The sequence below is a fragment of the Hevea brasiliensis genome, chromosome 3, assembly GCF_030052815.1.
Source record: "Hevea brasiliensis isolate MT/VB/25A 57/8 chromosome 3, ASM3005281v1, whole genome shotgun sequence".
Taxonomy (NCBI): domain Eukaryota; kingdom Viridiplantae; phylum Streptophyta; class Magnoliopsida; order Malpighiales; family Euphorbiaceae; genus Hevea; species Hevea brasiliensis.
Window position 1 is genome coordinate 52,972,910 of NC_079495.1, and position 72,089 is coordinate 53,044,998.

Here is a 72,089-nt window from a genome sequence, read left to right on the forward strand (position 1 = left end):
AGGTGTGCCAGTAGAAGAGGATGTGAATGGATATCCATATATCTGAGCTAGCTAGCCTTGTGATGTGATTTCTCTTTAGCCTCTGGCTATTGAGATTCTATTTGTTTCGAATGGGATGATCTAACTGTGGGTTTTATGAAATGTGTTTTGATACTTTGAAATGAACTTGGTTTGCATTTAAAATCTCATAATGCATGATTTGTACTTAATTCTCATGTACAACCAAATTTTTGAATCGGTAGGTGAAGTGCGGCAGTTCATTAGGTATTCTACGGGATCATGTTATGCCTTACAGAGGGGTAAGGTGTGACATAGAATGCCAAAGAAATATTTAGAAAAAATTTTCAATCGGTACAGACAATTTTGGCTCGTTAAGCCAAACGAAGGGTGTTTTGGTCATTTCGCCTTCAAAGGTGATTTTTGGCCGACTTGTCCAGTTAAGTAAATAATTATTATGACATAAAATGTGAATAAATATTACTAAAAATTGAATTGAAAATGAGTAGAAAAGAAAAGAAAAAAAATGAATTAAATGGGAATTTATGACATCACAAGATGTCATTAGTGTGCCTTCACCCAACCCAATGTTGACACATGGCATAAACTAACTTAAAAGAGGTCAAATAGGCTGGAAAATAGAGAAACTCAGACTTCTCTTTCTTTTTTCTTCCTCTTGCCGTGAACCATTTCACCATAACCACCATTAACAAACTTCTAAACCTCCATTTTCCTAGCTTTCTTCCACTAAAAACCCTAATTACCAACACAAAAATTCATTCTATCATTTGGGTGATTCTTGTTGGAGCAAAAAGAAAATGAAACCAAGACTTTGAGCAAGTGGAAAATTCACTCCCTAAGAGGTTAGTGACCTAAACCTTGAATTTCACTTTAATTTCATGTTTAAGAACTATAAATATGTGTAAATGACAAAGAAATTTGATGAAACACCATTAGTATGTTAACCCTAAATTTTGGCAGCCATGGCTAGGGTAATATGGTGATGATTTTTGGGGAGTTAACATGCTAGTATGGCTACCCTTAATGTGTATCTTATAAGTGAATTGATAAATGCAATGATAATGCATGGTTTTGAAATGTTGAGTTAGGGTTTGGGTTGAAGAATGAGAATTTGATCTTGTGATGATGGGAGTAGGTTTTAATGGTCAATTAGTGACCATTTGGTTTGGTTTGAATCAAAAATGAAGTGAATTGGGTTGTGGGATTTGAGGTTGGAGTGGCTGCCTTATGTGACCTACAGGTTTAGATGTGAGTCCAGCCTGTTTAGACTGCCATAAATTAAATTGTAGAGGTTCAATTGGTGTTTGGCCAATTGGACATGACACTAGACACAAAATGGCACAACTTTGGGGAAGAAACCATGCCCATAAAACCAAATCAAGTGGACCAAAAACTTGCTCAAATCCGGGTGACCTGCAGGCTGTTTCTGCAGAATGACCAAATGAACAGTGATTATTCATTTAGCCATAACTCAATGTAGAAAGGTCCAATTGAGCTGAAATTTTACCAGCAATAAGCTGAGATATAGACCAACAACTTTCATGAAGAAACCTATCCCAAATTATGACCAGAACCTATCCAACAATTGAGTTGCAGTCACTTCATTCCATTTGTAGATATGGTCAGCCCTGAAAATTTTCAATCCGGCCAGTTGTGGTTTTTGGACCATAACTTGAGCTACAAAACTCAAAATGGAGTGATTCAAAAAAGGAAATTTAACTAGATAAAATAAGGAACAACTTTCATGTTGATCATTTTTCCAAATTCCCACTGCAACAGTAACTAATGGAACAGTAAAACCAAAGCTTGAAAACTGAAAATTCAGTCCAATTCACATTAAGCTTAGAGATGGTATTGGCAACCAATACCAACAAGTTTAAAATGCAAAATGTGGTATGTTGATGATATTTAAACTAATTTACCTATTTCCAATGCAAAAGTCAACATTTTGGTTGACCAATGGATTGAATAGTAATCATAAAAATTCAATTTCAAAGAATTACATAAATAAAAAGTGTTAAATGCCCTAGTAGGCCTAATGTGATTGGTTTGGATAGGTTGGCATGCCAATAGGGTTCTGTTAGTAGTACTGCATATGGCTTCATGCCATTCTGTGACATAATAGCCTTTGGCTATGATATTGAGTTGTTATACTCGAGTTTAATCCCCGATAATTATCACAGCTTATTAGTTACATTTGCCTGAGGAGACACAATATGACCGATGGTGTGATGGTCCGAGGTACTTAGTACCCAGTACCAGTTTACCCATTTATCCAGTCCAGTCAACTAGTATAGGTTACTCAGGCAGTATTAATAAATCTTACCAAACTTCAATTGAATAATATTGCAATAAACATTTGAGACTTAGTTCACCCAAAAATGTAAACATACATTCTGTACACATGTTTTTATTTTATTTTATTTTATTCTATTTTATTTTATTTTATTTTATTTTATTTTATTTTATTTTATTTTATATTGTCACCACTAAGCAGAATTGCTTAGTTCATCGCTTTTGCCACGCGCAGGTACTGGAGACATAGCTGGGGAGTCCAGCAGGCCTCATACAGGGTGAGCCTTCATATCTGCACTCAGAGTTCAGAGTCACCTCACATTACAGTGCATTTGGTAGGACATTAGGCCATTTTGATATTTTGATATTTTGATATTTTTTATTTTGTAACCTTCTGTAATGTATATTATAAATTCATGTAATCATGCTTTTGATGTAAGTATCTATGGAATATGTTCAGTAATAAATTGAGTGAGCATTTTTTTCATTGAGTTAATTATGTTTTGAATTGAATTGAATTGAATTTTTGTGATACTGAAGTGAATTGAGAAATTATTGAGAATATATTGGAGGTTGATTGAGAATAATGTGATGATATTATTGGAAGTGTTTTTAACAGGTTCAGAAGAACTGTTTTTCCAATTTATAGCCGGTACTCTGCCGGATTTTCTATAAAATTTGCGAAAAAATTTAGATTTATAAAAAATTATAAATAAATAAATTAAAAAGGATTAATTGAAATTGAAACATGAATTGGTGTTCCGACACACTGAGTGGCATAACTTACTCGGCTACACTGTAGACGGGTAAGGGGTGTCACATTTAGTAGTTGTAACACCCTCCTCCCTGTAGCAATTTCGTACATTCTACTGTTCCGGTGATCGGTGTCGGTCCGGATAGCTAGAATGTCTAGAAAAATATTTAAACTAAAGTGAGGAACTATAATTAACTCAAATATTAATAAGAAAAATTTAGGAAAAATTTTAGAAATAAAATACAACCAAGTTAAATGAGCCGGTGCCCTAGCGATGGGTAACCTAGTGAGAAGTTACAGTTCTCGCAACTAGGAGCCCTAGACCCAAGGGAAAAATTATAAAATAATTTTTGGGACTCCAAAGAAGGGTCATTAAGGTTCCTATGGCATTAGAATGCCAAGGAAATATTTAGAAAAAATTTTCAATCGGTACAGACAATTTTGGCTCGTTAAGCCAAACGGAAGGCATTTTGGTCATTTCGCCTTCAGAGGTGATTTTTGGCCGACTTGTTCAGCTAAGTAAATAATTATTATAACATAAAATGTGAATAAATATTTTACTAAAAATTGAATTGAAAATGAGTAGAAAAGAAAAGAAAAAAAATAAATTAAATGGGAATTTATGACATCACATGATGTCATTAGTGTGCCTTCACCCAACCCAATGTTGACACAAGGCATAAACTAACTTAAAAGAGGTCAAATGGGCTGGAAAATGGAGAAAATCAGACTTCTCTTTCTTTTTTCTTCCTCTTGCCGTGAACCATTTCACCATAACCACCATTAACAAACTTCTAAACCTCCATTTTCCTAGCTTTCTTCCACTAAAAACCCTAATTACCAACACAAAAATTCATTCTATCATCTTGGTGATTCTTGTGGGAGCAAAAAGAAAAGGAAACCATGTAACACCCCCGTTTGCATAGCCTGGTAGATTTCACTGTTCTGGTAACCAGTGTCGGTCCGGACAATTAAGGAGATTAGAACCATACTAAAGACAACTTGAGAATCCATAAACACAAATAATTAGTAATGTTCAATTAGTTAAGTATAAATAAGAAAAACAGAACATAAGAAGTTAAACGAGCCGAGAGTCACAGCGATGGGTGACCTCCTCGGGAACGACTGCGAAGTCGATTTAAACTCAAATTTTGAACCGTAAAATGTGACGCTGCGGTCCTTAAGACCCTTATGAACACAGTGGAAAAGAGAAAATCACGAAAAAGAACTGTTAAGCCAGTCAAATAATTAGGTCAGGGAGTCGGAAGACATATGAAATTTTTTGCAAACCGGGATGAACCGGCGAGGGGCAATTTGGTCAATTGATCCCGAGAGCTGACTCCTGACCTAACTGTCAAATAAAATCGGAGAAAAGAAAATTTTGAAATCGAGAATTAAATTAAAGAACTAATAAAAAAAAAGAGGGAGGAAAATCAAAAAGTAAAAAGGTGATGACATCATGCATGATCTCATGCATGATGCCATAACTAAATTAATTAAATATTTATTAAATTAGATTTTGTGGTCTTCCATAAGCAAAATTGATAAAAGAAGACAAAAGAAAAAAAAATAGAAAAATCTCTTCTTCTTCTCCTTGGTGCCGCCTCACTCTCTCCTTCATTTCACCATTGCTAATCCTCCATTAAAGCTTCCACTTAAGCTTTAATTCCTCCACTCAACCTTAACAAATCCCCTAAAAACTTCACTAGAGCTTGTTATTGCAACTTGAGAAGAAGATTACAAGAAGAAAGAAGAGTTAAAAATAGGGTTTTGAAGATCTAAGAAAGGTTAGTGTGCTAACTTACAATTTATTTCTTTGAATGCATCATTAGTTGTTGAAATGAGCTTAGAATTAATTAAATGAAATGAAAATGTGGGGGAAGGACCACTATTGAATTTTCGGCCAGCTTGAAGGGGACCATGATTTGCATGAATTTAATGGGTTTGAATGAGTTTAAAAACCTTATTTAGTTGATTGATTATAGTTGAGAGCTTTGAATTTAGTTAATTGCAACAATTAAGTGAGTTAGGGTTTTGGGACTTAGGGTTTGTGAACCAAAAATGCAAGAAATGAGTAAATGGCATGTTTGACCTATTGTGAAGTGAAAAATGGTCAATTGTGACCAAATGAGTTGTGTTTGAATTGTTGGAAGTGAAGCCAAATTCGGAGGGTGAATGGTCATGTTGCTGGCAGCATGACCAAGTCAACTTTGAAGGACCAAAACTGAAATTTTACAAGTCCAATTGATATGGTACCAATTGGGGATGAAAATAGACATAAAATGACACAATTTTGATTTAGGAACCATGCCCAAAAAGTGACCAAAACTTAGAGAACCAATTGACCAAAGTTGAATAAGAGCAGACTGCCACTGTACAAACTGACCAAATGAACAGTGTTTGTTCATTTGGTCATAACTCGAGTTAGACAGGTCAAAATGATCTGAACTTTTATAAGAGGTTAGATGAGACATAGACCTAAAACTTTCATGAAGAACACAAGTCCAAATTCTGCCAGAAATCAAGTCATTTGGCCACCCCAATTTGGTGACTCAAATCTGCCAGCACCAAATTTACCCAGAAAATCTGGGTTGTTTTCAATCTGGCAGCCCTAGTTCAAATGGCCATAACTTGAGCTACAAAACTCCAATTGAGGTGATCCAAAAATGAGAATAAACTTAAGACAATAGGGAACATTTTCTATGAAGAAAGGTTTGCCAAATTCTAACAGTAGATTGACCAATGGAACAGTGCAACTTGGAGCACCAAAACTGAAAATTTGACAATTTGGCCAAAAGGACTTAAGCTTTGAGAAAATGACCAAAACCAACAAATTTAATGACTAAAATATGGTATGTGGGTGAAGTTGGAGTTCCCATACCTATTAAGCCTTAAAAAGTCAACAATTTGACTTGAATAGTGTAGTGAATAGTAACCCGAAACACAAAAACTTCGAGAACGTCGAAATTAGTACATTAAAGCTACGTAAAAATGAAGTGAAATTTATTTTTGAATTTATGCTAAGTTATGGTACTGAAACACTGTGAAATTATGTGTTTCAGCTGAAAAAGACTTGGAAACTCGAAGAGACTGAGTCAAGGCCTAAAGGCGACTCACGTCAGGTTTGTGCACAATAATAATTGTTTAAATATTTTAATCTCAAAAATTTGACTTCTTTGATTAATTATGTACTGTGTTGCCATTTTATAATCGTAAATGTGACTTTAGAAATTGATTAGATTTCTCATAAATTATTTGAATAAATTGTTTTGAATTGATTTTATGTTCACACTTAGCATGACAGTATCACATTATTCCTCCTCCATTTATGGGGTTGAGATCGTTTATTTTCCTCCCTCTCTGGCTCGCCAGTTGAGGTTGAGATCGAATGAGTACTCATTAGCTAACTAGCCACCTCCCTCATTGATTTCGATTAATGGGGTTGAGATTGCTTTGTCGTGGTGTACAACACGGCATTGATCGGAAATTTTGTGTCATGGCTTAAGTTGTGTATGACTTTGGCAACACTGTGTTTATGAAATTGTTTGACTAAATTGTGTTATTATGAGCATTGTTAATTTGAGAAATATTTAAATTGTGTTTCACCAATGAATGATTTATGTATTGCATTTTAAATTTTTATTGTACAGCACTAAGTATTTTTATACTCAGCGATAGCTTATTTTGCTGTCGCAGATAAGAGCAAGGAAAAGCAGCAGAGTGAGTTGCTATTAAATTGTGGACCACATCGATCATTTTGTACGGGTATTATTTTATACCCTTGTAGATAATTTTGATGTAAATATAGAAATGTTGTATGTATCGATGTAAGTTGAGCAGTTGTAAATAAATTGTAATAATATTATTTTTTAGATTTCCTTCTATAAATTAATATTTGTACTTATGAATTCTTACTTTATGCTTTGTGATTGGAGATATTAAATATTTTGAGATGATAAATCTTGATTTGTATTGTGAAATTATTTGAAGTGCGTTGAATTGAGTTGATTGAGATTTATTGAAGGTTGAGAGTTGTGAAAAACTTTTGGAAGTGTTTTTTTTAGGTATTTGAAGAACTGTTTTCTCCAATTTCAAACGGAACTCTGTCAAAATTTTTATAAAATTTGCGGCAAAATTTAAATGGAAAAAATTTTTACTAGTATTTAAATCTTGAATAAATGATTTTTAATTCTTACCAAAATGCTCACCACTTCCAAAATGTAAGAAAATGGTTTCAAAATCCCTTGTAGTGTACTTAATGAATTATTGGTAGGTGAAGTTCGGTAGTTCATCAAGTATTCTACGGGATCATGTTATGCCTTACAGAGGGGTAAGGTGTGACAAACCAAGACTTTGAGCAAGTGGAAAATTCACTCCCTAAGAGGTTAGTGACCTAAACCTTGAATTGCACTTTAATTTCATGTTTAAGAACTATAAATATGTGTAAATGACAAAGAAATTTGATGAAACACCATTAGTATGTTAACCCTAAATTTTGGCAGCCATGGCCAGGGTAATATGGTGATGATTTTTGGGGAGTTAACATGCTAGTATGGCTGCCCTTAATGTGTATCTTATAAGTGAATTGATAAATGCAATGATAATGCATGGTTTTGAAATGTTGAGTTAGGGTTTGGGTTGAAGAATGAGACTTTGATCTTGTGATGATGGGAGTAGGTTTTAATGGTCAATTAGTGACCATTTGGTTTGGTTTGAATCAAAAATGAAGTGAATTGGGTTGTGGGATTTGAGGTTGGAGTGGCTGCCTTATGTGACCTGCAGGTTTGGATGTGAGTCCAGCCTGTTTGGACTGCCATAACTTAAATTGTAGAGGTTCAATTGGTGTTTGGCCAATTGGACATGAAACTAGACACAAAATGGCACAACTTTGGTGAAGAAACCATGCCCATAAAACCAAACCAAGTGGACCAAAAACTTGCTCAAATCCGGGTGACCTGCAGGCTATTTCTGCAGAATGACCAAATGAACAGTGATTGTTCATTTGGCCATAACTCAATGTAGAAAGGTCCAATTGACCTCAAATTTTACCAAAAACAAGCTGAGATATAGACCAACAACTTTTATGAAGAAACCTATCTCAAATTATGACCAAAACCTATCCAACAATTGAGTTGCAGTCACTGTTCACTGCACTGTAGATATGGTCAGCCCTGAAAATTTTCAATCCGGCCAGTTGTGGTTTTTGGACCATAACTTGAGCTACAAAACTCAAAATGGAGTGATTCAAAAAAATAAATTTAACTAAATAAAATAAGGAACAACTTTCATGTTGATCATTTTTTCAAATTCCCACTGCAATAGTAACTAATGGAACAGTAAAGCCAAAGCTTGAAAACTGAAAATTCTGTCCAATTCACATTAAGCTTTGAGATGGTATTGGCAACCAATACCAACAAGTTTAAAATGCAAAAATGTGGTATGTTGATGATATTTAAATTAATTTACCTATTGCCAATGCAAAAGTCAACATTTTGGTTGACCAATGGAATGAATAGTAATCATAAAAATTCAATTTCAAAGAATTACATAAATAAAAAGTGTTAAATGCCCTAGTAGGCCTAATGTGATTGGTTTGGATAGGTTGGCATGCCAATAGGGTTCTGTTAGCAGTACTGCATATGGCTTCATGCCATTCTGTATTTCATGGATTTCCCATGCCATTCTGTGACATAATAGCCTTTGGCTATGATATTGAGTTGTTATACTCGAGTTTAATCCTCGATAATTATCACAGCTTATTAGCTATTCTGTTGCACTCCGGGAGACACAATGTGACCGATAGTGTGATGGTCCGATGTTCACCCAAAAATGTAAACATACATTCTGTACACATGTTTTTATTTTATTTTATTTTATTCTATTTTATTTTATTTTATTTTATTTTATTTTATATTGTCACCACTAAGCAGAATTGCTTAGCGCGCCGCTTTTGCCACGCGCAGGTACTAGAGACATAGCTGGGGAGTCCAGCAGGCCTCATACAGGATGAGCCTTCATATCTGCACTCAGAGTTCAGAGTCACCTCACATTGCAGTGTATTTGGTAGGACATTAGGCCATTTTGATATTTTGATATTTTGATATTTTGTATTTTGTAACCTTCTGTAATGTATATTATAAATTCATGTAATCATGCTTTTGATGTAAGTATCTATGGAATATGTTCATTAATAAATTGAGCATTTTTTTCATTGAGTTAATTGTGTTTTGAATTGAATTGAATTGAATTTTTGAGATACTGAAGTGAATTGAGAAATTATTGAGAATATATTGGAGGTTGATTGAGAATAATGTGATGATATTATTGGAAGTGTTTTTAACAGGTTCAGAAGAACTGTTTTTTCAATTTATAGCCGGTACTCTGCCGGATTTTCTATAAAATTTGCAGAAAAATTTAGATTTATCAAAAATTATAAATAAATAAATTAAAAAAGATTAATCGAAATTGAAACATGAATTGGTGTTCCGACACACTGAGTGGCATAACTTGCTCGGCTACACTGTAGACGGGTAAGGGGTGTCACAGGTTACTTGGGCAGTGAAATTTGTTAAGAATAACGGAAATCTTATAAATGAGTACGAAAGACTTGAAATGAATAAAAGATACCTAAAATGAACTAGATTAGCTATAAAATTTTATTTATTATGAAATTATCTAAAACATAAGAAAATGTGAAATAAAGCGATAAAAAGATTAGTAAAATAAATTTAACTTAAATAAATATTACAAATGTATCTTCATAATACTATGAATATAAGTTTTAATATTTTAATTAATTTTGTATAATATATATTATTACTGTGAAATTAAGAGATAAGCGCTTCCAAAGAATGCCAAGAATGATAAAACATATTTAATATTAAAATTCTATATGAAATCAAAATAATTTTTGATTACATAAATTAGGCTTTATTTTTTTTTATTTGTATATTATTTCCTTGTTGTATCATTGCATCACTAAGCAGAAATGCTTAGCGCGATAGATTGTTTCCTTGCGTAGGTACTGAAGATAAAGCCCAATAGATATTAGATTGGGATTTTGGAGTTCGAATCTGCAGAAGTGTCCAAGGTTGTCACCTCCTCAGCAATGCATGTAGATAGGGCCCATATAGGTCATATTATGTATTTTGTATATTATAATTAGTTATTATGTTGAAATGTAAATTATGGAATTGTAATTAATATGTATGTGATGTAAATTAATAAATTAGTTTTTTCATATGTAATTAATTTGTATATTATGTAAATTATGAATTTATGCTATTAGTGTGTAAATCATGTAAATAAATAAAATTTGAGAATTTTTATAAATGAATTGGGCATGAATGGAAATGTATGGAAATGAATATGGGAATTGAAATACATATATGATACTTGAAATGATGAGATGGTTATAATGAAGATATGAATGAAATTATTGTATGAAAATATTGTTGAAATTATTTTAATAGGTGAATAGTAAAACATGCAAAACGGTAATAGAATAGGAAAACTCTGTTAGTTTCTCCTTAGAATATAATTGATTTTAAAATATAATGAGATTAAAATTTATTAAAGGAATAAAGTAAGATAAGATAGGGTGCTCCAGCACTGAGTGTGACATACCTTGCTCGGCTACACTGTAGACGAGTGAGGAGGTGTTACATTAATTGCTATTAGAGCACGGTTTAGGCGTTCCTAAGCGTAGATAGAGAGAAAGAGATAAAGTCCATACTATGCATTGTATTCAATAAGAGTCGAGGTGACACTAATGCAGATTTATTTTCTTTGGTTATTTTAGGTTAAGGTATGGACCCAGAGCTGTAACACCCCTCACCCGACTACAGTATAACCGAGCAAGGGGCGCTACATTTGGTGCCGGAGCACCCTATCTTATCTTACTTTATTCCTTTAATCATTTTCAAGTTATTATCTTTTAATATCAATTATTTTTTAACGGAGAAACTAACGGAGTTTTTCCTATTTTATTAACGTTTGATGTGTTTCACTATTCACCTGTTTGAAAATTTCAATAATATTTTAAAATAAAAATCTCATCATTTCATGCATCATCTACATATTTCAATTCCATATTCAAATCTATACAATTTCATTCATATCCATTTCCATACATTCCCATTCATGCTCAACTCATATATGAAAATTTTCGATCTTCACTAATTTACATGATATACAATTTAATCACATATGAATTAACCGATTTATTAATTTACATCGCATACCTATTAATTACATTTTCATAATTTACATTACAATACTATAACTAAGCATTTTATACAACATACAAATTACGATTTATATGGGCCCTATCTACATGCATTGCTGAGGAGGTGACAACCTTGAATACTTCAGACACTTCTACATATCAGAACTCCAAAATCTCTATTTAATATTCACTGGGCTTTACCTTCAGTACCTACACGAGGAAACAAATCCATCGCGCTAAGCATTGCTGCTTAGTGGTGCAATAATATAACAAGAAAATAATATACAATAAAAACAAGGAAATGGATCAAAATTTGGATACTTTAGAATTTAATCTAATTTCATATAATACTTCTAGTATTATCTATCCTTTGTTGTAATTTATTCCTCTTCAAAAGCGCTTAATTTTTTCATAATAATTAAATTTTAATATCGTTCCAATTCATTTCAATTCTTTCTGCTAAATAACTAATCTAATTTATTTTAAATATTCTTACTCATTTATTTAATTGCTAATATTTTCAGTTGCTAATATTCTTAACTTATTTCAAAAAATTTCACTGCCCAAGTAACCTATGACAGGCTAACTAAACTGGATAACGGGTCATTGGCACTGGACACTACAGTGCCTCGGGCCTTCATACCATGGCACGCGGAACATCAACCACATATGCAGTCAGTATGGCTAAAAAGCTATGATAATACATAATCGGCATAAATGCCATGAGTACGGGCGTAAAGCCATGATACAGGCATAAAGCCATGAATACAAGCGTAAAGCCTTTTCGCAGTACTGCTACAACAATACCCTATTGGCATGCCAATCTATCTAATCTGACACACGTGTCTAGGAAATACATGGGCATATAATTTCATTATTTATTAAATATTCCAAGTATAATTTATAGTATTTTAATTTTTAATCATAGCAAAAGCATAAATACCGAAATCTCATTCCTACACAATTTATGCAATTCATCATACCATCCATGATAATTTCAATTCACATCAATTAATTTTTTTATATACCATTTGTACATCGAAATATTTTTCTCCTCTTAGGAGGAGAACTAATGTCAAATTCATACATCCTTATGATTCTTTTATTTATTACAATAAGTATATGTATTATCAGTCACAATTTTTCCTAAAGCCCTCCATGTAGGTTATCCCCTTATGTCCTAGAGTCACTCAAGTTCAAGGATTAAAATTCACTAATTACATTATATATTATCATTCATAATGTCTTCTCTAATTTATTTTACTTTTTCTTATGTCCTTGGGGTTACTATTCACACATTACTATTCACTCAAATTGTTGACTTTTTCATACCTAATATGTATACAAATGTTTGATACATAATTATACCACATTTTAGGTTCTAAATTTGTTGGCATTGATTGCCAATACCATTTCAAAGCTTATTTTATGTTATTCAAAATTTTCAGATTTCATGCCTTAAGTTTACTGTTTCATTGGTCATTGTTACAGTAGAATTTTGATAAAACTTTCTTCATAAAAGTTGTTCCTTTATGTGTCTTCTTTAATTCCCCTTTTTAATCACTCCATTTGGAGTTTTGTAGCTCAAGTTATGGCCATTTTACCATAACTGGCTGGATTGACCTGTACCTAGAATTTTTGGATAATTTGGTTCTGCCAGATTTGGTATCTTGACTTTGGTGGACAATTCCATTAAGTTCTGGTCAAAATTTGGAGTTATGTTCTTCATGAAAGTTGTTCTGAATTATCTAATCTTTCCATTGATATAAAATTTAGGTCATATGGACATTTCTACACTGAGTTATAACCATTTGAACAAATACTGTTTATTTGGTCAATTTCCAGGACCAGCAGGTTGGTTACCCAGATTTGGTCAATTTTTAGGGTATCCTAAGTTTGTTTTCTGGGTAAGGTTTCTTCATAAACGTTGTGCCATTATGTGTCTAATTTCATGTCCAATTAGCCTTGCACCAATTGAACCTACACAAGTTAAGTCAAAGTTGTCCAACCTTGCTAGACTCACACCCAGCCCTGCAGGTCACTCAAGGCAGCACATCTAACCTCCATTCCCATGGCACAATTCACTTCATTTATCACACCTTACCCCTCTGTAAGGCATAACATGATCCCGTAGAATACCTAATGAACTACCGAACTTCACCTACCGATAACTCATTAATTACCCTACATGGGATTTTAAATCATTCTCTTACTTTTATAAGTGGTGAGCATTTTCTAATGGGTATCAAAACATTTAATTAGAGTTTGAAAACTAGTTAAGATTTTTGTACCATTTTATTTTTTCGCAAATTTTATAAAAATTTCGGCAGAGTGCCATCTGTATTTTGAGAAAACAGTTATTCAAATACCTGTAAAAAGCACTTCCAATGATTTATCTCATCAACTTCATCAAATCAACATCCATCCCAACCAATTTCACATCATTTCTCAATTTCCAAAATTCAACATCATCAAAAATACTACTAAATAATTTTATTCAAATTAGAACAAAATACTTTTATTCATATTTCATTAAAGATAAAACAATTTACATACTTCATTCCAAAAATTTACATTAGAAAAATCCAAACTAAAATTTATTAAAAGGTTTATACAACTGCTCATAATCATTTCCTACATTTACATACATTACATACGTCAAAATAATTTTTACAATCAGGGTATAAACTTACCCGACAAACTTCAGAGAAGGTGGCTCCACAATCCTCAGCAGCTCACTCTGTGACACCCCTTACCCGTGTACAGTATACCCGAGTAAGTAATGCCACACGGTGTACTGGCACACTCTAATATACCTTACTTAATTTGTGTCATGCTTTTGAAGTTAATTTATGAAATATGATTTATTTTAACCATTTATCAAAAGTGTTATTCATTTGAGGTTCCGAAGATTTTAAGGAAAATCCGGCGGAGTACCGGCTAAAAATGGAGAAAACAGTTCTTCGGAACCTGTTAAAAACACTTCCAATATACAATTTCATTCATTCTCAACTCCAATATCATCAATAAAACTCAACATCAATATCTCAATAATTTGTCAATTTCAAGTCTCAACAACCTTTTCATTTCTCAAAACATCCCTTTCTCAGGTTTCTCATATATAAACAACCATTAAATACTCAAATTAATACCATACATAACCATAAATCTTTATTATTTACATGAACCTCAAAATACATTACCTAAATCCCAAATACATATGAGAAAATAAAAAGTTAATTACAAAATGACAAAATGACATCTAGTGTCCTACCAATGCACTGCAGGTGACGAGGTGACACGGACACTGAGCAGAACTGCCGGATAGACTCACCCAGTCTGTGGTCTACTGGGCTCACGATCGGTATCTCCAGTACCTACGCGTGGCAAAAGCAACGTGCTAAGCAATAATGCTTAGTGGTGCAATAATATAATAACAAGAAAATAGCAAGAAAACGAATATATATTGAATGTGTATGATTCATTTGTTTAGTATGGTTATATATACATTAATTCAGTAACTTTGTTCACTTTCATTCATTTGGTTGCCCAAGTAACCTACACTAGACGACTGGACTGGATAATGGGTAAACTGGCACTGGGTACCTAGTACCTCGGGCCGTCACACCATCGGTCACATATGCATCTCCTGCAGTGCAATGCGACTAACAAGCTATAAATAATATCAGGCACAAGGCCAAGTCTCAATACAAAGTTAGAATGGCTAAAAGCCATGAAATCTCGGAATGGCATATTGCCATGTGCAGTACTGCTAACTGAACCCTATTGGCATGCCAAACTATCCAAACCAATCTTGTTAGGTATACTAGGGCATTTGAAACTTTTAAATTCTTCAATTTGTGAATTTCAACTTTTTTGGTGTCACTATTCATCATTGGTTAACAAAAATGTTGACTTTTAGAATAAAAATGTGTACATTGACTTTGGCACTCTCAACATACCACATTTGGTGTTTAAAACTTGTTGGCATTAAGTGTTAATACCATTTCAAAGTATAAACCCACACAAGCAGAATTTTCAGTTTTGGTGAGTCAACTTCACTGTTCCATTGGACACTGTTACTGTTGGAATTTGAAGAAATGTAGAACATGAAAGTTGTTCCTTATTTTGTCTAGTTGAATTTCCTTTTTTGAATCACTCCATTTGGATTTTTGTAGCTCTAGATATGGCCCAAAAACCCAAGCTGGCCGGATTGCCAAATCTGCAGATTTACCATATCTACAGTGCATGAACAGTAACTAGAGTCACTTGGTTGGATGGGTTCTGGCCATAATTTGGGGTAGGTTCCTTCATGAAAGTTGTTTGTCTATGTCTTAGCTTGTTGCTGTAAAAATTTCAGGCCAATTGACCAAATCTACAGTGAGTTATGGCCAAATGAACAGTTACTGTTCATTTGGTCAATTCTGCAGAGGCAGTTTCAGGGTTCCGGATTGGGGCCAAGTTTTGGTCCTCTTGCTTTGGTCTTTTGGGCATGGTTTCTTCAGCAAAAATGTGCCATTATAAGCCTATTTTCATGTCCAATTGGCCAAACATCAATTGGACTAACACAGCCCAAGTTATAGTAGTGCAAAGGGACTGAATTTTCAGTCCCTATGCTGCTGTCCATAGGCAGATTTCACCTTCACTTTACCATCCAATTTTTCAGTTCTAATTAGGGTCAACCTACCTAAAATGGTCACTAATTGACCATTAAAAAGTTCTCTAACCATTTCCTAAGCTAAGTCACAATTTCACCTTTCCAAACCCTAATGTCCAAACCAATTACTCATAAACCTTGATTAACATGCTTAGTTCAATCTCCATGCATATTAATACCTTAACCATGATTTCCAACCACTCTAAGTTTATTAAACAATCAAACTCAATCTCCCATAGGGCTGCCGAATTCTTTGGTGGAGATACACATGAATTTGTTTCATTATTTCACAATATCTAATTCATTACAAGCCTAAATCATGGAATAAATGAGTTTTACTACACATATATGCACTAACCTTGTTGTATGCCAATCCAAGCTTGAGAAAGCTTCACTTTCTTTCTTCTTCTTGGCTGCCAAAAGACTATGCAAGGTACTAGAACAAATTTTAGTGAAAGGAAACTAGGGTTTTAGGGTGAAATGAAGGAGAGAATTAAGCTTTGATCAAGTTGTCAATGGTGGCTTGGTTATCCAAGGGTTTCGGCTGGTTTGGGATAAGGAAGAAGGCAGCTGCATTTTTGTTTCTTTTGGTCTTCATTTGTCTTTTTATTTTTTAGTCAAAGGATAGCTCAATTGTGATTGGTTGGTGAGTAAGTGAGTGACATCATATGATGTCATTTTTGAATTATTTTGCATTTTCTTTTCTTTTCTTTCACTACTCATTTCAAATTTCATTTCTAGTAATGTTTATTCATATTTTATGTTATATTAATTATTTACTCAACTGGACAAGTCGGCCAAAAATCACCTCGGAAGGCGAAATGACCAAAATGCCCTCCGTTTGGCTTAACGGGTCAAAATTGTCTGTACCGATTGAAAAATTTTCCTAGGTATTTTCTTGGCATTCTAATGCCATGGGAACCTCAATAACCCTTCTCTGGAGTCCCAAAAATTATTTTATAATTTTTCCCCCGGGTCTAGGGCTCCTCGTTGCGAGAACCGCAACTTCCCTCCGGTTACCCATCGCTTGGGCACCTACTGCTTAACTTGGTTGTATTTTATTTCTAAAATTTTTACTAAATTTTTCTTATTAATATTTGAGTTAATTATGATCCCTGACTTTAGTTTAATTATTTTTCCGAACGTTCTAGCTGTCCGGACCGACACCGGTCACCGGAACAGTAGAATGTACGGAGCGGTTACCGGGAGGGTGTTACAACTCTTACCCTCTAATTTAAATTTCGTCCTCGAAATTTACCTGATGCAAACAGTTGAGGGAACTGTTGCCTCATCGTCTCTTCACTTTCCCAAGTTGCCTCCTCGGTGTTGTGGTGCCTCCATAACACTTTCACCAATGGAATTTGCTTGTTTCTCAACTCTTTCACTTCCCGAGCTAAGATCCGTAGAGGTTCTTCTTCGTATGTCAAATTCGGCTGTATTTCAATTTCTTCTCTGGAGATGACATGTGAAGGATCTGAGCGGTATCTTCTGAGCATGGACACGTGGAACACATTGTGGATCTTGTCCAGCTCTGGTGGTAAAGCTAGCCTATAGGCCACTGGACCCACACGTTCAATGACTTCATATGGGCCAATGAACCTAGGGCTTAACTTACCTTTCCTTCCAAACCTCAATACTTTCTTCCATGGTGACACCTTGAGGAACACTTTGTCGCCAACCCCATATTCTATTTCTTTCCTCTTCAGGTCGGCATAAGATTTACATGCATGCGAGGCAACCTTTAAGTTGGCTTTGATTGATTTCACCTTTTCTCACTGCTTTCACTGTGTCCAGCCCTACCAGTTTGTCTTCACCCAATTCAGTCCAGCACACTGGAGTTCTACATTTTCTCCCATACAGTGCTTCATATGGGGCCATTTGGATGCTAGCTTGGTAGCTATTGTTGTATGCAAATTACGCTGGGAGGTATCTATCCCAACTTCCTCAAACTCAATGACACAACTCCTCAAAGATATCCTCAAGGACCTGACATATATTTCATGTTATTGTTATCATTTCAATTCAATATTTGTATCAATTTCATTAGTTTCAATTATTTACCTGGATTACTCTTTCTGATTGCCCATCCGTCTAAGGATGGAAAGCTGTGCTGAAGTGGAGTTGTGTACCGAAGGATTCATGCAACTTCTTCCAAAATCTCGATGTAAACCTTGGGTCTCGATCAGATATGATGGAAAGTGGAATTCCATGCGATCTAATTATCTCAGCGATATACAATCGCTAACTTCTCCGGTGAGTAGTCACCCTAATCGCGTAGAAAGTGTCGACTTGGTCAATCTATCCACTATTACCCATGCTGCATCATGTTTCTTCTGGGTGAGAGGTAGACCACTTACAAAATCCATGGTGATTCGATCCCATTTCCATTCAGGTATGCGTATAGGCTGTAGCAAACCTGATGGAACTTGATGTTCTGCCTTGACTTGCTGACATGTCAAACATTTAGTCACATAGTCAGCTATGTCCCTCTTTATACCAGGCCACCAATATCAAGCTTGGATCATGGTACATCTTTGTACTTCACGGTGCATAGCATATACACCGTGTGTGCCTCTTTTAGAATCTCGCCTTCAATTCCCATTATCCGTACACACAGTCTTCCCTTGTGATCTGATACACCCATCTGCTTTCACCTCATAGTCAGTTGCTTTTTCTTCTGAGATTTTGCTCATAACAGCCCTTAGCTTCTCATCTGCCTTTTGCCCATCCAAAATCTGCTGTAGCAGGTTTGGCCTCACTTGTAACTCAGCCAAAATAGTTCCATCTCGAATCAAAGTTAGACGGGTATTCAATGATCTCAAAGCTGTGATGGACTTTCTGCTCAAAGCATCAGCAACTACATTTGCCTTCCCAGGATGATAGTCAATCACACAATCATAGTCCTTCAGGAACTCAATCCATCGCCTATGTCTAAGGTTGAGCTCCCTCTGAGTTGGCAAATATTTTAGACTCTTGTGGTCTGTGTAAATGTAGAACTTTTCACCATACAAGTAATGCCTCCATATCTTCAGTGCGAAGATAATTGCTGCAAGCTCTAGATCATGGGTAGGGTAGTTCTGTTCATGTGGCCTTAACTGCCTGGAAGCATAGGCGACCACCTTCCCCTCTTGCATCAATACACACCCTAACCCATTATGAGAGGCATCACTGTAGACCACGAAGTCCTTTCCTGACACTGGCTGTGTTAACACGGGTGCCTCTGTCAACATAGCCTTCAACCTCTCAAAACTGGTCTGACACTTGTCATTCCAGTCAAATCTGACATTTTTGTGTAATAACTTGGTCATTGGAGCAGCTATTAGGGAAAATCCTTTCACAAATCTTCTGTAATACCCAGCTAGCCCCAAGAAGCTTCTGACCTCAGTTGTATTCCTGGGAGGCTTCCATTCCATCACTGCTTCTATTTTCTTAGGATCCACCCTAATCCCATCAGCTGACACTATGTGTCCAAGGAATGCAATCTCACTCAACCAAAAGTCACACTTGGACAACTTAGCATACAGTTTCTTTTCTCTCAGGGTTTGCAGAACAATCCTCAAATGCTCATCATGTTCTTCACTGGTCTTGGAATACACCAAAATATCGTCAATAAAGACCACTACGAACCGATCTAGGTATGGATGGAATATACGGTTCATAAGGTCCATAAATGCCGCTGGTGCATTTGTTAGGCCAAAGGGCATCACTAGGAACTCATAATGCCCATACCGGGTCCTGAATGCAGTCTTGGGCACATCTACATCCTTCACCCTCAACTGATGATACTCGATGCGAGATCAATCTTAAAAATACTCTGCTCCTTCAACCGATCAAACAGATCATCAATTCTAGGCAACGGATATTTGTTCTTCACGATCCACTTTATTCAATCGCAGAATCGATGCATAGCCTCAAAGTCCCATCCTTCTTTTTCACAAACAAAGACCTTGGAGCTCCCCATGGTGACACACTGGGGCGTATGAACCCCTTATCTAACAACTCTTGCAACTGAGTTTTCAACTCTCTCAATTCAGTGGGTGCCATCCTATAAGGAGCAATGGAAATGGGTGCTGTACCCGGCAGTGTCTCAATAGCAAATTCAACTTCCCTTTCTGGTGGCAAACTGTGCAACTCTTCAGAAATACCTGCAGGAAGTCTCTTCTGTGGGTATGTCACTCAAGTTTGGCTTAGCCTGCCTAGTATCCACCACATGTGCTAGGTAGGCTTCACAGCCTTTTCTCATCATTCTTCTTGCAACTGTGGCTGAGATGACATTGGACAAGAAATATGTCCTTTCCCCCACAACTGTGATCTCATTACCCTCTGAAGTTTTCAGAGAAATTCTCTTCAATTTGCAATCAACTATTGCCTGATGACGTGACAACCAGTCCATTCCCAAGATCACGTCAAACTCGTGGAAGGGCAACTCAATCAGGTCTGCCAAGAATTCATACCCCTGAATCCTTAACGGGCAACCCTTGTATACTTTGTTCACTACCACACTGTGACCCAATGGATTAGTGACCAGAATGTCTTGGTCACTCTCCCCTACTAGTATCCCCCTTTCTACGGGTAGGTTGATGCAAATGTAGGAATGAGTAGATCCTGGATCTACCAATGCATGCACAGGTGTAGTGTAGAGGGAGAACGTACCCCTGATGACGTCCGGGGCATCTTGCTCCTCCTGAGCTCTTAGGGCATAATTTCTGGTAGGTGGTCTGTTATCTGGCCTCTCTGCTGGCTCAGATGCAGGCCTCTAAGATGGTCCCACAGCTTCGGATTTACCAGACCTTCTACCACTTGGTGGTGCAGGAGCAGGTCTGTCTGCTTGTGTTGGAGCAGCAGTAGTAGTTCTGCGTGGACAGTTCTTCAACTGATGCTCTGTTGGCCCACATCTCAAGCAAGCACCAGTCACTCTCCAACACTCCCCCTTATGCCATTTTTGACAGTGTGGACATGCAGAAGATGCCGGGGCTGGTCCCCTGAACCCCATCCCTGGAGAGCTGCCCACTGATGGTGTGGACTGACCTCTCCTAGGGGTGAACTATGGCCTGGGCCCCTGAAACTGACCCTGGCCCTGTGGCTGAGCTGAACTTTGTGCAGGAGGACCCTTGAACTTCTTCCCTAATGCAGGAGCTGAACTCGACTGACCCGGTCCCCTCTTCTGCTGTCTCTCTCTTCTAGTCCACTCACTAATTCTTACTTTTTCAACCTTTATTGCCGCTTCCACTAACTTGGTAAATTCTGTGATTCCCAAGGCAGTGAGCTGGATCTTGATGTTGTCATTTAGTCCCTCTTCAAATCTCTTGCATCTTTTAGCTTCATTAGGGACTATCTCTCTTCCATAACGGCTCAATCGGACAAATTCCTTCTCATATTCAGCCACTGACAACTGTCTCTGCCTCAGGTTAATGAATTCCCTTCTTCTCTCTTCCAGGTATACAGTACCCACATATTTCTTCTTGAATTCGGAGAGAAAGAAATCCCAAGTTACAGCTTCTGGCTGCACTTCACTGGACACCGTGTCCCACCACTCATAAGCATCGTCTTGCAGCAAAGATATGGCAGCTTCCAGGTTTTGCTCTGGAGTGCAGTGGAGTTGTTTTAGGACTCACTGCCTGCTCAACCAATTCTACCGCAATGCAGTCATCTTCTCTCTTGCCATAGAAATCCTCTGCCCAAAATTTTCTTAACCTTTCCAGGTGTGATTTCTGCTGTGGAGCTGGTGGTGGTGGTGGTGGTGGCATTACCCCAGCCATTTGTCTAAAGAAGTCGGCCATTTGTTGGAACATGGCCTGTGGAGGCTGAGGTGCTCGCTTGAGTCGGGTGAGCGATTCTCTCATGCCCCGGGCCTCACCGCTTAGGTGGAGCATGACTCTCCACTTCCTCCTCAACGGCTCTCTGAGATGAATGGTCCATATCCTATTCAAAATAAGAAAGATAAACAGATCTGCATTAGTGTCACCTCGACTCTTACAAATGCAATGCATGGTATGGACTCAATCTAGGCCCAGAAACGCCTAAACCGTGCTCTGATACCACTAAATGTGACACCCCTTACCCGTGTACAGTATACCCGAGTAAGTAATGCCACACGGTGTACTGGCACACTCTAATATACCTTACTTAATTTGTGTCATGCTTTTGAAGTTAATTTATGAAATATGATTTATTTTAACCATTTATCAAAAGTGTTACACTACAAGAAAATTAATATTTAACGAGAGGAAAAATCATCGTTAAAAGTTAAAAAGTAGTCGTTAATAATAATTAACAACCACAAAAGTTGGTCGTTAAGTCGTCGTTATAGGCTCCGTCGTTAAAAAATTTAACGAGGACTTTATATAACTCGTCGTTGATACTAATAACGATGACACAATAAGCGATCGTTAAAATTATAGTATTAACGACTATTTTAGCCGTCGTTAATATTATTAACGACGGAGAAAATGGTCATCAAATTTAAATTAAAAGATCGTTATTTTACAATGTAACGGCCTCTAAAAACTATTAACGATGAAAAAATTAGTCGTTAAAAAATATTAACAACAGCAAATAATGCTCGTTAATGGTTATTAACAATTAAAAAAAATGTCGTTAAAAAGGATTAACGAGAGCAAATGATGATCGTTAAAAACTACTAACGATAGTAAAAACTAGTCGTTGAAAATAATTGAGGATGAACATTAAAAATTAATAACAACGATGCAAAATGGTCGTTAAAAATGATTAACAACTATAAAAATAGTTGTAAAAACATATTAACAATAACAAAAAGAGGTGATTAACAATCAATATGAATACAAAAATCATCATTAATGATGATGATTTAATTGTGTTAACTTTTAAAACTCTAAAAAAATTAATAAGCAATTAATAATAATAAATAATATGCTTCATAAGTAAAAAAACATTCATACATCAATATGAAAAATGTCATAACCGTCTCAAATGTCGGTTTAATATTAATTATTTACACTTAATTTGTTTATGTCAATAAGGAAACTATAAATACGTGAAGGCTGCAATAAAATTTAACAATATCTTCCAAGTTACTTTTGAACACCTTCACCCAAAAAAGTTACTTCAATGCTTTCACTATTTGCCTAATCACATCTGCATCAAAATATAAAAATATAATTAGATTGCAACAACTATGAAATCCACTAATAGCTTGAAATGAGTTTCACATTTAACTTAAAATTAGTTAATATTTTATTTCTAAACAGTTTAAGTATAAATATCAAATAAAAAATTTGACAAAATTCTGTTTGTATTTTGAACATTTTCAAAATTTCAAATAAATAATTCAAATTTACAACTTGCATAAAACATAAATTCAAAAATAGTCATCAACTTCCAATCCAATTTCCGTGCTCTTTAATTAAATTATATACATTTATCTTCAATAAATATATAATAGTGAATATTATATTTCCATTTATAAATGTACAACTTAAAATATGACCTATATTAAAAACAATATAAAGAATATAGTAGATGAAAAAGAAGGTAATTTACCTTATCACAATCATGTAGATTGATCTGTAGATAGCGGAGTTCTAGATGGAGCATTAGAGTATTGGCTCAATAATAAGTCCTCCAGGTGTTTCATCCTAGTTTCTACTTCAGACAAACGATCCTTAAGCAATCGATTCTCCTCTTGAAGGCCAACATTGGAATGAGATTTCTTAACTTCTTTTGCCTTTATTCCACCCCCATAACCAATAACTTGATCACGATGTCGTGTTTCAAAACATTGTTCTACTACCTCCATATGAGACAAAGAAGGGTTGGATTGGATGACATCACATATTTGATCCTATAATAATTATGATTAATCAATGACACAAATATAATAATTTATAAAAAGAAACAAATTTGCAATAAAAGTAATATAACATACATATTTCTCTTGAACATTAGAGTCAACCAAATTTGCACCCTTCTTATGAGTTTCAAAGAATATAGTTCCAATATCTGGTGGATTGCCATCCTTGCCTCCCTTTACAAAATACAATATTGTTACACAATAGCATAATATATTTAATCTCCAAAATGCAAAAGCATGAAAAAATTTCACTAATATTACCAAATCATAGATAATTTGTCTGTAAGGTTTGCTACCAGTACGATGAAGCATAGTTAAATTTTTCCTATTTTCAGAGTTTCGAACACTTGTTTCCTACATTAAAAAAAGTATTTAAAAACATTATGTTAACCCTTTTAAAAAATAATAAAACTGAAGATAAAAATACTTATATTTAATTTACATAATTTTTAATATTAGTAAAATAAAATGTCATACCTTAAATTTTCTAGTGCAAAAATGGTTCTTAACTAACCACTCCCAATCTTCTTGATGCATCCCTTGAGGAACATTTTTCAACATCTCTGGAAAAGAACCACAAGGCTTTATATTGTGGCGTTTCAAATCCCCTCTCCAATTATTCCACAAATGATTCATATGCTCTAAAGTCTTTTCTCGATATAGCTCAATGTCAAAATTTCTAAATTTCTCCTATAAAAAAAAAAGAATGAATAAATAAATGCAAATTAAATTAATCTAATGTTTTATTAAAAGTAAAGGCACCTTGACTGAATCCCACATATGATCTTTTGCATCTTCTCCAATTTGCTTCCATGAGTGCACTCTTATTGGACAAATGTTTGGGTCACGCACTATTTTGCCCAAATGTCTTGACCATTCTGCATGATTTTCTCCAACAACTCGATTATTATAAAAAACCACATCCAGTTTCTCTCCATCCTTAAGTGCTGCAATCTTTTTACCCTTGTTCATTCCTCTTGTTTTTCTCTTTTTTTGTATAGTGGAAATATCTAAATAAAAAAGTCTCTAGAACTTCATTAATAATATAGAAATAATGCATCAATAATAAATATAAATTATTAATAATACATATGACAATAATTATTTGAACCTTCTTGTGTTTCTTCCTGAAATTTGGATTGTTATTACTTTGATGTTGCCTTGTTGTATTACATTGCATAGTATCAAAATCTATCAATATTAAAAATAAAAAGTAAATTATTAATGTAAACTAAATTCATAACGCTGAATGAAATAGAAAAATAGGAGTTGAACCTTCATGCACTTGTTCAGGTATTTGTTCTTGTATTCCACCATCTTCTTCCCTATGATCAACATCTTGAACAAGAGAGATGTCATTATGTGGCTCTAACGAACAACGTGCAATTGATGCAGTTTGACTTTGTGTAGATGTCATAGGTAAAAATGATCTTGATCGATGTCCATGTCCCCTTGCCCTTCTTAATGCACCCGGTGGTATAAATGAATTCTTCACTATATTTGTCCTAGGTCCTTTCTTTTTTTGTGACCCCATTTCTAGCGTCATTTACCTGGAATATTAGCACATCAAATATATGTGAATTTTTTTTCAAACCAACAAAATATATCATGACACAAATAAATATGGGGAACAACATAAATAAAATATGGAAAAAAGACAAAATGAAATGTAAACTACATTGAATAACTAAATTACACATAAACATCCAAAACAAATTATGTATATGTTATAGAGTTTATTTTGAAAAGAAATATTATACAGTAGCATTCAAATAATAATAATTAAATAAACTTCAAGATCCATGTTTTCTTTTCTTCTGTGTTGAAGATATATCAATTATTTGTGGCTCTATATCCATCCTCTTCCAACTAATTTGGTCATTTGCATCAACTGTAGTTGTTTCTCCAGATTCAAGATTGATAGATTCATCAGCTTGATATGCTTCACTGAATTGATTCAAATCAACGGGGTCAATGTCTTCTTCTAATGGGATGTCATAGGAATCTCGAGGATGTGCCTTTATCACACAATGCCAGCCTTTGTGAATATTGTCTGGAACATAAAAGACTTGTGATGCTTGGTTAGCTAAAATGAAAGGTTCATTTGTTTTCAAAGTTCGTTTACAGTTAACACTAACCCCCCCATATTCATCAATCTTAACCCCCCTCACTTGATCATAAATATCCCACCAATTACAACGAAATAACACCACACGTCTTCCTCCAAGATATTGCAATTGAATAATCTCAGTTAAGACACCGTAGTAATCTATGTTGTTAACTTCATCACCAATATCTCCAATTACAACAACTCCACTATTTTGTGTCCTCAAACCTTGGTCATGATATTCAGTATGAAACCTATATCCATTGACAATGTAACCATAAAAAGATGTCACATATCGAGCAGGACCACGTGATAATGAGAGTAGGGCTCCCATCATTGGACTTGAGTCATTTTTATGCAACCATGCAACCTATAAAAACAATTTGTTTGAAAAAGTGAAAAAATCAATTCCTAATGGTTACAAACAATTGAAATAATTAATTACTCAAAATACATACAAAACTTAAAGTGTACTTACTTTCGTCTTAAACCATCTAACAAAATTTTTATTCCATTGACCTTCTGACATACCTACTAAATTGGTTGCTGGCAATTGTGAATACTCTCTAAGGGGCAAAAAAAAAAAAGAGGATTATAGGCGATTGTGATAAATTAAAAAAAAAAAAAAGAGTACATACAATATGAATAAACAAAAAAAAATATCATACTCGATGTATGGCTAGACTTCATCACAATTCTTTAATACATAAATATGAGCTTGCTCCCACTGCTGTGTATCAAGATCACGAGTTTTACTAGCACCTAATCCTCGTCCTACTTTGGAGAAAATTGATAAGCCTCCTTTATTTTTATTACTGCCACCATCATAGTTGCGCTCCATTCGATTGAACTTTGTCTCAATGCCATGTAAGTACCTTGAGCAAAGAGTCATGCACTCATTTGCAATGTATGCCTCTGCAATTGAACCCTCTACACAAGCTCTATTACGAATACATGACTTAAATGAATATAATGCTCGTTCTATTGGGTACATCCAACGATATTGTACCGGTCCACCAATTTTAGCTTCATTAGCCAAATGCATAGGCAAATGCACCATAATGTCAAAGAACGAAGGTGGAAAGATCATTTCTAGCTTACAAAGAGTTATAGGAATTTGCTTTTCTAATTGCTCCAATACATCTACCTTTAATGACTTTGCTCCTAAATGAGTGAAGAACAATGATAGCTCAACAAGTGGTTCATATACTACTTTTGGAAGTAAACCATGTATTGCAAGAGGAAGTATATGTAATAGAAGAACATGACAATCATGACTCTTTAATCCTGAGATTTTACTCTCTTTCATGTTTACACAAAGAGAAATATTGGATGAAAATCCATCTGGAACTTTTAACTGCTTCAAGAATTGGCAAAGCCTGTATTTTTCTGTAGTAGATAAACTGTACAATGCTGGAGGTATCACAACTTTATTCCCCTGCTGTACTGGGTGTAACTCTGGCCTTATATTTAATGCTTGCAAGTCAAGGTGAGTTTTGATGCTATCTTTAGTTTTTCCCTTTATGTTCATGATTGTCCCTAGTATATTATCGCATATATTCTTTTCAATGTGCATGACATCTAAGTTGTGGCGTAGTAATAAGGTCCTCCAATATGGAAGGTCAAAGAATATACTCTTTTTATTCCAATTGTCCCCCCTGCCATCATGTGAGATTGCTTTCTTCATATGAGGAGCCTTAGTTAATATGACCCCTTCAAGATTTTTCACTTGATCAAGTATATCATCTCCTGAAAGTGGCTTGGGTGGTAACCCTCGCTCCCTTGTGCCATTAAAAGATTTGTTATCATTTCTCCATTTGTGATTAAGAGGAAGATATCGTCGATGACCCATATAACATTGCTTGCCTCCATTGGCCAACCTCATCCAACAGGTGTCCTTATTACAACAAGGACAAGCCAACTTTCCCTTAGTACTCCAACTCGATAAGTTCCCATATGCAGGAAATCATTGATAGTCCATAGTAAACCGCATGTAACTTGAAAGTACAGTGCATATGCATCAAATGTATCAATGCCAGTTTCCCATAACTCTTTTAGTTCTTCTACTAAAGGTTGAAGATAGATATCAATTGCATCTCCAGGACCCTCAGGACCTGGAATAAGCATTGATAAAATAAAATTTGATTGTTTCATGCACATCCAAGGTGGCAAATTGTATGGAATGAGTAGAACTGGCCAAACACTATATGGCATTTTTGAATTGGCAAAAGGTTGAAATCCATCACTAGCAAGGCCTAGTCTCACATTGCGAGAGTCTGAGGCAAAATTTGGATGTAGTTTGTCAAAGGAAATCCATGCCATTGAATCAGCAGGGTGTCTCATCACTCCATCATCTACCCTCTTATCTTTATGCCATCTCATCAAAGACGCTGTCTTTGTGGACATAAACAATCTTTGAAGTCTTGGCTTTAGTGGAAAGTAACGCAGAATTTTTTTTGGTATTCTCTTCCCATTGGTTTTAACCTTGTCTTCCCCATTATATTTATCAGTCTTCCATCTAGAATAGCCACAAATCTTACAAAAATCTAGCCTCTCATCCTCTTTCCAATATAACATGCAATTATTTACACATGCATCAATTTTTTTGTATGAGAGACCAAGATCTTGAATTACTTTCTTTGCATCATAATATGATTGTGGCAAATTAGATCCTTGAGGTAATAATTCATCTTTCAATAATTGCAACAACATAGTAAATGACTCATTACTCCATCGACCAAGGCTCTTGATATGGAGCAATTTGACTAAGCAAGATAACTTTGAGCTCTTAGAACCTTGGTATAATGGTTGCTCAAAATCTCTTAGTAACCTATAGAATTTATTCGCTTCCTCATTCGGTTCCTCTTTATGAATATCACTAGCGAAGATATCTGTATCCATATCATTTGTATCTTGACCACAAAACTCTGGATATATAAAAATGTCTTAAATGTCATGCATCTCATTGCTAGGCTCATCTTCACTTTGTTGAACACTTTCTAAATTATATTCAGATTCACCTACCCTTTCTCCATGGTGATACCAAAATGTATAATTACGTATTATTCCATACACCTTGAGGTGTGTCCCTACCACTTCTCGTGTGGCGGAATACGTGTTACTACACTTGACACGTGGACAACGTACTTCCCCACGCCTCCCAGTCTTCTTAAAAGCATAGTCCAAAAATTCCTCAACCCCACGTAAATATACATCATTAAGACGATCACCAACAAGATCCATCCATCCTTTACTAGGAGCCATTATCTAATAAATTGATAGTTAGAAATATAACCTATAAAAATAAGCAAACATATTTGACAAGAAAAAAATTTAGTTTAAAATTTAGGTTACATTATTCAATAAATAAATATTAAAAAAATTAAATAACATTGATCACAAAAAGGATGGTGCCAAAATATTATATGAAGTGGAAATTTAAAAGTATGGTTAGAATGGAGGAATTTGAAAGACAAAGAACTATAAAAGTGAATTTTCTAAATACAGAAGGACTTATGGAATAATTGTGCATTGATCAAAGAAAGGGAGACACTTGGTAAAATAAAAGTCACTCCTTTTTGTTCCTAAATCAATCAGCTGTACTCTCAATCTCCCTCAATTTTTCATTTTCCTTCATCCTCTATTTTTTGTTTCTTCTTTTATTCATTTTTGTTAATTAATAATATATATTTATTTTATACGTGTATTAGTATTTTTATATTTTAATAAGATTATTAAAATTTAAAAAAATATTTTTAAAAAAAAAATAAAAGTCATTTTCCTTAAATATGGCATAATTAAAATTTTATTTTTAAGTTTAAAAAATATTAAATTTATGAATTTATATTTTTAATAATTTTTCTACTTATCTTTTAATTTAAAAAGAAAATCAAAATAATTCCATTTTTTTCTCTCATTTTCTTTTAATCTAAAGTAAATATTAATGATTGACAATAAATAATAGCTAGTTACAATATAAAATTTTGATTTCTAGTTCTCAGCTTACCTAAAATCTCACATTACTTACTTTTGAAACTCATTAATAACAACCTTCAATCTTAAGAACTAATTTGGGCATGAGAACATTGGTTATGGGCTAGGCTAGCGGGACTCATCCATATTCCATAGGCCTATTCTTCAATTTTCTCTAACTATGGGCTAATCTCTCTTAGTTTGAGCTTTTCTCATAAATTTGGCTCCATAGATAGTTCTTAATTTTCATTGGATTACTAGTGTTTTATTATGAGGTAAAAGCTTCAAAGATTATTAATGGTAGCTATAATGAGATTTCTACTTATTATCAATCTCATTATTCATTTCTACAACATATTATTTATATCATATAGGGATATTTTTATAGTAAGTATATATTATATAAGGACCAATTTATAAAAATATAGGGGCTTAATTGTAAGTGTTTTTATTGTAAAGCTATATTTTAAAATATATAGATGCTTATTCATAATTATTTATATTATATAGGATCAAGATTGTTGAGTCGTACTTTTGATAAGTTAATGGACTATGCATAAACTAGCACAAGATCCTTACATGTGTAACATATGCACCTATTGTGGAGCTTTTGAACTTAAGGGTCATGTCAAATTATTTTAGTCCAAAGTGTCCTAAATTTTCACACTCTAATTAAATTAGTAATTAATTCAAGGCATATTTCATGTTGACTATAGGAGAGGAGGTCATTATCTAGCTAATTCAACTAAATTATATATATATATATATATATATATATATATATATATATATATATATATATATATATATATATTATATCGATATTTTGGAGAAAAAAAAATATTTAAGAGTAAAACTAAAAGCCAATAACCTGTATATGCATAAATTAATTTATTTTGATTTTGTTCATATGTCAAGTTTTATAGTGTCTTTTATGGAATTGTGAATACAATTATTAATTAATTCAAGGCATATTTCATGTTGACTATAGGAGAGGAGGTCATTATCTAGCTAATTCAACTAAATTATATATATATATATATATATATATATTCTTTCCATATTATGGAGAAAAAAAATTATTGAAGAGTAATACTAAAAGCCACGTCAATAACCTTTATATGCATAAATTAATTTATTTTGATTTTGTTCATATGTCAAGTTTTATAGTGTCTTTTATGGAATTGTGAATACAATTATTAAACTTGGTTGGTGGATGGTCAATTTGGAAAGAAATTCCTTGTAAAAACATGTGATATAAAATCTTGATTCTGGCTACATCTACCTTCCCTCTTCCCTTTGTTCAATATTATAATATATGGTGGTTGAGCAATACTCAAATTAAGATTTCAATTAAAATAAATAAACAAATAGATAAATAATATTTATCCTGCATTGCTAATTTGTTGACAGATTTTATCTTTTTTTCTTTTTTTTTCCCTCTATATATTCTTACCATTTCAATAAATCAGTTATCCTCTATCCCAAACATTCCAGTGTTAATATCCGTTCCACAGGGATTAACAACCTTCCAAACAAATTTTTAGGTGAAATTATTTGCATTGCACTAATTAATACCTGATTAATAAGTACACTTTGGCCTGCAAGCAGTATCCTACCATACAACCATTCTTGGTCAGTAACAAATTTAATATTGCAGGCAGTATTGCAGGGTTAATTCTCACTCCAAATAAATTCACTCATTAGTTTAAAAATGGTTACTCACTTCTGCAATATTGCAGGGTCTATTCTCAACATCTGTCACTAATGGAGAATTTGGCATATTAACATCTTGAATCTAAAAGAATTGTGAGAGCACTCAACAATAATCTATTCCATAAAAGTTATGATTTCCAATCTAATTGATATCTAAAGAATAAGTCGGATGAAAGACACTAAGAAGAGTTTTCATGAACAAAAATCAAATCTAAAAATGATAGAATTAAAGAAATCTAGAAGAGAAAGAAAGGATTTGAGTTGCTAAAATTTGTAATTATTTGCAGGATTTCAGATATGGTTTTACTGTCAAAATAAAGATTCTAAGCTTCACATTAGAATTCCTTAGGTATTAAGCCCCTGTTTATAAATTCTAGTGCTGATCAATAATTAATATAACTCTAATATGAAGTTAGCTTACTGCAACCAAATAAATTTGAACTATTTAATTCAATTATCCAATATTAATCAATTTAATTTCTAACTCTCTCTCTCTCCACAATCTTTCTTTTAATCTTCCCCTTCTTTTTCACCTTCTCTCATTTTTTCTATTTCCTCTGAACAACCCCATATTAACATCTTGAATCTAAAAGGATTGTGAGAGCACTCAACAACAATCTATTCTATAAATTATGATTTCCAATATAATTGATATCTAAAGAATAAGTTAGATGGAAGATAGCTAAGAAGAGTTTTTATGAACAAAGATCAAATTTGAAAATGGAAGAACTAAAGAAATCTGGAAGAGAAAGAAAAGATTTGAGTGGCTAAAATCTTTGTAAGATTTCAGATATGGTTTTACTATCAAAATAAAGATTCTAAGCTTCACATTAGAGTTCCTTAGGCATCAAGCCCTTGCTCATAAATCCTAGTGAAAACAAGCGTGATGTGCATTAGGATCAACTTTTAATTTTAAGTCGCTAATTTTAACAAGAAATAGGGTTAGTTTATATTATTGTCATTTATCATTTTTATTAACTAATTAAAAAACATATGCTTGGTGTTACCTAAGCACATGCATAAGAAAAGGTAGGCATTATTTATCATCTTCACCACTTTAAATAATGTTGACAATAAGGGATAAAATGCAAATGAAGGAATAATGCTAACTTGTGCTTGGTGGGTTGTTGAACTAAATGCTAACAGATATGTGCTCTAAACATCACAAGAACATTTAGGAGTTTAACAAGAGATGAGGATTAAGGAAGTGGAGGGAAAGGAGAAGGTCTTGTTGTTCAGTTAGATTAGAAGGTGAAGGGAAAATGAAGGTAAATTATTTCCCTCCCTAACAAATTAACAATTACACATACAGGTATTAAAGCACTTAGAATTTAAAAATTAAATAGGAAGAAAAAGAACCCTAGACAGAACTTCCATTTGGATACTCACCTTATCCTTGATCAGAAGTAGGATAGTTATCAAAACAAGTACATCTTGTATTCTAAGTCCTTTAGGAACACCATCTACAATCAGATGGAAACAACATATTTGCTGTAGATCAAACAAAGCATCAAAGAATTTGTAAGACAAGATAATATAAAATTCATGATGAGAGAATCAATCACCTGCAAAGTTTGGCGAGTCAGTTATATCTTCAGTAATGTGAGATAAGAAAAGAACCCCATAACTGAAATTGAGGTTGAAAAGACACCACAGATCAGTAGAGAAATAGGCACAACATCCGGTTCAAAAACAAAGAATAAATGAATTCATACATATTAAACTTGGCAGGAAAAAAAAAATGAAAGCACAGCACTCTTTGAGAAAGTGATATGGAGGTATGAAAATTAGATTACTAAGCTAAAATGCCAATATGATTCCAGCCTGCAGCTGGAGTTATGGATACAATGGTTTATTTCAATTACAAAAACAACTACTTCATGATACATTGAAATTAAAAAAAAAAAAATCAAGAATATAAGTAGCATTGACAGTGGCATCCACTTGATCAAAGAAAGATTTCGCTACAGAAGAGTTTTTGTTGTTCTTGATGATCTGGATCAATTGAAACAAGTGGATGCATTGGTGGGAGACCGAAATTGGTTTGGCCGAGGAAGTTGATTCATCATTACAACGAGAAATGCTCATTTGCTATATCAACTCCAAGTGCTCTTACAATATGAGGTCAAAGAACTGAATCATGAAGAGTCCCTTGAGCTTTTCAGCTGGCATGCCTTCAAGCAAATATATCCAGCAAATGAATAGGTGAAGATTTCAAGTGAAGATTTCAAATGAAGTGTTGGATTATGTTGTAGGACTCCCAATAGCCCTTGAAGTTTTAGGTTCTTATTTGTGCAAAAGACGCATACCTGAATGGAAAAGTGCGGTGGAGAAATTAAGAAAAATTCCTCACCAACAAATTTAGAAAAAGCCTAGAATAAGTTTTGATGCATTGGATGATGATAAAATAAAGGATATTGCTTGCTTCTTTGCTGGTGTAGATAAAGATCATGTAGCTAAAATACTGGATGGATGCGGTTTCTTTCCAGAAATTGGTATTCGTGTTCTCATCCAAAGGTCTCTAGTGAAAATTGATTGTTGGAACAGGTTGGTGATGCATGATCTATTACGGGATATGGGAAGGGAGATTGTCCGAGTAGAATCACTAAACCATCCAGGGGAACGCAGCAGACTTTGGTTTCATGAGGATGTTTTGCAAGTACTCAAAAAGCACATGGTAAATTAACAAACTCAACGTTTGTATTAGGTTAGCTGTATATGCAAATGTCCATTCTCTAATCCCAAGCTGGGATTTGAACTTTGTCATTGCACTAGCGTATAGTGTAGTTTTCTAATGATCCTATTTTGTTGGTTTTTAGGGGATGGATGTTGTTGAGGGTCTCATGCTTGATGCACGTGCTTCAAAAGATGTATTTCTGAGCACAGAGTCATTTACAAAGATGAATCATTTGAGATTGCTCCAAATCAATGTTGTCCATCTTACGGGAAGACAATAATGCAGAGCACAGATGAAACCACATGCCCTTAATGTTAAACAGAGCAGTCAATAATGCAGAGCACAGATGAAACTAGCAGCTAGAGGTACACAGCGTGGAAACTAACAAGACCCAACAATCCAACAATCCAACAAAACCCAACAGGAAACTAACAAGCTTAGTGGAGTAAGGAATGGAATGAAAAACAATGGAAGAAAAAGGATAGTTTGAATAAGCAGAAAAATAGCTCCTACGGCAAATGTAGCCACAAAAATGAGATTGAAATCAATCTGCGTCTATGCCCAAAGCAAACAGAATGCCATGAACATTTGGAAAATAGAGGCACCAACCAACCATGAAGCTAAACAAATCGCAGGTGTGAAAGTTTCAGATCATATAATTGTGCCCAACACAAGATTATAGATCTCGCCACCGAGAAATTCAATGCTAGCAAGTCATATAGAAAATATAAATGCTTGAGGATTTTTACTTTTTGAGATAAGTAAATCAACAAGACCCAATAGTCCAACAAAACCCAACAACCAAGAAGAGCATAAAAACCTCCAAGAATCTCCATATCACAAAAATCACAACAGGAAATAATTAAAGTGCCTAGCTGAATGGATGAAAGAACACCACAAAATAAAATCAAGTTCTTCCATTAGAACACGCAAGAGAAAGTTTTTTCCTCAAAAATAGAATCAATTACATGGTCGGAATCAAAACTTGCTAAACAAATTTAGCATCAAAAGGAACTCAACAATTGGAATTGAAATTGTAAATGTAAAACATACCTATTGAAGACACACCCACACAAAGAATACTTCCAAATCCACGCTTGGCAACAGGTGAAAGCTTTCAAATCTAGGTTGCGAGAATCTGGAACACTCAATTTTGAATGAAACCCTAAGGACCAATTAACTCTACTCTTATAGAACCCTATGAAACACGTATGTTAAGGCTGCAACATTAGGGAGAAATTGGTTTTGTGTGGAAGTTACTAATTGGAAGGAATTAGGAAACCTTAGAGACAAAAGAAAAAACCCGCCGCTGGAGGGAAACCAAATTCTAAAAGGAAAAAAGTATAATTAATCAACAAGGGCAATATTTTTCCTTGTAAAAGACTTTTAAAAATTAAGAAAATAAATCAATAAAAAAAGTTTATATATAATGACCAAATTTTATTGTTTAACGAGGAAATTTTATAATGGTTGTTAAAATTTTACATAATTACAACCAATTATAGCATTGGTCGTTATTCATATATTATTAACGAGGAAATAATAATTCGGTTGTTAAAATTGGTCGTTAAAAGTAATAATTCTTGTAGTGTTATTCATTTGAGGTTCCGAAGATTTTAAGGAAAATCCGGCGGAGTACCGGCTAAAAATGGAGAAAACAGTTCTTCGGAACCTGTTAAAAACACTTCCAATATACAATTTCATTCATTCTCAACTCCAATATCATCAATAAAACTCAATATCAATATCTCAATAATTTGTCAATTTCAGGTCTCAACAACCTTTTCATTTCTCAAAACATCCCTTTCTCAGGGTTCTCATATATAAACAACCATTAAATACTCAAATTAATACCATACATAACCATAAATCTTTATTATTTATATGAACCTCAAAATACATTACCTAAATCCCAAATACATATGAGAAAATAAAAAGTTAATTACAAAATGACAAAATGACATCTAGTGTCCTACCAATGCACTGCAGGTGACGAGGTGACATGGACACTGAGCAGAACTACCGGATAGACTCACCCAGTCTGTGGTCTACTGGACTCACGATCGGTATCTCCAGTACCTACCCGTGGCAAAAGCAACGCGCTAAGCAATAATGCTTAGTGGTGCAATAATATAATAACAAGAAAATAGCAAGAAAACGAATATATATTGAATGTATATGATTCATTTGTTTAGTATGGTTATATATACATTAATTCAGTAACTTTGTTCACTTTCATTCATTTGGTTGCCCAAGTAACCTACACTAGACGCATCGGATCGGATAACGGTAACCGCACTGGGTACCTAGTACCTCGGGCCGTCACACCATCGGTCACATATGCATCTCCCGGCAGGCAAATGTAATGCTAACAAGCTGTAAATAATATCAGGCACAAGGACAAGTCTCAATACAAAGTCAGAATGGCTAAAAGCCATGAAATCTCGGAATGGCATATTGCCATGTGCAGTACTGCTAACTGAACCCTATTGGCATGCCAAACTATCCAAACCAATCTTGTTAGGTATACTAGGGCATTTGAAACTTTTAAATTCTTCAATTTGTGAATTTCAACTTTTTTGGTGTCACTATTCATCATTGGTCAACAAAAATGTTGACTTTTAGAATAAAAATGTGTACATTGACTTTGGCACTCTCAACATACCACATTTGGTGTTTAAAACTTGTTGGCATTAAGTGTTAATACCATTTCAAAGTATAAACCCACACAAGCAGAATTTTCAGTTTTGGTGAGTCAACTTCACTGTTCTATTGGACACTGTTACTGTTGGAATTTGAAGAAATGTAAAACATGAAAGTTGTTCCTTATTTTTTCTAGTTGAATTTCCTTTTTTGAATCACTCCATTTGGAGTTTTGTAGCTCTAGATATGGCCCAAAAACCCAAGCTGGCCGGATTGCCAAATCTGCAGATTTACCATATCTACAGTGCATGAACAGTAACTAGAGTCACTTGGTTGGATGGGTTCTGGCCATAATTTGGGGTAGGTTCCTTCATGAAAGTTGTTTGTCTATGTCTTAACTTATTGCTGTAAAAATTTCAGGCCAATTGACAAAATCTACAGTGAGTTATGGCCAAATGAACAGTTACTGTTCATTTGGTCAATTCTGCAGAGGCAGTTTCAGGGTTCTGGATTGGGGCCAAGTTTTGGTCCTCTTGCTTTGGTCTTTTGGGCATGGTTTCTTCAGCAAAAATATGCCATTATAAGCCTAGTTTCATGTCCAATTGGCCAAACATCAATTGGACTAACACAGCCCAAGTTATGGCAGTGCAAAGGGACTGAATTTTTAGTCCCTATGCTGCTGTCCATAGGCAGATTTCACCTTCACTTTACCATCCAATTTTTCAGTTCTAATTACGGTCAACCTACCTAAAATGGTCACTAATTGACCATTAAAAAGTTCTCTAACCATTTCCTAAGCTAAGTCATAATTTCACCTTTCCAAACCCTAATGTCCAAACCAATTACTCATAAACCTTGATTAACATGCTTAGTTCAATCTCCATGCATATTAATACCTTAACCATGATTTCCAACCACTCTAAGTTTATTAAACAATCAAACTCAATCTCCCATAGGGCTGCTGAATTCTTTGGTGGAGATACACATGAATTTGTTTCATTATTTCACAATATCTAATTCATTACAAGCCTAAATCATGGAATAAATGAGTTTTACTACACATATATGCACTAACCTTGTTGTATGCCAATCCAAGCTTGAGAAAGCTTCACTTTCTTTCTTCTTCTTGGCTGCCAAAAGACTATGCAAGGTACTAGAACAAATTTTAGTGAAAGGAAACTAGGGTTTTAGGGTGAAATGAAGGAGAGAATTATGCTTTGATCAAGTTGTCAATGGTGGCTTGGTTATCCAAGGGTTTCGGCTGGTTTGGGATAAGGAAGAAGGCAGCTGCATTTTTGTTTCTTTTGGTCTTCATTTGTCTTTTTATTTGTTAGTCAAAGGATAGCTCAATTGTGATTGGTTGGTGAGTAAGTGAGTGACATCATATGATGTCATTTTTGCATTATTTTGCATTTTCTTTTCTTTTCTTTCACTACTCATTTCAAATTTCATTTCTAGTAATGTTTATTCATATTTTATGTTATATTAATTATTTACTCAACTGGACAAGTCGGCCAAAACTCACCTCGGAAGGTGAAATGACCAAAATGCCCTCCGTTTGGCTTAACGGGTCAAAATTGTCTGTACCGATTGAAAAATTTTCCTAGGTATTTTCTTGGCATTCTAATGCCATGGGAACCTCAATAACCCTTCTCTGGAGTCCCAAAAATTATTTTATAATTTTTCTCTCGGGTCTAGGGCTCCTCGTTGCGAGAACTGCAACTTCCCTCCGGTTACCCATCGCTTGGGCACCGGCTCGTTTAACTTGGTTGTATTTTATTTCTAAAATTTTTACTAAATTTTTCTTATTAATATTTGAGTTAATTATGATCCCTGACTTTAGTTTAATTATTTTTCTGAACGTTCTAGCTGTCCGGACCGACACCGGTCACCGAAACAGTAGAATGTACGGAGCGGTTACCGGGAGGGTGTTACACTCTCCGCTGCTCCTCTAGTCTCTATATCTGCGACAGCAATAATAGCCATCGCTGAGAACTAGGACTCAGTGGTGCACAACATACTAAAATAATCTTTATGCAGAATATAAATCATATTTATTCCAAAATTAAACTGAACATGAGATATAAATTCAAAACATTACTTACAAAATTTTAATCCAAACAACTTCATTTCGAAAGTCTAAAAATAAATTTCATAAAAACACACAGTTATATCATGTCATTTGAAACATATTAATCTTAATAGCCAGAGGCTTATGCGAAGTCACATCACAAGGCTAGCTAGCTCAAATATATGGGAAACCATTCTTTTTCTTCTTCTATTGGCACACACCTCGACACTTCAGCCAGAGAAGGAATCAGAATTCGAAATTGATTTCCCCCACTAGTCATGCTAGTGAGGTATTCAAATATATGGTCATGACACTGTGGTTTCAAAACTATCTTAACAATTTACTAAACATTTATTGCCATTTCAAACACAATCAAGTAACCTTTCAAAAATTTAAATCAAAAGCATAATAAACATTTCAAGATAATGGTGTCACAATATAATATTTCAATTCATTCAAAACAATGTGCAGAAGAAAATTTACAAAAATTCTATGTTGTGCTCAAACCTTATACGAGTTGCCACTTGGCCTTGACTCGACGCCTTGGGTTCTTTCCCGGTATTCTTTTCCATTGAAACACACAGTTTCACAATGTTTCAGTATCATAACTTATCATAAATCCAAAAATAATTTTAAATTTACTTTTACCTAGCTTTAATATGCTAAACTTGGCGTTCTTTAAAATTTATGTTTCGGGGTTACTATTCACTATACTATTCAAGTCAATTTGTTGACTTTCTAATGCTTAATAGGTATGGAAATTCCAATTTCAACCACATACCACATTTTGGTTACTAAATTTGTTGGTTTTGGTTATTTTCTCAAATTTTAAGTGCTTTAGGCAAAATTACAAATTTTCAGTTTTGGTGTCTTATTTTACACTGTTCCATTGGTCATGTTGCTGTTAGAATTTGGCTAAGTTTTCTTCATAGAAATTGTTCATTATTGTCTTAAATTTATTCTCCTTTTTGAATCACTCCAATTGGAGTTTTTTAGCTCAAGTTATAGCCATTTAAACATGGCTGGCCGGATTGGCCTAACCCAGATTTTCTGGGCACTAATTTGGTTTTGGCAGTTTTATGTCACTAACTTTGGGTGGCTAAGTGACTTGGTTAAGTGCATAATTTGGACTTATGTTCTTCATGAAAGTTGTAGAGCTATTTTCAGCTTTCTACTGATAAAATTTCAGGTCATTTTGATCTGCCTAGCCCATGTTATGGCCAAATAAACAAACACTATTCATTTGGTCATTTTTGTACAGGTCAGAACACCAAATTCCAGATTTGGTCAATTTGTTCACTAGGTTTTGGTCGCTTTCTGGGCATGATTCCTAAAAGAAAAATGTGTTATTTTGTGTCTAGTTTCATTCCCACTTGGCCTTACACCAATTGGTTTGGTAAATGTTCAGTTTTGGTCCCTGAAAGGGACCTTGGTTATGCTACCTGTAGAATGACCATATCCAATCCGAATTCAAACTTAATTCCAACACTTCCTACACACTACAATTGGTCATAATGACCATTTTTCAACTCAAACTAGATCAAACACACCATTTGACCAATTCTCCAAGTTTTTTCTCCCAAACCCTAAGTCCAAAACCCTAACTCACTTGATTTGTTACATTTAATTAGTTCCAAGCATACAAACACCATTTCTCAACTCATTCAAGCTTTCTAACATATTTAATTCAATCAAACTCATGCATTCTCAACTTAAACCCTAGCTTTCCGAATTCACATCTAGTCCTCTAAAGTTGTTTTCATTTCATTTTAAGTATTTTTCTAGGTTTATTCAACTATAAACACAATTAATTCAACTAGAAATTCAAGTTTAGCTTACTAACCTTGATATAGCTTTTCAATCTTCACTTCCTTCAACTTTTTCTTCTTTCTTTCTCCTTTAATCTTTTTTTCTAGTTGCTCAAACAAAGTTTAATCATGGTCAGTGAATTTTCTATGGTGGGATTTTGGTTTCTTCAAGCTCACAAATGAGCTTTCATGGAGATTTTGAGAGGGAGAAAAGAGAGAGATGGGAGACGGCAAGAAGATGAAGACAATCCCTTTTTTTCTTCCTTTTCTTTTATAAATTTTTAACCTTTAGTAAGACCAAAAATTACCCTAAAATTTAAATTTTTAATTATAAGATTTATTGCATCATGCATGATGTCATGCATGATGTAATCACTTTTTCACTTTTTCTTTTTCCTCTCTTTTTTTTTCATTTATTTTTCTTTAGTACTTTAATTTAATTCCTGACTCCGAAATTTTTTTTTCTCTGATTTTATTCAACAGTCAAGTCAGGAGTCAGCTCTAGGGGTGAATTGACCAAATTGCCCCTCACCGGTTCGACCCGATTTGCAAATAATTCAATATTTCTTCTGAATCCCTGACCTAATTATTTGACCAGCTTAACAATTCTTTTTCATGGTTTTCTCTTTTTCACTGTGTTCACAATAGTCCTAAGGACTGCGGCATCACATTTTATGGTTCAAAATTTGATTTTAAATCGACTTCGCAGTCCTTCCCGAGAAGGTCACCCATCGCTGTGACTCTCGGCTCATTTAACTTCTTGTGTTCTGTTTTTCTTATTTATACTTAACTATTTGACAATTACTAATTATTTGTGTTTAGGGCTTATCTAGTTGTCTTAAGTGTGGTTCTAATCCTTTTACTTGTCTGGACCGACCCGGTCACTAGAATAGTAAAATATACCAGGCTATGCAAATAAAGGTGTTACAATTCTCCCCCCCCCCCTCCCCTTAAAATAAATTTCATCTCGAAATATTACCTGGTATTAGTCTCTAAATAGCTGTGGGTGCTGTCTCCTCATATCCTCCTCTCGTTCCCAAGCAGCTTCTTGGCCCGAATGATGGTTCCACAGCACTTTCACTAACGGTATCTGCCTGTTCCATAGCTGCTTTACCTCATAAGCCAAAATCTCTATGGGTTCTTCTTCATATGTGAGGTCTAGATTCACTTCAATTTCTTCGACTGGTAGTATATGAGATGGGTCTGATCGATACCTCCTCAACATAGATACATGGAAGACATTATGTATCTTCTCCAACTCTGGAGGTAGTGCCAACCGATATGCCAAAGGATCCACTCTTTCTAGAACCTCATATGACCCAATGAAATGAGGACTCAATTTTCCCTTTCTGCCAAACTTCCAAGGGGAAACCTTGAGGAATACTTTCTCACCCACTGCATACTCAATATTCCTTCTCTTCATATTAATATAGGACTTATGACGGTCTGATGCAGTCTTAAGTTGATCTCTGATCACCCTGATCTTCTCTTCAGTTTGCTGAACAATTTCAGGCCCAATCAACTCCCTTTCACCTACATCATCACAACATAGGGGAGTTCTACATTTTCTACCATACAAAGCTTCATATGGAGGCATCCCAATGCTTGATTGGTAGTTGTTGTTGTAAGAAAACTCAATCAAAGGAAAGTGTGTGTCCCAACTTCCCTCAAATTCAATCACATAAGCCCGTAGAATGTCCTCCAAGATCTGAATTACCCTCTCAGATTGGCCATCTGCCTGTGGGTGGAATGCCGTACTGAAGTTCAATCTAGTTCCTAGGGCTTTTTGAAGACTACCCCAGAATCTAGAAGTGAACCTAGGATCTCTGTCTGATACAATGGATACTGGCACTCCATGTAGTCTTACTATCTCATTAATGCACAACTTGGCCAATCTTTCTAATCTGTAGTCCATCCGGACTGGCAAAAAATGAGCAGACTTGGTCAGTCTATCAACAATGGCCCACACTGCATCATGACTCTTCTGTGTTCTCAGAAGTCCCATCACAAAATCCATTGTTATTCTCTCCCATTTCCATTCTGGTACTGGTAGTGGATGTAACAAACCAGCTAGTACTTGATGCTCTGCCTTCACTTGCTGACAAGTTAAGCATTTAGAAACAAACTCTACCATATTTCTTTTCATACCCATCCACCAGTAATGCTCCTTTAGCCCTCTATACATTTTTGTGCCACCAGGGTGCACGGCAAAAGGAGACTCATGTGCTTCCTTCAAAATGATCTGCCTCAAATCAACGTCATTAGGTACACACATTCTGCCCTGGTGTAGCAATAAGTCATCATCTCTTATTGAGAATTCTGGTTTCTTGCCCTGTCGGACTTCTTCTAATAACTTCTGATATCTTTCATCATTCTGAGCAGCTATTCTGATTTGATCAATCAACACTGGCTGTACATGCCATGCAAATGTTGTTTGCCCCTCATCATTAATCTCTAAGCTGGCATGTAAAGATCTCAACTCATGTACCATAGACAAAGGAGTAACCCGCAGACTTGCCATAGTCTTGTGACTTAAGGCATTAGCCACAACATTAGCTTTCCCTGGCTGATAGTCTATCAAACAATAATAGTCTTTTATCAACTCTAACCATCTCCTCTGTCTCAAATTCAACTCCTTCTGAGTGTCCAGATACTTCAAACTCTTATGATCTGTGTAAATATAGCATTTTTCCCCATATAAATAGTGTCTCCAGATCTTAAGAGCAAACACAATAGCTGCAAGCTCCAAGTCATGTGTCGGATAGTTCCTCTCATGCAATTTCAGCTGGCGTGATGCATAAGCAATGTCATTTCAATCTTGCATCAATACATAGCCTAACCCATTGTGAGAAGCATCACTATAAATTGTGTATTCTTTATCCGGAGTAGGTAAAGTCAGGACTGGAGTCTCAGTCAAACACCTCTTCAATTCATCAAAACTCTACTGGCATTTGTCCGTCCACTGAAATTTCACATCTTTTCGAAGTAACTTAGTCAATGGAGATGCCAACATAGAAAATCCCTTCACAAATCGATGGTAGTATCCATCTAAACCCAGAAAACTGCGAATCTCCGTGATATTTCTGGGTGGCCTTCAATTAAGAACAGCTTTTATTTTACTTGGATCTACGTTGATGCCCTCTACTAATACTATGTGCCCCAAGAAGGATATTTCCTTAAGCCAAAATTCACACTTCGATAATTTGGCATATAGTTGTTTCTCCCTCAAGGTCTGCAGTATAATCTGTAGATATCTATCATGCTCTTCTGCACTCCTCGAGTAGACCAATATATCATCTATGAATACCACAATAAATTGGTTGAGGTATGGTCTGAAGATAGTGTTCATCAGATCCACAAAAGTAGCCGGAGCATTAGTTAACCCGAATGGCATGACCAAGAACTCATAATGGCCATAGCGGGTTCTAAAGGCAGTTTTAGGAATACTCTGCTCTTGTACTTTCAGCTGATAATAATCTAATCTCAGGTCAATTTTGGAGAACATAGCTGCACCCCTCAACTGATCAAACAAGTCATCAATACGGGGCAATGGATATCTATTCTTTATTGTCACCTTATTCAACTACCGATAGTCAATACATAAGTGGAGAGTGCCATCTTTCTTCTTAACAAACAACACTGGCGCTCCCCAAGGTGACACATTAGGGTGGATAAAGCCCTTATAAAACAACTCCTGTAACTGCACTTTCAACTCTTTCAATTCTGCAGGTGCCATTCTATATGGTGTTATGGAGATTGGGTCCACACCAGGCATAACATCAATCTCAAACTACACCTCTCTTTTTAGAGGTAATCCTGGCAATTCATCAGGAAACACATCCGAAAAGTCACACACAGTAGGCAGGGATGTTCCTCGGTACTGGACTCCTCACTTGGGTGTCTATCACATGTGCCAAGTATGCTTCACACCCCTTTTTTATCATCCTTCTGGCTAGTGCAGCCGAAATGATGTTTGATAGCAGTAAATGCCTCTCCCAATGTATTACCACATCACCATACAGAGGGAGACCAAAAGTGACTGTCTTCAATCTACAGTGAATCATGGCGTGATGCCTGGCTAACCAATCCATGCCCAAGATAATATCATAATCTCTGAAGGACATTTCAATCAAATCTGACAGAAAAACATGTCCTTGGATCACTAAAGTACAGTCTCTATAGATTCTATTGACCCGAACCTCTTGTCCTAATGGACTAGTTACTAGCACTTCAAAACCCATTTTGACACACGAAACAGCAAGTGAACTGACTATGCTAGCACTAACATATGAGTGGGTTGAACCCGGATCAAACAGCACAAATACATCTTGATCAGAGATAGAGAATGTACCGGCTACAACATCAGAAGTCTCAGCCTCTTCTCGCTGTCTCATCGTGTATACCCTGGCTGAAGCACTTCCTTGTGCTGACTGACCAACAGTACCTTGACTGCCCAAAGCATGGCCTCTACCTCTGCCTCTTCCTCTGTCAATTGGTTGTGAACCTCTAGAAGCAGTATTCTGAATAGATCCTTCTGTAGTAGTAGGAGTTGGACCAAATCTAGGAGCACTACTGCAGTCTTTAGCTAGATGGCCCTTGCCTCCACAGTTAAAGTAGGTTCCTGTTGCCCAATAGCATTCTCCCCCATGAATCTTGCCACAAGTCTCACAGGGGTAGGGAGGTTGTGAACCCCTGCTCGACTACTGACCAGACCTAGGGGGTCTCTGTCCAGAGAATCTGCCCCTTCCAAACCTTCCACCTCGACCTCTGCTAGGTCCCCCAAATTTCTTCTTCTTTCTAGAGGTACCACTAGGACTTTGCTCTATTTACTTTTTCCCCTTGTCTTTCTCTGATTTTTTAGCTTTCTCTGATTTTTCTTTTGCTGGAGTCGCTTCTGATTCAATTCTTTCCAACTCAAGTGCTTGAGAAATGAGCTCTGAGAAATTACTGTGTCTGAATCCCACTACTTGCATCCTCAAACTTGGCTTCAAATCCTTCTCAAATCTCTTGCACCTTTCCTTACTGGTAGAAAGGAGACTCCCAGCATAGTGGCTTAAGCGGGAGAACTCCCTCTCATATTCTGCCACTGATCTGTTGCCTTACTTTAGACTCAGAAATTCTTGCAGTTTCTGATCCACATATGCATCTGGGACATATTTCTGTCAGAACTCTCTAATGAAATCATCCCAGGTCAGTACTGGTGGTTCAGCCAAGCTGTAGGGGATGGTCTTCCACCAATCATACGCATCCCCTTACAGTAGCGATACTGAGTATTCAAATTTCAGCTCATTAGGGTAGTGCAGCTTCTTAAACACTCGATCCATCCTCTCTAACCACTGCTCTACCTCTAAAGGGTCTACTGTACCCTTAAATTCTATGGCCCCATACTTCAACAACTTGTCATACTATCTGACTGGAGCTTGAGGTTGCACCATAGTAGTCTAGGGTGGAGCTTGAGCAGGCATACCCCCAGTCATTTGTTGAAACATTACCGCCATCTGCTGTGTGAACTATGGAGAAAACTGCGGCATTTGTGGGGCTGGTGCTACTGACCCACTGACATTTGGTAGAGCTGGGCCTTCGCCTTGTGCCTCAGCTTCAACAGATTGCTCAACTAAGCGATCCCCTTCTTCCATAACAGTATGGAGTAGGATATCTCTTGAACAAATAAGACAAGGATATTTCCCTCCGTTAGTTCATATTTATGACGTAATGCACTGTATGTAACAAATAAGGACATTGAGCAATTGTACTTAACAAAGAAAAGACACAAATTCACAAGTTAAAACATACTTTAAAAATTTGCTCTGATACCACTAAAATATGTCACACCTTACCCCTCTGTAAGGCATAACATTATCCCGTAGAATACCTAATGAACTACCGAACTTCACCTACCAATAACTAATTAAGTATCCTATAAGGGATTTTAAATCATTTTCTTACTTTTATAAGTGGTGAGCATTTTCTAATAGGTATCAAAATATTTAATTAGAGTTTGAAAACTAGTTAAGATTTTTGTCCCATTTTATTTTTCCGCTAATTTTATAAAAATTTCGGTAGAGTGCCATTTGTATTTTGAGAAAATAGTTCTTCAAATACCTGTAAAAAGCACTTCCAATAATTTATCTCATCAACTTCATCAAATCAACATCCATCCCAACCAATTTCACATCATTTCTCAATTTCCAAAATTCAACATCATCAAAAATACTACTAAATAATTTTATTCAAATTAGAACAAAATACTTTCATTCATATTTTATTAAAGATAAAATAATTTACATACGTCATTCCAAAAATTTACATTAGAAAAATCCAAACTAAAATTTATTACAAGCTTTATACAACTGCTTATGACCATTTCTTACATTTACATACATTACATACATCAAAATAATTTTTACAATCAAGGTATAAAATATACCTGACAAACTTCAGAGAAGGTGGCTCCACAATCCTCGGCAGCTCACTCCACTGCTCCTGTAGTCTCTATATATGCGACAGCAATAACAGCCATCACTGAGTACTAGGACTCAGTGGTGCACAACATACTAAAATAATCTTTATGCAGAATTTAAATCATATTTATTCCAAAAATAAACTTAACATGAGATATAAATTCAAAACATGGCTTACAAAATTTTAATCCAAACAACTTCATTTCGAAAGTCTCAAAACAAATTTCATAAAAACATACAGTTATATCATGCCATTCGAAACATATTAATCTCAATAGCCAGAGGCTTATGAGAAGTCACATCACAGGACTAGCTAGCTCAAATATATGGGAACCCATTCTTTTTCTACTTCTACTAGCACACACCTCGACACTTCAGCCAAAGAAGAAATCAAAATTCGAAACTGATTTCCCCCACTAGCCATGCTTGTAAGGTATTCAAATATATGGTTATGACATTGTGGTTTTAAAACTATCTTAACAATTTACTAAACATTTATTGCCATTTTAAACACAATCAAGTAACCTTTCAACAATTTAAATCAAAAGCATAATAAACATTTCAAGATAATGGTGTTATAATGTAATATTTCAATTCATTCAAAACAATGTGCAAAAGAAAATTTACAGAAATTCTATGTTGAGCACAAACCTTATACGAGTCACCTCTTAGCCTTGACTCGACGCCTCGGGTTCTTTCCTGGTATTCTTTTCCACTGAAACACACAGTTTCATAGTGTTTCAGTATCATAACTTATCATAAATCCAAAAATAATTTTAAATTTACTTTTACCTAGCTTTAACATGCTAAACTTGGCGTTCTTTAAAATTTGTGCTTCGGGGTTACTATTCACTCACTATTCAAGTCAATTTGTTGACTTTCTAATGCTTAATAGGTATGAGAATTCCAATTTCACCCACATACCACATTTTGGTTACTAAATTTGTTGGTTTTGGTTGTTTTCTCAAATTTTAAGTGCTTTATACAAAATTACAAATTTTCAGTTTTAGTGTCTTATTTTGTACTGTTCCATTGGTAATGTTGCTGTTAGAATTTGGATAAGTTTTCTTCATAGAAATTGTTTCTTATTGTCTTAACTTTATTCTTCTTTCTGAACCACTCCAATTGGAGTTTTGTAGCTCAAGTTATAGCCATTTGAACATGGCTGGCCGAATTGGCCTAACCCAGATTTTCTGGGCACTAATTTGGTTCTAGCAGTTTTATGTCACTAATTTTGGGTGGCTAAATGACTTGGTTAAGAACATAATTTGGACTTGTGTTCTTAATGAAAGTTGTAGGGCTATGTCTCAGATTTCTACTGGTAAAATTTTAGGTTATTTTGATCTGCCTAGCCCATGTTATGGCCAAATAAACTAACACTATTTATTTGGTCATTTTTGTATAGGGCAGAACACCCAATTCCGGATTTGGCCAATTTGTTCAATAGGTTTTGCTCGCTTTCTGGGCATGATTCCTAAATGAAAAATGTGCCATTTTGTGTCTAGTTTCATTCCCACTTGGCCTTACACCAATTGGTTTGGTAAATTTTCAGTTTTTGGTCCCTGAAAGGGACCTTGGTTAAGCTACCTGTAGAATGACCATATCCAATCTGAATTCAAACTTAATTCCAACACTTTCTACACACTACAATTGGTCATACGTGACCATTTTTCAACTCAAACTAGATCAAACACACCATTTGACCAATTCTCCAAGTTTTTTTCTCCCAAACCCTAGGTCCAAAACCCTAACTCACTTGATTTGTTACATTTAATTAGTTCCAAGCATACAAACACCATTTCTCAACTCATTCAAGCTTTCTAACATATTTAATTCAATCAAACTCATGCATTCTCAACTTAAACCCTAGTTGGCCGAATTCACACCTAGTCCTCCAAAGTTGTTTTCATTTCATTTTAAGTATTTTTCTAGATTTATTCAACTATAAACACAATTAATTCAACTAGAAATTCAAGTTTAGCTTACTAACCTTGATATAGCTTTTCAATCTTCACTTCCTTCAACTTTTTCTTCTTTCTTTCTCCTTTAATCTTCTTTTCTAGTTGCCCAAACATAGTTTAATCATGGTAAGTGAATTTTCTATGGGGGCATTTTGGTTTCTTCAAGCTCATAAATGAGCTTTCATGGAGATTTTGAGAGGGAGAGAAGAAAGAGATGGGAGACGGCAAGAAGATGAAGACAATCCCTTTTTTTTCTTTTTCATTTATAAATTTTTAACCTTTAGTAAGATCAAAAATTACCCTAAAATTTAAATTTTTAATTATAAGATTTATTGCATCATGCATGATGTCATGCATGATGTAATCACTTTTTCACTTTTTCTTTTTCCTCTCTTTTTTTTATTTATTTTTCTTTAGTTCTTTAATTTAATTTCTGACTTTGAAATTTTCTTTTCTCGAATTTTATTTGATAGTCAGGTCAAGATTCAGCTCCAGGGGTGAATTGACCAAATTGCCCCTCGTTGATTCGACCCGGTTTGTAAATAATTCAATATTTTTTCTAGATCCCTGACCTAATTATTTGACCAGCTTAACAATTCTTTTTCATGGTTTTCTCTTTTCCACTGTGTTCGCAAAAGCCCTAAGGAATACGGCGTCAAAATTTGAGTTTAAATCGATTTCGCAGTCCTTCCCAAGAAGGTCACCCATTGTTGTGACTCTCGGCTCATTTAACTTCTTGTGTTATGTTTTTCTTATTTATACTTAACTATATGACAATTACTAATTATTTGTGATTAGGGCTTATCTAGTTATGTTAAGTTTGGTTCTAATCCTTTTACTTGTCTGGACTGACACCGATCACCAAAATAGTAAAATATACCAGGCTATGCAAATAGGGGTGTTACATCATTTCCTCATCAAACACAATCAAATGGTCACTAATTGACCATTAGAACTTCCTTTCACCACTACATGAGCAAAATCATAAATTTGTTGTCCAAACCCTAACCCTAACAATCCCAAATTCTCAAATCTTACATTACACTCACAATTAAAGTTTTCAATTCACTTATACATGTCAAGGGACAGCCTTACACCATTTTAAATCCATTAAAAGCTATCAAACTCAAGAAGATTTAAGGCTACCGAAATTTGGATAGTGTCCCTACATGCATATTTTTACACAATTTCTTCAATTCTTAGTTCAATTCCTAGTTCTAATCAAGAATTAAAAGAGAGAAAGAAAGACTCTAGCACTAACCTTATTTGATGAAATTTCTAAGCTTGTAAAACTCTTTCTTTTCTCTTCCTTTTGCTTCCTCAAGCTTGCTCTAGTTGTAAGGATGAATTTTAATGAAGCAAGCTAGTGGTTTTATGGTGAAATGAAGAGAGAAATGGAGCTTTGGTTGATAATCAATGGAGGGAGAGCGAAGTGAGGTTTTGGCTGGTTGAAGAAGGAAGATGAAAGCTGATTTTTTATTTCTTTCATTTCTGCCCATTTAACTCATTTTAAGTGAGTTATAGCCATGTGTCACAATGTGATTGGATAAAAATGTTTTAATGACATCATAATGATGTCAAATTTCCTATTTAAACCATTTTCTTTCCTTTTTTATTTCTACTCATTTTCAATTCAATTTTTAACAATATTTATTCACATTTTATGTCATAATAATTATTTATTTAACTGGACAAGTAATGTATCTTCTCCAACTCTAGAGGTAGTGCCAAACGATATGCTAAAGGACCCACTCTTTCTAGAACCTCATATGGCCCAATGAAACGAGGACTCAATTTCCTCGTTCTGCCGAATCTCATAATTCTCTTCCAAGGAGAAACCTTGAGGAATACTTTCTCACCCACTGCATACTCAATATCTCTTTTCTTTAAATCAATGTAGGACTTCTGACGGTCTGATGCAGTCTTAAGTCAATCCCTGATTAACCTGATCTTCTCCTCGGTCTGCTGAACAATTTTGGGCCCAATCAACTTCCTTTCACCTACCTCATCCCAACATAGGGGAGTTCTACATTTTCTGCCATACAAAGCTTCATATGGAGGCATCCCAATGCTTGATTGGTAGCTGTTGTTATAAGTAAACTCAATTAAAGGCAAGTGTGTATCCCAACTGCCCTCAAACTCAATCACACAAGCCCGTAGCATGTCCTCCAAGATCTGAATTACCCTCTCAGATTGGCCATCTGTCTGTGGGTGGAATACCGTATTGAAGTTCAATCTAGTTCCTAGGGCTCTTTGAAGACTACCCTAGAACCTAGAAGTGAACCTAGAATCTCTGTCTGATACGATGGATACTGGCACTCCATGTAGTCTCACTATCTCATCAATGTATAACTTGGCCAATCTTTTCAAACTGTAGTCCATCTGAACTAGCAGAAAATGAGCAGACTTGGTCAATCTGTCAATAATGACTCAAACTACATCATGACTCTTCTGTGTCCTCGAAACTCCCATCATAAAATCCATATTTATTCTCTCCCATTTCCATTCCAGTACTGGTAGTTGATGTAACAACCCAGCGGGTACTTGATGCTCTGCCTTTACTTGCTGACAAGTTAGGCATTTAGAAACAAACTCTGCCACATCTCTTTTCATACCCATCCATCAGTAATGCTCCTTTAGCCCTCTATACATTTTTGTGCCACCAGGGTGCATGGCAAAAGGAGACTCATGTGCTTCCTTCAATATCATCTGCCTCAAATCAACATCATTAGGAACACATATTCTGCCCTAGTGTAGTAGTAGACCATCATCTCTGATTGAGAATTCTGGTTTTTGCCCTGCCGAACTTCTTCTAATAATTTCTGATATTTCTGGTCATTCTGAGCAGCCATTCTGATCTGATCAATCAACACTGGTTGTACATGCCATGCAACTGCTATCGACCCATCATCATTAATCTCTAAGCTGGCATGCAATGATCTTAACTCATGTACCATAGACAAAGGAGTAACTCGTAGACTTGACATAGTCTTGTGACTTAAGGCATCAGCCATAACATTAGCTTTCTCTGGCTGATAGTCTATCAGACAATCATAGTCCCTTATTAACTCTAACCATCTCCTCTATCTCAAATTCAACTCTTTCTGGGTGCCCAAATACTTCAAACTCTTATGATCTGTGTAGATGTAACACTTTTCCCCATACAAATAGTGTCTCCAGATCTTAAGAGCAAACACTATAGCTGCAAGCTCCAAATCATGTGTCGGATAATTCCTCTCATTTGGTTTTAGCTGGCGTGATGCATAGGCAATGACATTTTGATCTTGCATCAATACACAGCCTAACCCATTGTGAGAAGCATCACTATAAACTGTGTATTCTTTACCCGGAGTAGGTAAAGTAAGGACTAGAGCTTCAGTCAAACATTTTTTCAATTCATCAAAACTCTGTTAGCATTTATCCATCCACTGAAATTTCATATCTTTTCTAAGCAGCTTGGTCAATGGAGATGCCAACATGGAAAATCCTTTCACAAATCGATAGTAGTATCCAGCTAAACCCAGAAAACTACGAACCTCTGTGATATTTCTGGGTGGCCTCCAATTAAGGACAGTTTCTATTTTACTTGGATCTACCTTGATGCCCTCTTCTGATGCTACATGCCCCAAGAAAGATATTTCCTTCAGCCAAAATTCACACTTCGACAATTTGGCATATAGCTATTTCTCCCTCAAAGTCTGCAGTACAATCCGCAGATGTCTATCATGCTCTTCTACATTCCTCAAATAGACCAATATATCATCAATAAATACCACAACAAACTGGTCAAGGTATGGTCTGAAGATAGTGTTTATCAGATCCATAAAAGCAGCCGAAGCATTAGTTAACCCGAATGGCATAACCAAGAACTCATAATGGCCATAGCGGGTTCTGAAGGCAGTTTTAGCAATACTCTGCTCTTGTACTTTCAGCTGATAATAACCTGACCTCAGGTCAATTTTGGAGAACACAGCTGCACCCCTTAACTAATCAAACAAGTCATCAATGCGGGGCAATGGATATCTATTCTTTATTGTCACCTTATTCAACTGCTGATAATCAATACATAAGCGAAGAGTGCCATCCTTCTTCTTAACAAACAACACTGGCACTCCCCAAGGTGATACACTAGGGCAGATAAAGCCCTTGTCAAGCAATTCTTACAACTACACTTTTAACTCTTTCATTTCTGCAGGTGCCATTGTATATGGTGTTATGGAGATTGGGTCCACACCAGGCATAACATCAATTTCAAACTACACCTCTCTTTCTGTATGTAATCCTGGTAATTCATCAGGAAACACATCCGGAAAGTCACATACCATAGGGATGTCTCTCAGTGCTAGACTCCCCACTTGTGTGTCTATCACAAGTGCCAAGTATGCTTCACACCCTTTCTGATCATCCTTCTGGCTAGTGCAGCCGAAATGATGTTTGATGGCAGTAAATGCCTCTCCCCATGTATTACCACATCACCGTACAAAGGGAGACCAAAAGTGATCTTGATCGCCATACCAATCATGGCGTGATGCCTAGCTAACCAATCCATGCCCAAGATGATATCATACTCTTTGAAGTGCATTTCAATCAAATCTGACAGTAAAACATGTCCTTGGATCACCAAAGGACAGTCCCTATAAATTCTGTTGACCTGGACCTCTTGTCCTAACGGACTACTTACTAGCACTTCAAAACCCATTTGGACACATGGAACAGCAAGTGAACTGACTATGCTAGCACTAACATATGAATGGGTTGAACCCGGATCAAACAACACAAATACTTCTTGATCAGAGATAGAAAATATACCGGCTACAACATCAGAAGTCTCAGCCTCTTCTCGCTGTCTCATTGTGTAGACTCTGGCTGATGCACTTCCTTATGCTGACTGACCAACCGTACCCTGATTGCCAGAAACAGTGCCTCTACCTCTGCCTCTTCCTCTGCCAACAGGTTGTGAACTTTTGGAAGTAGGACTCTGAATGGATCCTTCTGCCGTCGTAGAAGCTGGACCGTATCTAGGAGCACTAGTGCAGTCGTTAGCAAGATGGCCCTTGCCTCGACAGTTAAAACAGGCTCCAGTGGCCCAATAGCATTCTCTTCCATGAATCTTGCCACAAGTCTCATAGGGGCGGCAGATATGAACTCGCTGATACGGTGACTGACCTAGGGGTCTCTCCGTAAAATCTGCCTCTTCCATATCTTCCACCTCGACCCCTGCTGGGTCCACTAAATTTCTTTCTCTTCCCAGAAGTACCACCAGAACTTTGCTCTACTAACTTTTCTCCCTTGTCTTTCTCTGATTTCTCAACTTTTTCTGATTTTTCTTTTACATTTGTTGCTTCTGATTCAATCCTTTCTATCTCAAGTGCTTGAGACATGAGTTCTGAAACATTATTGTGTCTGAATCCCACTACTTGCATTCTCAAACTGGGCTTCAAACTAGTCTCAAATCTCTTGCACCTTTCCTTACTGGTAGAAAGAAGACTCCCAACATAGTGGCTTAAACAGGAGAACTCCCTCTCATATTCTGCCACTGATTTACTCCCTTGCTTTAGACTCAGAAATTCTTGCAACTTTTGATCCACATATGCGTCTGGGACGTATTTTTGTCTGAATTCTCTGATGAAGTCATCCCAGGTCAGTACTGGTGGTTCAGCCAAGCTGTGGGGGATGGTCTTCCACCAATCATACGCATCCCCTTGCAGTAGTGACACAGAATATTCAAACTTCAATTCATCTTGGCAGTGCAGCTTCTTAAATACTCTATCCATCCTTTCAAGCCATTGCTCTGCCTCTAAAGGGTCCACTGTACCCTTAATTTCTATAGCTCCATACTTTAATAACTTCTCATACTGTCTGGCTGGAGGCAGTGGTTGTACCACAGGTGGTTGGGGTGGAGCTTGAAAAGGCATACCCCCAGCCATTTGTTGAAACATCGCAGCCATCTGCTGTGCAAACTGTGTAGAAAACTGCGACATTTGTGGGGCTAGTGCTACTGATCCACTGACATTTTGTAAAGCTGGGGCTTCCCCTTGTGCCTCAGCTTTAACAGATTGCTCGACTGAGCAATCCCCTTCTTCCATTTCAGTCTGAAATTAGGGTATCTCCTGAATAAATAACACAAGGAGATTTCCCTTCGTTAGTTCATATTTATGATGTAATGCATTGCAAGTAACACATATGGACATTGAGCAGTTGTACTTAATAAGGAAAGACACAAATTCTCAAGTTAAAACATACTTCAAAAATTTTGCTCTGATACCACTAAAACATGTCACACCTTACCCCTCTGTAAGGCAAAACATGATCCCATAGAATACCTAATGAACTACCGCACTTCACCTACCGATAACTCATTAAGTACCCTACAAGGGATTTTAAAACAATTTTCTTACTTTTTATAAGTGGTGAGCATTTCTAAATAAATATTAAAATATTGAATTAAAGTTGAAAACTAGTTAAAATTTTTGGCCCATTTTATTTTTCCGCAAATTTTATAAAAATTTTGGCAGAGTGTCGTCTGTATTTTAAGAAAATAGTTCTTCAAATACCTGTAAAAAAAACACTTCTAATAATTTATCTCAACAATTTCAACAACTCCAACAACAATTCCAACCAATTTCTCAAGTTTTAAAATTCAACAATCCTCAAGATACTATCAATCAATTTCATTCATTCATATTCCATTAAAGATAAATAATTTATATATACATCATACTAAAAATTTACATTAGGAAAATCCAAACTAAAATTTATTACAAACTTTGTACAAGCTGCTCAAGACCAATTTTACATGTCCATACAATTACGTGCATTACATACATCAAAATAAATATTTACAGTCAGAGTATAAATTATACCCAATAGCTTCAAAGCAGGTAGCTCCTCTGTCCTCAGCAGCTTACTCTGCTGCTCTTTTAGTCTCTATATCTGCGACAGCAATAACAGTCATCGCTGAGTACTAGGACTCAGTGGTGTACAGCATACTAAAATAATCTTTATGCATAATTTAAATCATATTTATTCAAAAATTAGACTGAACATGAGAGTTAAACACGAAACATGAATTATGAGATTTTAATCCAAACAAGTTCATTTCAAAGTATCAAAACACATTTCATAAAACCCACAGTTATATCATGCCATTCGAAACAAATATAATCTCAATAGCCAGAGGCTAAGGAGAAGTCACATCACAAGGCTAGCTAGCTCAAATATATGGATATCCATTCAATTTTTTCTTCTACAGGCACACACCTCAACACTTCAGCCAGAGAAGGAATCAAAATTCAAAACTAATTACCCCCACTAGTCATGCTAGTTAGGTGTTCAAATATATGATCATGACACTGTAGTTTCAAAACTTATCTTAACAATTTACTAAACATTGCCATTTCAAATATACACAAATAACTTTCAACAATTTAAATCAAAAGCATAATAAATATTTCATCACAATGGTGTCAGAATTCAATATTTCAAATTATTCAAAACAATATGCAGAAGAGAATTTACAGAAATTCTACGTTGTGCACAAACCTTAAGCGAGTTGCCTCTTAGCCTTGACTCGATTCCTCGGGTTCTTTCCCAGTGTTCTTTTCCACTAAAACACACAGTTTCACAGTGTTTTAGTATCATAACTTAGCATAAATCCAAAAATAAATTTAAATTCACTTTTACCTAGCTCTAATGTGCTAAACTTGACGTTCTTTAAATTTTATGTTTTGGGGTTACTATTCACTACACTATTCAAGTCAATTTGTTGACTTTCTAAGGCTTAATGAGTACGGGGATTCCAACTTCACCCACATACCACATTTTGGTCACTAAATTTGTTGGTTTTGATTGTTTACTCAAATTCTAAGTCTTTTAGGCAAATTTGCAAATTTTCAGTTTTGGTATGTTAAGTTGCACTGTTTCATTGGTCATTTTTCTGTTACAATTTAGAAAAACTTCCTTCATAGAAAATGTTTCCTATTGTCTTAACTTTATTCTCCTTTTTGGATCACTCCAATTAGAGTTTTGTAGCTCAAGTTATAGCCATTTGAATCAAGGTTGCCGGATTGGACTTAACCCAGATTTTCTGGGCAAATTTTGGTTCTGGCAGTTTTAGGTCACCAAATTTGGGTGGCCAAATGACTTGGTTAAGGGCATAATTTGGATTGGTGTTATTCATGAAAGTTTTAGGTCTATATCTCAACTGTCCACTGGTAAAATTTCAGGTCATTTAGACCTGCCTAGCTCAAGTTATGGCCAAATGAACAAACACTGTTCATTTGGTCATTTTTGTACAGGTCAGACTGCAAAAATCCGAATTTGGTCAATTTGTTTACTAGGTTTTGGTCACTTTTTGGGCATGATTTCTAAATGAAAAATGTGTCATTTTGTGTCTATTTTCATTCCCAATTGGTCTCATACCAATTGGACTTGTAAATTTTCAGTTTTGGTCCCTCAAAGGGACCTTGGTCCTACTGCTTGCAGCATGACCACATTCAATCCGAATTTAAACTCAATTCAAACACTTCCAACACACTTCATTTGGTCACAATTGACCATTTCTCACCTCAAACTAGGTTAAACACATCATTTCACCATTTCTCCAAATTTTGTCTCCCAAACCCTAGGTGTCCAAAACCCTAATTCACCAATTCATTGCATTTAACTAATTCAAGGCATTTAATCATAATCATTCAACACAATTAAGCTCACATACACTTTTGAATCCACCAAATTCATACATACATATATCAAGACCCTAGTTGACCAAAATTTAACTTGGTCCTTCATAATTGTTTTTATTTCATTTTAAGTTTATTTCTAAGTTAATTAAGCTATAAACACAACTAATAAACTAAATTTTGCAACTTAAATCACTAACCTCAACTTGGATGCTAATTCTTCAATTTCCTTCTTCTTTTCTTCTTTCTTTTGTGATCAATCTTCTTCTCAAGTGACTAAAACAAGTTCTAATAAGTTAAGTTGGGGTCAAAATAGGTTTAAATGGTTGAAAGAAAGCTTGGATTCAAGCTTTTATGGTGTAACAATGGTGGTTTGAGGGAGAGGGAAGAGTGGCCGGCTTGGTTGGGAGAGAAGACCAACAATGTTTTTCATTTCTTCTTTTTTTTTTTATGTATTATAACTCTTTAATTATCCTATAGTTTCAATTTTTAATAATTAAGTTTATTGCATCATGCTTATGTCACCACATGATGTCATTACTTTTTCAACTTTTCTTTTTCTTTTTTTCATATTTATTTTTCTATTAGTTCTTTAATTTAATTCTCGACTCCGAAATTTTCTTTTCTCCGATTTTATTTAACAGTTAGGTCAGGAGTCAGCTCTCGGGGTTAAATTACCAAATTGCCCCTCGCCGGTTCAACCCGGTTTATAAATAATTTAATATTTCTTCTGGCTCCCTGACCTAATTATTTGACTGGCTTAACAATTCTTTTTCATGATTTTCTCTTTTCCACTGTGTTCGTAATAGTCCTAAGTATTGCGACGTCACATTTTATGGTTCGAAATTTGAGTTTAAATTGACTTCGCAATCCTTCCCGAGAAGGTCACCCATCGCTGTGACTCTCAGCTCATTTAACTTCTTATGTTCTGTTTTTCTTATTTATAATTAACTAATTGGCAATTACTAATTATTTGTATTTATGGCTTCTCTAGTTATCTTAAGTGTGGTTCTAATCTCCTTAATTGTCCGGACCGACTCCAGTTACCGGAACAGTGAAATGTACCAGGCTATACAAATAGGGGTGTTACACAAAAATCACCTCTGAAGGTGAAATGACCAAAATTTTAGCTTAACAGACTAAAATTGTCTATACCAATTGAAAATTTTTTTAAGCATTTTCTTAGCATTCTAATACCATAGAAACCTCAATGACTCTTCACTAGAGTCCCAAAAATTATTTTATGAATTTTCTCCTGGGTCTAGGGCTCCTAGTTGCGAGGACTACAACTTCCCTCTGGGTTACCCATCGCTAGGGCACCGGCTCATTTAACTTGGTTGTATTTTATTTCTAAAATTTTTCCTAAATTTTTCTTATTAATATTTGAGTTAATTATGGTTCCTCACTTTAGTTTAAATATTTTTCCAGACGTTCTAGCTGTCCAGACCGACACTGATCACCGGAACAGTAGAATGTACGGAATGGATATAGTGATGGTGTTACACCTTTTGTCTTTATCTTTTATCTTGTCCTCCACTTAGAGTGTCGGTGTGAAGCTTTATTTAAAGTTTGTGTCTGTAACTAGCTTTCTTTTGAAAAGCTTATCTGGTTAGTTATTATGGCTTGTAATGTTCCTAAGGCCTCTCATCTATATAAGGGAGCCTAGTTCAGTTGTAACTCAAGAGCCATCTTAGAAAATAAAATCCTATGTGTTTCTCTCGTGGCTTTCTAAACTCTCCTCTCTTCTCTTCTGAAACTCCAAGAATGTATACTATTTCTCGTAACTCAGTTGCACGTATGCTCTACACTTGCCTCACATGAGGATCCTGTGTACCAATAATGCATCTATTTTGATCCGATAAGTTACGATCCTCATACTGTATACTGTATATAAGCACAAAAGGGCTCGCAGCCTTAGAGTACCAAAGAGTGGGAAGCGGCATTGAGCATGATTTCTTTGAAAGATATAGATGGATATGGTAAGATTTGGGTAAAAATTTTTTTTTTTTGAAGAGAGAGAATGTGTGGGTGTGTAAGGACAAATTGAGGGTGAGAGGATCGAGTGGGATTTTAGATTTGATTAGCGATTCTCAACAACCATGCCAAGGAGAATTAGCCTGAAATGGCCTTATACCTCAGCCCCACACTTTTTATTTCAATACTCTCCAAAAGTTTTGTTTTCATGATCGTTTTTGTCGATCAATGGACTCAAACAATCATTTCTAACCATTTCTTCGTTCCTGGCCTTCTATAGCTACGCTTTGACATTGTTTTGCTTGGTAATAACTCTGTTTGTGTAAGTTCTCTGCTTTAAAGCAAATCAAGCTCGTATTTTCTGAATGAACTGTCTGTGCAAGCAACTAATGAAAGGAACCCTTAAGTAGGGGTGAGCAGATTTTGGTTCGAACCAAATCAATTTGGTTCAATCGGTTCGATTTTAAAATTTTGATTATTTCGGTTTGATTCGGTTTTGAAGAGAAAAAAATTGGTTAAACAGAACCAAACGAAATAGTAATTTTATATATTCAAATCGAACCGAATCGATTTTTGAATTGATATATTTTTATGGGAAATTTATGAATTATATTTAATTATATATATAAATTATTTAATTTCATTGATTAATGGTTATTAGGTTCAAATCAAAGCCAAAATTAGACCAAATAACTTGAAAATCAAGTCTAAATTAAAAAATAATAAAAAAGCAAAACCGATCGATTTGAACCGAATCGAACAGAAAATGGAGCGGTTCAGTTCAATTCGATTTTTTATCCATTTTGGTTCGGTTCAGTTTTTAAAATATGTAATTCGATTTTCATAATTTAATTCGGTTCTATTCGGTTCGGTTCAGTTCAATTTTAACTAAATGCTCACCCCTACCCTTGAGCGGTTACTTATGGTGCATATTATGAAATCATATAGCTTTGGTAGAAAGAAATGGCTTAATTTCTTTTCATACGAGTGGAACTTCCTATTTTCAGATTTGTGTGGCTTGTTAGTAGACTTGAGTTTTTAGAGATGATCAATATATGTCTCAGTTGGAAGCAACACGGATAATCTACTCAAAGGTAATATTGTCATTTTATATAGCAAAGAACAATTTTATGATAATCGTTAAGATCATTACTAAATTTGGTCACTCTTCCATTCATAGGGGAAGAGATTACTAAATTTGGCAACTTTTTTTATTCATGGGGTAGAGATAAGCTTTCTGGTGCTTTAGGTGCACAACACTTCCTTTTCTCTCCCCTATTTATTGGTTAATCATACCTTTTTATCTGGATGCAACAAAGCTAAGTCTAGAACCTTCCATTTATAGCAAAAGTTGTTGTATAATGGATTAAATTTTTATCAATATGGGGAAGCAGTTATACATAAAGAAGAAAAAAAAAATAGTTCTAAATCCTAATGCATACCTTTTCTCTATAGAAGTTCGTAAATTCTTAGTGGCTTTACACAGGCATACAATTTCCATTGGAAAGAAAATACGTGAGCAGTATGTCTGTAGTTGAATACCATTGCATGCATTCTAGAAATGTATGGTTTTATGGATTCAAATTCACAAATGGTGAAAAGATAACTATTATATGCTATTTTCCTCTGCAATAATATGTTCTTATTTTCATTCCTCTTTCTCATTAATTTTTATGATAATCGTATCCTTTTATTTTGTTTTTAAATGCCTTAATATTTTAATGCATATCATGATAATTAGGCTTGGCAATAGAACTACAAAAACCATATAAGAATTGTTACAGAGGATACTGTAAAATAGTACATCCATATTACACTTATTCCATGGGTAATACATATGTTAATCTGTGAGTAAACTTTTTATTTTGATAACCTGTTTCAAAGAGTTATTACCTATATTTCATGCAGTCTTATAGAGTGCTTTCATAAGATCAAATGTGTATATTGTCATGTAATCAACTTTCTTCGCTGATTCAAAAGCCTATTCTTTTGAATTCATTAATCTTTCATTTGTAAAGTTATCATATATATCTAGACATGCTCCAAAATCTCTTTAATGTTAGCGTTCCCAAGCCCTCCAGAATTGGTGAAGAATTTGAAACCATTCTGATTGTAAAAGCTTTTTACAAGTTCCTTCTCAAATTAAGGGTTAATTAAAAGTGTGCACATTTCCATTGTTGGCTTGCAAACTCACCTCCTCAAATGACGCAAAGTATCATGCATTTCAATAATCTAGACACTTGGATGATGTTGACATTCATCTTGGACATAAAGCTGAACATTTTTAATGTAATAGCTGGCTTGCTTTTTAGTAAATATCATCTTATGGATATAATTCTATTTTTATGTGGAAAATAATATAATGCTTTAACAACTATATTCAATTCATTAGATGTTCCTTAATTGGTTTTGATTTTTTTTTTTTTTTTTGACCATGTTCATGCAAATCATTGATTTGCTACTTTCTATTCAACCTTTATGATTGAGGCCCATCATAGTCTCAATAAAATTAGCGTTGCTCCTTAATTAATTTTGACGGAACTTGATTTGGTTCTTACGTGAGCTTAAGCTACGATGAAGTAAGGATCAATTTATCCTTGATACGTTTCGATGTTGTTAAGACTAGCCCATATCAAGTGCTCTTCAAACAAGTCTGGGGATTACATAATATGTAGCTCAATAAGTTACTATCAAAATTAATAGATTAATTCCGACAAGCATTTGTCAAATCCTTAGAGAAAAGCCCTTTTTTCGGGGGTACCATATCTTGTTAACTTATTAACGACTTATGTTTCAACATGAGGAGCTTTAATATTTGAAATTATGGTAGTTGTGTGCCCCCTTGGCGTCTCCCAGAAGATGGGGGTTTCTCTTTCTTTGTGTTGGTGGAATAATACTATTTCAATTTTCATTCCCTAAGAGGAAAGAAATTGCATTTCTTGCAAATTTGCTAGATTTCAAGAATTGCAATAGATAGGGATTCCTTTTTGAGTCCTCTACATGTTCCCAAAGTTATCTATTTTGCTATTTAGGTCATAACTAGACCAAGAGCTATAATTATATTCATTAGGCTTAAGAAGGGAAAATATAGGCCAATATATTCGTAAATCTTCAAGATTTACAGACAAATTATGCTAAGATATTATTGGATTTTTTGGAGACTTTTAAGAGATTTTGACTTATAAATGAGCTAAAATATTTGGAGATCTCTATGATTTATTGACATTAAACTTGAGAAGGGACAATATATGCTAAGATATTCACAGATTCTCTTGATTTACTGATAGATTATGCTAAGTTTTTTTTTTTTTTGAGATTTTAAAGAGATTTTGACTTTTTGATGAGCTAAGACATTTAGAGATCTCCATGATTTATTGACAGATCATGTTAAAATATTTTGGAGATTTTTAAAAGATTTTAACTTATAAATTAGCTAAGATATTCAAACATCTCCATGATTTGCCGACAAATTATGTAAAGATATTATTGATTTTTTTTTAAAGATTTTTTTATAGATTTTATTTTATAAATGAGCTAAGATGTATAGAAATCTCCCTCGTTTACTGACAAGCCTTTATACCTTTAACTGTTCTAAGATCTTTGGTTGCTTTTTAGTGTTTATCCTTTTTGGTGGACACTGTTCTTACAACATTGGTCGCTTTTTCTTTCGGTTTTATTTTTATTTTATGGATAAATGCTTCTAGCCTTTTATGGTAGGATTTTTTTTTTCTTTGATATGAAATTGATAGATTTATTTAGAAAAAAAAAAAAAAAAAAAAGTCTCGTCTGAAGTGGAATTCAATTTCTAGGTTTAACATATCGATGTTTGGTGTTTTGGGTGTTGCTGTTTTGCCTTTGGTTTTAATAAGAGAGCGCACTTGAGGAATTCCACTTGCTTACCTTGGTTGGCTTAGAGAGAAAGTCGCCTAGAGAAGCTTTGCTTTGTTCTTAGCTTGCAACATTCGACAATAATGGTTTTTGAATGTTAGTGCAGTATCACTGTCTGCATATTGGTATTTTGTATCCATATTGAATGAATCTAACTCTATATAGCTAATGAGATTATTTAATAGAAAATAAAAGAATTAGATATGTTCAATTGTAAAGTTTTTTGCTTTTTCTTTGTTTCTGATGGAAGGAAAAATTTCAATAATCACATATTGGTAATGATTTCTGATTTTTGAAGTTCAATCTTCCATAATCATCATAATATAAAATTATAAAAGATAGAACTTTAATAATTTTCTAAAAAAATCTCCTATATTGTGCAAGTAATCTAAAAGAAATAAGGTTTAGTTATTATTAAAAAAATTATTCTGCTCTGCTCCCATCATTTCAAAACAGAAACTTTCAATTTTTTTATATTTATATTTTTCTAATTCAAATTAAAAAAAAAAAAGGATGTGAGACATGCCAATGTTAAATCATATTTTATTCTTTGATATTTTATAAAAATAACAAGTAACTTTCAAGAATTTTTTTAAAGAATATTTTAAAATATATTTTTGATATCGAAATCACTAAATATTTATTGATATAATTTTTAATTTTAAGATAAGACTAACAAAATAAATTAATAGTATTTTTATTTTAACTTTTAAATAAAATTATTTTCACTTTTATAATTTCTTGAGAAAAAAAGAACAGAGATGAATGATAATAAGAAAAAAGATTAATGGGTAAATAAGAACAAGTTGAGAAATGGAGAGCAAAGAGAGAATAATTAAATTATAACTTTTACAAACTTTGAGGAGCAAAAAAAATTGTCTCACGTGTTAAATTGATCCAATTTGTGAAAAGTTTAATGCGTAATTATCACATAAATTACTTTCGTTTTTGATTGAGCATCGAAGCCAAATTCACGGGACAAATTGGCATTTAATCCTTTTTTTTTTTTTCTTGTAAACGGCATTTAATCCTTCTTCTTCTTAGACAATTAGGTCAATTAAGTCTCAAATTGGGCTAAATTAACCAAAAATAACTAGCAATAACAGCATGGCGCGGTCTCCAAAGATCTATAATATCGATCACAATCAAGTGCTACAATGCAACTTCTGCAAAGAAATGTCCAATTTTAACTCGTTGACAGAGTAACAAAGGTTACCAAACAGAAGCAACAGGACATACCAACATTATGTCACAAACAAATGATTAATATACACACAATCCAAGTGCACTGGGATCTAGCAATAGAACAAAGCAAATACACGGTTTCAATGCAAAATAAAATTAATCAGAAAGCATTGAATATTAGTGGATCAAGTTCAAGGAAACTAGAAAATGGAAACATAAATTGCCAAAGACAATTTAGTTTAGCAAGACTTGCACGTTAATAAACACCCAAAAGACCATCACTAAGAACAATCACAACTACCTTTTGAGCCAAAAGCATCGATTAAAATCCCTACAAAAAGAATTAAAAAAAAGACAAAGAAAAATAGGAATACTTTCTTAACCTTTTAAGAATTCTTTCAGTTTAGTTTTGGTGGGAGTAGATAATCACTTTGCCATCATGACCTTCACAAATTCCTCATAATTTATCTGGCCATCACCATCAACATCAGCCTCCCTTATCATTTCATCAACTTCTTCATCAGTAAGCTTCTCACCAAGATTTGTCATCACATGGCGTAACTCAGCAGCAGAAATAAAACCATTTTGATCCTTGTCAAAAACTCTGAATGCCTCTTTTAACTCCTCTTCAGAGTCGGTGTCTTTCATCTTCCTAGCCATGAGATTCAAAAACTCAGGGAAATCAATAGTTCCATTCCCATCTGCATCAACTTCATTAATCATGTCCTGGAGCTCTGCCTCAGTGGGGTTCTGTCCCAGTGATCTCATCACAGTCCCAAGCTCCTTTGTGGTAATGCAACCTGAAATTGAAAATAAATTAATTAAAAAACTAGACCTTAAACTTCAACTACATATCATGACTCTAATCATACGGGAATCATTTTATGGATTGTAATTATGTTGCAATAGTACAAAGAAAACCACACTAAAACAACAATTGCAACAACAAACACCTCTGTTTCAATCTTCTGAATAGACCTTAGCATGTGTGACAACAACGAGAGTTTACAAATAGTTTCAAGTATCCAACATGTAGAGCAACACTTTTTGAGAAAATTGTCATGATGCCATGGCCAGGACAAGAAGAAACACATCAGTTTGTACAATAATCAGCAGGAAACTCATAGAGCCACATATCAAATCCGTAGAACAAATCAAGTATATAATAACATAAAGGATACACGTTTGCGTTCACTAGCTAAAAAGAATTCACAATGAGGGTAAGAACCAAAAATGCTAAAAATTTCAAATTGTTGGGATTCTATTAAAAACACTAAATATACATCACAAAATTGAATCAAAATTCAAGTGTGAATTTAAGAGTGTCATGTATATTCAATTTCATTTTAAAAGTAAGAATTTTAAGAAATAATGGGATGCATTTTGTAATTTAATCTTATTAATTGAGTCAAATATTTAGTAATTTCCTGCTTTCTATATAAGGCAACACAATTTCCAAACAATGGAAAAAACATTTTCGCATCTCGAAGAAAAAAAAGTTCAAAACAGCGATCAAATAATAAATTGAAAATTGGAAAAAATTATTCAACCATCAAAATATCCACAAGCAAAAACGAATGAAAAATACAGAAAATAAGACTAAGACAGACACAAACACCAAAATCAAAGCTAGATCTAGAAATATATATAAATATAAGGAAGGATGGAACCATCTCCATCTTTGTCGAACAAGCTGAAGGCTTCCTTGAACTCAGAGATCTGATCATCGGTGAGTTGATCTGCCATTTCTAAGTCCTCTCACTTTGTTCTTCTGAAATTTAAAGAACAAAAAAAAATCCTCTAATCAAGATCGGAGAAGGAAAAAGGAGAGGACACTGGAAGAGAGAACAGATGGCGTTTTATATGCCCACAGGGCAGCGTTCAATATGCCCACAGGGCAGCGTTCAATCCTTTATTGGGCAAGTGCTTGTCTTTCAGATGCTGTTATTACGCGGTTTATTATTATATTTTGGTTTTTTCTTATTAAATTATTATTTTTTTATTACACAATTTTTAAATATGACTTACAGTTTAATTTCGTGGTCATCGACTTTTATCTCATGTTGAATAGTGTTCCAATTAAAATTTTAATTTAAATTCATTATAAAATTATTTTTTATTTAATTAAATTAATTTATCGATGAGGTTTTTTTTTGAGCAAGGGATTCAACGGGTATAAGTTTAAATTTAAGTATAGCAAGTGAGCATGGACGGAGCAATTTATTATTGGATGGGTTAATTGACCACTTAATTTTAAAAAAATGAATTTTTTAGTCATGTATTGTATTAAATTATCTGTATAATCTCACTAAAATAATTTTTTTATTTCACCAAAATTTTTAAATATTATTATACCCAATAAATTTAGACTGATTGAAAACTTTACCCTAAGCATTTATTATTTTAATCTCTTAAAATAAATAATAGAACTTAAAAAAATCAAAATATATCTACCAAAATACTACAAGTTGCAGCTATTTTTTTTCTTTGATTATTATTCTTTTTCTAACTTTCATCCTTTCTCCTTCTCATATTTACATAAATCATAATTTTTTTCTCTTAATTTTCTTTTTCTAAAAAAATAATTATCATTCTATACTAACTGACTTTGTCTTTTTTCTTTTTTATTTTTATATCAACAAAATTAGTATAAAAACTCAATTTCATAAGTTAAACTTTTTTTTTTCTAATTTTGAATGAAAGATTAGTTGTTAGAATGATTCTTTCATTACAAATATTGAAAAAAAAAATGAACTTTAATAGCACTGATAATGAAGCCATGATGCACTAATTTTAGAAAATGAAAACTTGTCGAATGCAATTATAAATCTACAATTATAGTGGAAATTTATTATTTTATAAAATTATTTTTTTTTCTACTCGTTTGTTAGTACATATTGAAAATTTACATTCATTATTGTATTTTTTTATTAGTTGATATTTTATTATTATACAATTTTTTTTAATTGAGTAAAATATTTTTTTTTATTCAATGATATAATTTCTTAACTCTACTCCTACAAATGAATATTGTGTTTTTAGCCATTAAATTAAGTAATGCCACACAATTTACTTTATATCGTACTTTAGATTTTCTCAATTGATGTAACTTGTGCAGGAAAATGCTCCTAAAGAAAGACAATATACATGAATAGGTAGAGTACAACTTATAGTTTTCTTCCTTCTTACTTGATGCGAAAGAACATTTAATCAAACAATGGGTTGTAATAGACCAGCAACAGCCAAAGTTATTAAGCAAGCAAAACGGTGCGTGTAAAGGCTTAGTAAAACAATGCAAAGTGGAACAAGAAAGAAAAGAAACTTCTCTTAAAGGAAAGACACGCGTGCGACTAAAGTAGCTGTTAAACAAGGTAGCAAACTTATTTTATCCAGTAGCTAGCTCAACTAGCAATCCATTGTATATGCTAGCATTTCTTTTTGTATTTTTTTAGCAAATCTAGAATTGTACAAATGGCTCTAGAATGTTTAGCTTATGTGTATCTATTGTTTTTTATCTGTTGATGGCTGTCGAATAGTTGATGACTGTCGAATCCACCAGAAATTAAATTAACTGAAATCATTAATTATGAAATATTTTCTGCAGTAAGTGGTAAATTCAGATCGAATTCTAGAGATTGAATTATTAAATTTCGTGCACTTATGTAATGGAAAAAAGAAACAAAGGTTGGGGGAGGTTAATTCGCAATCCAAAGAAGAAATCAAAAATCCAAAATTAAAATCTAAAAATAAGAAACTCTCCAATTAAACAAACTTCAGTCCAAGATAATTCACATTCCAATGCATTAATTTGATCATAGACAAAAGAAATATAATTATATCTTATTGAATACTTAACGTAGATTTACCAAACAGTGAGGTAAACCCCTGACTTCTCTATACTCATCAATTCGAGCACAGCACTCTTATTGACTCTAATTATTAACTGAGTTGATATTAAGCAATCATCATCAAATTAATAACTGCTTTAAGAAAAGGAAGTAGTTAAGCTGAACAACAATTTATGAAGTATAAATCATTTAATCCACCATATTGTTTCCTTAGGTTGTTATCGAAAACTTGGATCATAATCAATAAAACCTAATTGCTACTCATATTTAATCTTACACAATAATTACCGATTATAAAGATGAACTAGTAATTGATCAAATCAAACAATTAACTAATAGGCCTTTTTAGCAAATCATTCAATAGATAAAAAACAATTAAATCAGAAAACAATAGATATTCAAAAAGATATAAATTAAATTAAGAACCTGATCTCACAAATTACACATAAGAACTTGAATTCCTTAAACTGAATTAAGAGCTTAGCCACTCATGTTCATGAATTACAGAAAAATAAAGAAAAATAAAGAAAAAAAAATCTAAAAAGAGAAATTTAGATTAAAGCATATTTGCATGAAATTTAAAGAAATAAATTAGAGTTTATTACTAACCTTTGTGTAATAATCTCCAACTCCCCTTTTCTCCAAATTTCTTTCTATTTCTTGCTCCTCTATACTTTTCAAGGTGCAAGGATGAGGTTTAAGTTGATAATTAGTGTCACACCCTACCCCTCTGTAAGGCATAACATGATCCCGTAGTATACCTAATGAATTACCAACTCCGTCTACTGATAACCCATTAAATACACTACAAGGGATTTTAAAAACTTTTCTTACTTCTTTTACAGTGGTGAGCACTATTTACAGGTGTTAAAAACTTTTGTGAACTGAAGTGAAAGAACTAACACATTTGAATTATTTGGAGTTTCTGTAAAAATTTTGGCAGAGTACCATCTGTATTTTGGATAAAACAGTTCTTCAGAAAACCTGTAAAAAGCACTTCAATAGATTTCCAAATCTCAACTCCAACATATTTCTCAACACAACACATTTCTCAACTCAAATCCATAGTGATTTTTCAAAGACTGAGGTAAAAGAAATATAATACAATTTTTACAAGCCAAAATAACTCATAATTATTTTGCAACTTCAATGTACAATTTTTATTTACAACTGCTCAAAACCAACAACAATATGTACATACAGTGAACATACATTACATTACAAAATACAAAATATTGGTATACTCATTATACCCGGTAGTCTCTCGCTGGAGGTACTAGCAGCCTAGTCTGCTTTACCTTTATCTGTCTGTCTACTGTGATAATAAAAGCTATCATTTGAGATAATGTCTCAGTGGTGCACAACATTAACTAAATATAAATTTAAATCACAATTCATAATTCAAATAAATAGTGGATACTTAAAAGCCATAGTTAAATTCAAGACAATACTGTCATAAGGAATTTAACACAATATCACAATAAATCTTAATAATCAAAATATAGTTAAATTCGAAAGACAGTAAATGTCAGTAAGAATTTAAACTTCATTTCACAAATTATCAAATCGCATAACAACACAATTTAGTCGAATAAGTTAAGAATACAGTGTTGCCAATTCATTTACAACTTAAGCCATGACACAAATTTCTGATCAATGCCGCATTGTACACCACGACAAAGCAATCACAACCCCTGAAGATCCACCTCTGTCATGCTTAGGAGCTGGTCCCTCAAAATCTTTTCTCTTTCCTAAATTACTACTCGAAATTTGACAGATAGATTTCCCACTTTTCTCTTTTTCATGCTGCTCTTGAGGGGGTTGGGTTTATACTTGGCCCTGGTGATGTGATTATCGACCATTTCTTTGAAAGAACATGGCCATCTGCTGGGCCATTTGTGCAGTAATTTGTATAGGAGGGATTGGTGCAGCTGGACCTCCAACGCTCTGCGGAGTGGGGGCCTCTCCTTGTACGTCAACTGTATCAGATTGCTCTACCATTTTATCTCCCTTGTCCATATCTATTCACAGGATTTTTTTTTTGTACAACCAACACAAGGAGATTTCTCCCCGTTAGTTCATATTTATGATGTAAATGTACTATATGTATCAAACATTCGAGCAGTTGTACTTATCAAAAAATATTTCAAATTCACAGTTCAAAATTTACTTTAAAAACTAGTTTTGATACCACTAAAACATGTCACAACCTACTCCTCGTAAGATGTAACATGCCCCCGTAGTACACCTAATGAATTACTGTATTTCGCCTACCGATAACCCTTTAAATATACTACAAGGGATTTTAAAATAATTTTCGTTCATTTTTAAATTGGCGGGTAAAATTTTTTTCAGATATTAAAAACCTTTATTTAAAGTCCAAACATAAATCTAATTTTTAGATATTTAAAATCTCCGTAATTTTTACAAAAATTTCGGCAGAGTGCCGTCTGTATTTTGAGAAAACAGTTCTTCAAAACCTGAAAACAAAGACACTCCCAATATATTTCTCAATCACAACTCCATTATTCAATCTGATTTCACAAATCAGCACAAGCAACTCAGTACACCATTTAAATTAAATCAAACATTGAAACATCTCATTAAGGTAACAAAATTATTATTTACATTCATGGGATCATTAAAAATTTAGTAGTGTAAAAATTTATAAATACATAAAATCTCAAGATAACCTTACAATAATTTGTATTTGATTACAATCCAAAAATATATTATAAAAAAGTTGGTATAACTGCTCAAAGGAAATTTCATACATATAATTACAGAATTACATCAAAATCTAAAGTACAATGGTATACCTATGATATACCTGAAAATAGTCTCATTATGTCTTTCAGTAATCTTGCTCAGTTGCTTTATATTTTCTTTCACCTGCGACAGCATACAAAACTATCGCTGAGTGGTGAACTCAGTGGTGCACAAACTAATAATTTAAAACTTAACACAAGTTATGCTTGACAATTCATAACAAATAAAAATTTAAAATTTCTAAATTCTTCAAAATTCATAACATTCAGAAATCAATATTTTCATTCATGCAAATTATTCATTTGAATAACATTTTGATCAAATAGTAATTCTTTATCTACATTTCTTTTAAATCTCGAAATAATACAAAAATATTTTGAATCACTGACAAATTATTTATTTCAACCACAATTTATCAAACTATGCATAATTTAAAGGGCGTTGCTAATAATTCACACAGTTGAACCCATGACCGAAAATTCAAATAAATGCCGTGTTGTACACCACGATATTTCAAACTCTCCCAATAACCAAGGCTAAAAGGGA

At 34.4% G+C, this 72,089-nt stretch overlaps 3 protein-coding genes across 4 annotated transcripts; all 3 read right to left on the minus strand.

The window, feature by feature from the left end:
* Positions 1–25,575: 25,575 nt before the first annotated feature.
* On the minus strand, positions 25,576–27,741 carry LOC131178380 (uncharacterized). Its single transcript, XM_058143338.1, has 2 exons — positions 26,596–27,741; positions 25,576–26,259 (listed from the first exon to the last, which is right to left on the minus strand). The coding sequence occupies exons 1-2, from the start codon at positions 27,739–27,741 to the stop codon at positions 25,576–25,578; spliced, it is 1,830 nt and encodes a 609-aa protein (XP_057999321.1).
* A 29-nt stretch (positions 27,742–27,770) lies between these two features.
* On the minus strand, positions 27,771–29,153 carry LOC131178381 (uncharacterized). Its single transcript, XM_058143339.1, has 2 exons — positions 28,949–29,153; positions 27,771–28,816 (listed from the first exon to the last, which is right to left on the minus strand). Exons 1-2 carry the CDS (start codon positions 29,151–29,153, stop codon positions 27,771–27,773), a joined length of 1,251 nt encoding a protein of 416 aa, XP_057999322.1.
* A 35,904-nt stretch (positions 29,154–65,057) lies between these two features.
* Positions 65,058–66,837, minus strand: LOC110661487 (calmodulin-7). Of its 2 annotated transcripts, none has more exons than XM_021820137.2 (2): positions 66,597–66,837; positions 65,058–65,726 (listed from the first exon to the last, which is right to left on the minus strand). In XM_021820137.2, exons 1-2 carry the CDS (start codon positions 66,670–66,672, stop codon positions 65,353–65,355), a joined length of 450 nt encoding a protein of 149 aa, XP_021675829.1. In that variant the 5' UTR covers positions 66,673–66,837; the 3' UTR covers positions 65,058–65,352. The 2 variants fall into 2 exon arrangements, with proteins under 2 accessions (XP_021675829.1, XP_021675830.1); XM_021820138.2 differs by lacking the exon at positions 66,597–66,837 and adding an exon at positions 65,880–66,584.
* Between the last annotated feature and the right edge of the window lie 5,252 nt (positions 66,838–72,089).

Bases quoted from the DNA above. Each gene is read 5' to 3' on its own strand.
- LOC131178380 (XM_058143338.1), bottom strand. From the start codon at position 27,741: ATGGGTCATCGACGATATCTTCCTCTTAATCACAAATGGAGAAATGAT. The intron at 26,260-26,595 runs GTATTAAAGAAT...TTGTTTTTATAG, and splicing joins GGGAGCAAGCTCATATTTAT to GTTGCATGGTTGCATAAAAA.
- LOC131178381 (XM_058143339.1), bottom strand. From the start codon at position 29,153: ATGGCTCCTAGTAAAGGATGGATGGATCTTGTTGGTGATCGTCTTAAT. The intron at 28,817-28,948 runs GTAATTATACAT...TTATATATCCAG, and splicing joins CAAGGTGTATGGAATAATAC to AGTTTTGTGGTCAAGATACA.
- LOC110661487 (XM_021820137.2), bottom strand. From the start codon at position 66,672: ATGGCAGATCAACTCACCGATGATCAGATCTCTGAGTTCAAGGAAGCC. The intron at 65,727-66,596 runs GTTCCATCCTTC...TTTCAATTTCAG, and splicing joins GTTCGACAAAGATGGAGATG to GTTGCATTACCACAAAGGAG.